Raw genomic sequence first — 60,948 nt, forward strand, 5'->3', positions numbered from 1 at the left:
ATACTGCCACAGATTTTTTACGCTATAAATTTTACAACGTTCATTTTTCGGTATAAATAACTTAATATCTTTATTCTCTGGTCCAGTACTATTACAGCGATACCAAATACTTATAGGTTTTTTTTACGCTTCACTACTTTTGCGCAATAAAACCCATTTTTTGAAAGGAAGAAAATCTTTTTGCAAGGCCACTTCCCAAGATCCATAACTTTTTTATTTTTCTGGATGTTGTGTGAGGGCTTTATTTTTGAGGGATGGCTTGTAATTTTCATTGGTATAATATTGGAGTAAATGATGCTTTTTGATCGCTCGTTATTACATTTTGTGGTGGCAACCAAGAATAAATTAGCAATTCAGTAATTTTTTGTTATTATTTTTTTTTATAGCGTTCACCATAGGGGATAATTTACATGATATTTATGTAGTGTGGGTCATCACGGATGCGGCAATACCAAACATATAGGGGAGATTTTTTTTTTGCATTTTTTCGATTGAAAAGTGTATTTTCAATGAAAAAAAAAACATTTTTTACTGGAACTTTTTTATTTAATAAATGTGTTTTATTTTTTATTTTTTTACCACTTAATAGTCTATAACAGACAATATTTTTGATTGCTTTTAAAATACAATGCACTATCCCTATAGTGCATTGCATTTTAATGTCAGAGCTTTTCTGACATTGACCAGCAGACTGCACCAGTGAGGCACAGCCTGCTGGAGAACACTCAAGGCTGGCTTGGGGCCTATACCAGACCCCAGGTAGCCTTTACACATATTGGCACCCCGCAATCGCATTTGCTGTCAGACGATGGAGTTAAGTTCTGAAGAAGTGACTTGCACAGGCTAGAGGCATGGGTGTAGTGAGTGGACAGATAGAGGAGCCTAGCTGCTGAATTTAGGACTGAAGGGGAGAGGTTAGTCAGAGGAAGACCAATTAATAATGAGTTACAGTAATCAAAACAAGAATTAATCAAAGCAACAGTAAGAGTTTTGGCAGTTTCCATCATGAGAAAAGGGTGGATTCTGGAGATGTTATTGAGGTGCAGATGACAAGAGCATACAAGTAATTGAATATGGGGAACCAAGAAAAGATCTGCCCAGTAGTACCATGAGGTGCTGCCCAGTACTACCACCGGCGTGCTGCCCAATAGTACCACCAATAGAAATTGTGTTATCAGGTTTAGGTAGGTTAGTAGTTGGGGGAAAGACAAGAAGTTCCATGTTAGAGATTCAGCTTCAGTAACAGGACATGCTTTTAGAAGCAGCTGTCAGACAATCACTGGTGTTTTGTAGCACCTCTGGAGTAATGTCACAGAATGAAGTGTATAGTTGGGTGTCATCAGCAGAGAAATGGTACTGAAAACCAAATCTGCTGATGGTCTACCTAACCAGGGCTGTGTAGAGAGAAAAGAGTAGAGGACCAAGAACTGCAACTTGAGGAACCCCAACAACAAGAGGAAGTAGAGAGGAAGTAGAGCCAGTGAATGATACACTGAAAGAGCGGCCATAAATGATATGTAACAGAAATTATGCTAACTTTGACAAGAAATACTTAATCACAAATTGCATTCCACTGTATGTAGTGGGTGCAATGACAGGGAATAGCGATCTCGCTGCCCCCAGTCATTGAACACCTCAGATGCCACGCTCAAAGCTGATTGCGGCATCTGAGAGTCACATTGAGGCCTTGCAGGGAATAATCAGGGGTTAAAAATAAAAAAGGACATACTCACCTCATCTTTTTCATCATGGAGAGGCCGTCGCGGCCATCTTAATGGAAAAGGAGCCAAATCTCGCATGCGCATGACATCATCACGCTGGGTGGACGCGGTGACGTTATCACTGAAGACATTCCCGCACCTGGCCAGCGTGATGACATGGTGACGACACATGTCAGTGTGCATGAGATTTGGCATGCTTTCTTTAATCAAGTTGGCCGCAACGGCCTCTACGTGATGAAACGGATGAGATGAGTATGTATTTTTATTTTACCATCATTTCAGGAAAAATTGATTCGTTACCATGTAGGGCGAAGAAATTTGCCTTCATGACTAATCAAATTTTTCCTGAAATTCGGATGGAAGTCCACTTCATTAACTTTGATTCGCTCAACACTAGTTATCACAATAATTATACCTTACAGTGTAAATCGTAACTAAAACTAAATAGCAGATTTGTTTACTATTCCCTCTCCTTACCTCCACAAAAAAGTATAAAGTTTAATCATAAAGGGATATGTAACCAGAAATGGTGCCATTGAAAGAAATAAGACCTTATAGGTAAATGTGAAAATAAAAAAGTTGCAACTTTTGTGTCCTAAAGGATGAAAAATGAACTGACATTGTATGTAACTTTAGGGTGCACCTCAGGAGTTGTTTCTAACAGTGGGAACCCCAGTCTGACATTGGACAAACCATCTCCTGCACCTCAGTGTAAGGCCTCTTTCACACGGGCATTGCGGGAAAAGGTGCGGGTGCGTTGCGGGAACTTGCGCGATTTTTCCGCGCTAGTGCAAAACATTGTAATGCGTTTTGCATGCGAGTGAGAAAAATCGGCATGTTTGGTACCCAAACCTGAACTTCTTCACAGATGTTCGGGCTTGGGATCGGTGTTCTGTAGATTGTATTATTTTCCCTTATAACATGGTTATAAGGGAAAATAATAGCATTCTGAATACAGAATGCATAGTAAACTAGCGCTGGAGGGGTTAAAAAAATATAAAAAAAATTTAACTCACCTTAATCCACTTGATCGCGTGGCCCGGCATCTCTTCTGTCTTCTTCTTTGCTGTGTGCAGGAAAAGGACCTGTGGTGACGTCACTCCGGTCATCACATGGTCCGTCACATGATCTTTTACCATGGTGATGGGTCATGTGATGAGCGTAGTGACGTCATCAAAGGTCCTATTGCTCACAGATAAAGACAGAAGAGAAGCCGGGCTGCGCGAACAAGTGGATTAAGGTGAGTTAAATTATTATTATTATTTTTTTAACCCTTCCAGCCCTATTGTACTATGCAATCTGTATTCAGAATGCTATTATTTTCCCTTATAACTATGTTATAAGGGGAAATAATAATGATCGGGTCCCCATCCCGATCGTCACCTAGCAACCGTGTGTGAAAATCGCACCTCATCCGCACTTGCTTGCGGATGCTTGCGATTTTCACGCAACCCCATTTATTTCTATGGGGCCTGCGTTCCGTGAAAAACGCACAAAGAGGAGCATGCTGCGATTTTCACGCAACGCACAAGTGATGCGTGAAAATCACCGCTCGTGTGCACAGCCCCATAGAAATGAATGGGTCAGGATTCAGTGCGGGTGCAATGCGTTCAACTCACGCATCGCATCCGCGCGGAATACTCGCCCGTGGGAAAGAGGCCTAAAGATATCATGACCAGAGTCCTACAAATTGCCTACGGCTGGGAAAAACATGCTTAAACCATTCTAGGAAGAGACTGCTATGCTTTTATTGCTGCCAACTGTTGCCACTAAGTAGATATTACTTCTGTTCTTGAACTGTAATCACCAAGACTTGTACCGGGTGTGGTCATTAAGGCTGGGCCTCATCATTTAAGCTTCTATTTTCTTCTTGCCAACCTCCCTGTCTGTGTGCGCTGTGACATCCATCTGCTAGGGAAAACAAACTTCGCCCCACCACCAACCACCCTGCTTATTACATGTGCATATATATATACTTTTACAGAATAGAAAACCAGTCCATCCATGACTACCATAAACCAGACCACCCTAGTGGACTTTCGACTTAAAGGAATCTCAAATGTTCCTGAACGGCAAGTTCTCATCTTCCTTCTGGTTCTTCTCATTTATCTTATTTCTCTTATTGGAAATCTGACCATTCTACTACTGGTTTGCTTCGATCTACATCTGCACACTCCCATGTACTTCTTCCTGTCCAACTTGTCTATCATAGACATATCCAGCTCTACTACAGCGCTACACATGATTTTTGTGATCTTTGCAACAGAAAACCACATGGTTTTCACCTGGGCCTGTTTGACCCAATTGTTTATTTTCTCTTCATTAAGCGTTAATGAGATTTCAATTTTGGCTGTCATGAGCTTTGATCGCTACGTGGCCATCTGTAGGCCTTTACATTATCACACCGTCATGAGTTGGAGACTCTGTGGTCTGCTGGCCTCAGTCAGCTCAGGTTTTGGGTTTATAGAGGCACTTCCAATCACAGTCCTCTATTCAAAGTTCACCTGTTACATTTCCAAGGAAATTGATCATTATTTTTGTGACACTGTGGCTATCCGGGACATTACATGTAATGATATTACAGATTTAGACCTTTACATTCTAATTCTTGGCAATGCAAGCATAATTATTCTACTTTCTCTGACTATAACTCCCTATGTTTTTATTATTGCTTGTATTTTAAGGATAAGCTCGAGTTCTGGGAGACATAAAGCCTTCTACACGTGTTCCTCACACATCACAGTGGTTCTTACCTTCTATTCTTCCATCATCATACAGTACATAGGAACAGTTTCCGGGAACAACATGGGTTCTAACAAAATACTCTCTCTCTTTAACACGGCCATTGTCCCCATGATGAACCCACTGATCTACAGCTTGAAAAATAAAGATGTAAAATCTGCCCTGCAACGAAAACTTAATTTGCATGGAATAAAATATTAAAATGTCTAAAATTGTATTTGGCAAGACTGAGACTGAGGATGTGTCACGTTCCCCTCTGACACACATTTATTATGGAGAGGGTTAGTGGAAGCCAAAAGGAACTGAGCAATTGTAGTAGACAATTTTTGAGGTAGACTATTCCACGACTTGATTAATCTAACTGTGAAAAAAACCTCTTTCTAAGCTATGGATTAAAATATTTCATCTGCAAGAAATTGCCCCCTTACAAAGCTCTATTGTTCTTTGTTGCATTATGAGATGCATTGTAACTAGTAGCAAACCGATGTATCAGCAGTGTTCACATTCCTGTTTTAGTTGTTGACACCAGGAACGACATTCCTGGATGTCACTTTTCAGGTGGGGTGTAGGTGTCAGAGGGGGCAATTTTCCAGTTACCCTATATCTGACTTGGAAAGACTGTGAAAGAGATTTATCAGGACTAGCACTTTCTGCGCCGGACTTGATATCCTCTGTGCTGGAGGAGGATGCGCCTAATTTGTCACAAGGTGCAGGCCTTGTCATAAATTAGGCGCATCATCCTGCAGTCTGTGCGCCTAACTGGAAATCTATGACGGCTCAGAACTGCCATAGATTTCTGGCCTGATTCACGCCAGAAAATTGGCATAAACAAGGATAAATTTATTGGGGCGGCTGGCCTAGCCCTCTTCCCCTTCTTTGCAATGCCCCTTTTCAGAATTTTTTAACAACACTTTTAAAGGGAAAAGCCAATGATAAATCTCCCCCAATGTGTGCAGTACATGTGCAGTACCCAAAACCTGGGGGTATCTGCAATTGTTGTGTTTATATGCATTTTTTACTTTTTTTTTTATCATGTCCCACTTGGATCTGAAGATCCAGTGGGCCTGATGGCTGTACAGTGCATTGCAATAGTCACCTATTGCAATGCACAGTATTGTTAGTTTTACACTGACACTAAGCCTGATCAGACCCTCAGGGTCTGTCAGGATTAGATATACAGTACAGAACAAAAGTTTGGACACACCTTCTCATTCAAAGAGTTTTCTTTATTTTCATGACTATGAAGGCATCAAAACTATGAATTAACACATGTGGAATTATATACATAACAAACAAGTGTGAAACAACTGAAAATATGTCATATTCTAGGTTCTTCAAAGTAGCCACCTTTTGCTTGGATTACTGCTTTGCACACTCTTGGCATTCTCTTGATGAGCTTCAAGAGGTAGTCCCCTGAAATGGTCTTCCAACAGTCTTGAAGGAGTTCCCAGAGATGCTTAGCACTTGTTGGCCCTTTTTCCTTCACTCTGCGGTCCAGCTCACCCCAAACCATCTCGATTGGGTTTAGGTCCGGTGACAGTGGAGGCCAGGTCATCTGGCGCAGCACCCCATCACTCTCCTTCATGGTCAAATAGCCCTTACTTTCAAAGTTTTCCCAATTTTACGGCTGACTGATTGACCTTTATTTCTTAAAGTAATGATGGCCACTCGTTTTTCTTTACTTAGCTGCTTTTTTCTTGCCATAATATAAATTCTAACAGTCTATTCAGTAGGACTATCAGCTGTGTATCCACCTGACTTCTCCTCAACGCAACTGATGGTCCCAACCCCATTTATAAGGCAAGAAATCCCACTTATTAAACCTGACAGGGCACACCTGTGAAGTGAAAACCATTTCAGGGGACTACCTCTTGAAGCTCATCAAGAGAATGCCAAGAGTGTGCAAAGCAGTAATCAAAGCAAAAGGTGGCTACTTTGAAGAACCTAGAATATGACATATTTTCAGTTGTTTCACACTTGTTTGTTATGTATATAATTCCACATGTGTTAATTCATAGTTTTGATGCCTTCAGTGTGAATCTACAATTTTCATAGTCATGAAAATAAAGAAAACTCTTTGAATGAGAAGGTGTGTCCAAATTTTTGGTCTGTACTGTATGTCAAACCCGCACGTCTTTGTAAGACATCCAGTTGCCATGGTAACCATCAGACTGCAACCATCACAGGGCGGTGGCCCATTTTTGTAGGAAGAGTGCAGGGGGAGTGTATCGCATTACGTTCTAGTGCACCCACATTCATACCTTATCCATTCTGTAGGTTCTGTGCCGTCAGTATTACAGGCAGGTGTAATTTATCGCCATCTACATCACTGTGATGGGCACCAAGAAAGCGTGTGTAGTACCCAGGAGTGGGGCACTACCATTTTGTCACCTGACAAAATGGAAAATTGTTTCCGATGTCTAGCGATGTATTCCATGCTTATATTTATTTCCAGGTCTTCTCATTCAGTAAAAACCATTGAACTTTACCGAGTCTGGCCTTTACTTACTCCACTAACTGCAACTCCTTTGTTGCTACGGAGCCTAACCCCGGAAAGTGACAGTATCCAGGTAGGAGCACTGTGGCACAAACTATTAAGGCTGCATCACCACTCAGCATTCCTAAACACTGGGATCCGATTAGCCCTAGGGGGGCGGCACATTGCTTATCCAGCATGTGGCATGGTTCTGGCAGAGAGTTAGATAGAATGGGACAATCAATTCCATTCTTTTTCCCCCTTTGGAGAGAAATGGGATGCCCCGCTTTCCACCAAAGGAGGGTTTTCAGGAAGCTGTAGTTAGTTGAAGTTGGAACTGGAACATGCAACAGCCAGCATGGCGCAGTGAGGGGAGCGTTTCCTCCATCCTGATGCAGGAGCCCAGGGGAGTAGCTCATATAGCAACCCTCTCCTTTAGTTTCCATAAATACTAAAAGACCTTACTTTATTGGAGATATAACAGCCTAAGGAACCCCCTCTCTTTTGGGACACAAAACAGACAGAATCCAGAATTCCAGTCAAGTAAAGCAATGTTCTTGTATTATCAAGTTTATTAAAGTAAAGTAAAATTAACCGTTTCCTGAGTCTGGACTTCTTTGTCTACTTCAAATCAGTATTTGGTAGGAGCAACATGACAAAAAGACACTACACTAGTCCCAGGGCATACGTGGCACATGCATCTGGCCATTTGCGGAAGGGAATTGGAGGACCTCCCTGCCTCCATCTCCACTGCATACTGCCACGGTCTGTAGGGGTCATCTATATAGCCTTCTTCATTGTCCTCCAGTCCCTCCTGCTCCTCTCCTGTCACTTGGGCAGATAAACCACCTAGATGTGTATGAAATTCCTGGGCATTTATGTCCTCCTCCTCAGGGTTCGGGTGGCTGTGAGATGTAGTTACCACGTCTTCTGTCCCCTCTCCAATCAGATGTGTCAGCATCCCCTCCAGGACATGAAGAAGTGGAATGACATCATTCACCCCGACTGACAAATAAAGTGGCCTCCTCAAAGGGCCTGCGCAAACAGCACATTGCACGCATGCTGCCAATGCTTAATTTGGAGGTTAAACTGAAGAGTAGATCTATCCGTCTGCTGCATTAAGAAATCGTTCACCGCCTTCCTCTGCTTGTACAAGCGATCTAACATATGGAGCATGGAATTTAACAGGTGGAAACATCGCATATCAGGCGATGTTGGGGAAGAGCATTTTGCCTTTGCAGATAAAGAAGTGCATGTTTTGCACGAAAAGAGTGGCTGAAGTCCATGCACAGTTTTCATTTTTAACAGCTCTTGCAATTCAGTGGAAGACTTGAGAATCCGGGTGACAATGAGATTGAAGACATGCACCATGCAGGGAGCATGGGTCAGCGCTCCCTGGAGCAGTGCTAAAAAATATACTTCCCGTTATTAGTGACCATGGTTCCTATCTGCAGTTGGTGAGGAGACAGCCAGTGTCCGATTTTGCTATTGATGACGCTTGGCAGCTCCTCCCCAGTGTGGGACCGTTTGCCCAGGCTGAACAGGTGCAGAATCATGTTCCCATGTCTAGCTTTGCACAGGTGATATGTTAGAGGACCACTGTGAACTGTTCTTACATTGGAGGGTGAGGACAAGGTGGAGGATGAGGAGGCAGAAGAGGACATCGGCGCAGAAATCCCAGAATTACATAGCTGTAAAAGCATTGCCATCACCTGGCCAAGTTGCTGGTGTGCCTTGTCCAGAACCACATTTACCCACTGGGCTATAAATGACATATATTGTCCTCGACCATCGTTTTAACTCCAGACACCAAGAGGCCAAAAGACTGTCCCACCTTCTGCTCAGCATAAGTGTGCAGGGCTGGAACAGCTTTTTTGGAAAAGTAAAGTCGGCTTGGGAGTCTCCACCTTGCGTGGGCACAAGCCATAATTTCTCTGAAATGTGCAGAGTCAATTGCATGGAAAGGGAGTGCCAGCAACTTGGCCAGGAGCTTAGTCAGCTAATGCTCCATTGGATGAGTGCACGCATACTGTCGTCTTTTTGCAATCAATTATTGAATCAAGTGACTAAGAGTAGAAGGAGGGGGAGCATCAGGAGCAATAGATGACATTGAACTTTATGGGAATGAACAACAGCTTCCTTCTGTTCATCTTGTCAAGGCCTGACTGCTAGAGAAGGGATTAGGGCCAGGGGGAGATGCAGTGGCTGCTGAATCAGGCTGTGAAACTAACTGTTTTCCCACGCCACTTTATATAACAGTAATATAACAGATAAAGTATGAATGGCGCAGCAGGTGAACAAGATTAACGAGGCAATATATGTCGGTGGGTAATAATTCAATTAAGAATTATTAATTATGGTCATAAAAATAATTAACCATAAAAAAATTAAATTTATAAAATTTGTCATAAATTCTTAAAATCATGACCTGGTGAATTGTAGACAACCTAATTGATACAATTCACATCTGAGTCCGACTATTTCCTCAGATAAATAAGTTCTTTTTGACGTGAGATGACGTTAATGATAAAATGTAGTTCTACATTATACAATAATACACAGGTATTATAAAAATATGCAGATTTATTGATTACAAGGTTATAAACATATATAAGTAAATAAACACAATGATACATGCAAATGAATATATATAGCGTTAATATAAAGCATTACAAGCTTAACAATACATGTGAGTGGAAATAACTCGTCACATTATAACAAAGCTATTATTAGGTTAGGATATCAAAATATGAACATAAGTTATATACATTACTTCTGTTCAGAGAAAACCTCATGATATCAGGATGGGAATGTCTAATCCTATACATCAATATAGAATGATAAATACATTCTGCCCCCTCTAACCAACTACACATCACATGACTTCAAGATGGGCAAATCCATCCAAGGATATAACTTAGAAGAGATAACTTTATCCTTCCGCCCCATCCTGGACTATTTTCACATACACTTTGGTAAGACTATTAAGACGAATAACAGGGATCTAGGATCTTGCTAGACCATATCTTAAATGGGAGGACTTGAAATAAATCCTTCCTGTGGGAATCCATCACTTAGCTTGGCGAAGAATGTTCTATCAATATATATATATGCAATCATTTAATGCTTTGCTAGATTATGAGTCTAGATTCTTCTGCAGGTAGAATGAAACCTCACAATATCCTAAGACTACATCTCAATATGGAGATGATCAATTAATTTAATTATTTATTTATTCGCCAATCTAGATGGTATAATTTCACCCACACTATCAAATTAGTCTTAATAAAATGAAATATCATTTTCTGTGTCTCTTACCAAGTCCTAGTAGGAATCTCACTTCTGCTCCTAGGAAAGCTGGGTGGTCCATCATAGCACATCTCACCATGGCTTTCATCTTGATAGACCTCAACTTCTCCTCTCCTCTCTCTCTTTTTTTTCTCTTTTCTTTCTGCCTCCTGTGTATGGCTTATGATCCCAAACTTATCAGTTAGACACACCTTCCTGGTTTGGATCTTTCCAATCATTGTCGGATGGGCGTGATCATTGATAAAAAATGTGACATCATAACCTTACCCAGAATGCATTTTTGCTACTGTTGTAATGTCACCTACCGATACATAGGTGGCACTGCTGTATAAGCTATCTGCATCATAGTATAAAGGGTTAACTTATGTAGGTCTGAATATACATTTTGACCTTAGAAGCTTTAATTCAAAGCCATAGGGATTAATTCTGACACTTGTAGCAATTAGAGACAGACCTCTAGGCGTCTCTTTTGAATGTTTCTTACACTTAATTTATGGGTCGTAAATGCCCTTGTTTTCTCACAGAGATATCAGTTCCTCGTCTGTCATACCAAAGATGTGATTAATTGTTACAAAACACACATCTTCACAGACACTCTTCTAATGAGACAGATATTCCCCTAATGAGAAATATATACAATATACTGGATACATGTTGTCTTCGTAACATATAACAATATAATATAAACAAATATATATATATGTCCTACTGATTGTTTTATGCAAAGGACTAACTAAGGATCATTAAATGAATACATGAATATTATATACTTTGCTTTGCTTCATTTATAAATGCCTAATTGTATAGGTAATTATCACCAGCTGCAAAGAGCTTATCTTTTTCTACCGTCGTAAATTTAAAAGTAAACAAGGAGGCATCTTCTCAGACTGGTACATTCATGGGAAGGATAACACTGAAGAGTATAAACCTTTGTGTGACCTTAATTTGGCCTACTCAAGACATACAAAATTGCAACTATAGTCGAGCATGGCTCTTAAAGGCAATGAACATCCACTTTGACAATAATGAATTGGATATGAATGCATTTACCTATGAAAAGGCACAACAAATCCCCCCTTTTCAGCATATTCAATTTCGTTATTAGAAGGTTGAATAGGCTGAAATGCAATAAAGGGCTAAATGCTCCAAATCATTATGGATTGGGGAATGCAAGTTTTACCTTGGAATAAATTTATCACAATTTTGTGTGTACTTTTACGACACAAGTCTAACGCACAAACTTTATGATTAGTTAAACTACAAGTAGGTTATGTTCCTTGTATAAGTGATAAACGCATAGAACGCATATTATACAATTGTTTCGTTCTTTTCTTGTATGACCACTGTAGAGAGAAAGACGTTTCGGTCGTTTTCTGGACTTTCTGGAAACGTGTCTCTAGTTAAGATCTTTCTTTGGTCCTCTAACTTAATAACGTTGCTGCTAAAATGAAAAACTGGAAGTAATAGCTTCCTGGCTTGTCAGCAACTTAGCAACTCGATTTAGCGAGCGGTGCTTGGCATCATATCTTCATGTCTGCGATCTCGGATACTTTGTCATGTTGCACTGGTGTGATGTACTTTTGCAGCGGCTGTCGAATCTCCTGGGGCTCTGCCCACTTGTCCCTCCTGGATACATCTTGGATACATCTGGGTTGGCTCCGACTGGACGTCTCTTGCGTCACGGATAGCCTTGACCTCAGGTTCTCTTGGTTCCGGATACAAAGACTTTTAGGATTCCGCCATCTGTCCTTCCATCTACACGTGATCCCATCTTGGGCCATCATCTAAGCTTAAGAAAACAACAGACAGTATGAGTAACAACGCAGCAAAAACTTTATCAAACATATACCCGCCTATTTTAGGCCTTTGATTTATGCCATACTTTAGCCAGCAGCAAGTTGAGGACTTTTATGTTTTGTTTTTTTTTCCAAAGAAAAACAAACTACAGGGTACCATGAATAGATATAACTATTCTTCCTCTGCTAGGCTAATATAGCCTTAGGTGTTATGCCTATTTAGGATAATAATCCAATCAATACTTTGAGACTACCTCGAAACAGAGTAATATATATGCGTCCATATATCTACATGGAATACAGTGACGACAAGTTAGTCACAAATGATAGACAAACAATATGGTTAGTATAACTGTTCAGTATCTTTTCAGTCATACAATACCACCACCAATCATATGAAATTTATGATGTGTCTCCATCTTCAAATTTTTGATTTTTCAATCTTAGTTCAGCTCTTGGCGTTTTTAGCACTGAAATAAAAAACTCTACACAAACATTATGTTAATGATCCTGTGGAAAAATTTGATTAGTAATCAATATCATTAATCATTTATTGACTTGCTATAATTATTAATTTAATGAAGCTGTTTGCTTCGTTTACTGGACATTCCTATGTCAGCGAAGTATTAAATAACTTTTCCTTTACTCTTTATTCACTTTATGAGATAAAGAATTTACATTCAATGAAGTTGGGAGAATCTTACTCTTTCTTTTCATTAGTCTGACTTTAAAAAAAATCAGCTCGAAGCGCAGCTCTGCGACCTCTGACCTCTTCACTGACATCTACCTAGACTTAGGAATATGCTCCTCACCCCTCCCTTAGGAGACTTTTTAAGGCAACTAGGGTTAGTTAACAGAGCAATTTAAGATACAGTTTTGCGCTTTTCACTACAAAACAAATTAGCAGGTTCTAGGTATTCTGCTTAAAAAATAATAATTCACAAACAAATAAAACTAAAACATCTGAAACGATTAATCAGAGTGAGATATAAAAACAATTCCCCCCTTAGGGGATTATCATATCTGCGGCAATTGCAGATTGTACATAAGGATCCTATAAGAAAGCATGGTTATATTAGCATACATAGCAATTATCCTGTTTAAACTGTTCTCTTATAGATTCTATTTATCAATAACATCGGGTCAGACTTTATGTATAAAGTTCCTCTACTATCCTGTAACGTCCTGAGCTACTAAACTCAACCTCCCTGTATTTGGGGGTAAATCTCCAACTATGGGAGTTAACTGGCCAGGAATTAATAGGAAGGTTCCTGAGTCAAACAAAGGACTAGAACCGGACCCTGTACCGCCTAGGCTAATGAGACCTATATCTGTTCCCTATCTTGGGACAATTTACTATTAATTTCTGGCGATACAAAAATATCAATTGTGTTTAGCATAGACAAACAACTCCTGAGTTGATTTACATGTCATGCACTGGTTGCATTCGGGTAATAACACTTTACTGCAACAACTCATCTGCGGTTCTGGTTTGGGCTTAACCCCTTAAGTACCAGGACAGTAATAATGACTATGTATATACCACGCCCTTCTAAAGGTTGTAAACGTGATCTGGCTGTAGCATTCTAATGCCAGCAACAATATACATGACAATTTATCATTAATATGTCATCTCATCAATCAATATCTCGCTGGGGCCTCCATTTATGTCGGTGGGTAATAATTCAATTAAGAATTATTAATTATGGTCATAAAAATAATTAACCATAAAAAAATTAAATTTATAAAATTTGTCATAAATTCTTAAAATCATGACCTGGTGAATTGTAGACAACCTAATTGATACAATTCACATCTGAGTCCGACTATTTCCTCAGATAAATAAGTTCTTTTTGACGTGAGATGACGTTAATGATAAAATGTAGTTCTACATTATACAATAATACACAGGTATTATAAAAATATGCAGATTTATTGATTACAAGGTTATAAACATATATAAGTAAATAAACACAATGATACATGCAAATGAATATATATAGCGTTAATATAAAGCATTACAAGCTTAACAATACATGTGAGTGGAAATAACTCGTCACATTATAACAAAGCTATTATTAGGTTAGGATATCAAAATATGAACATAAGTTATATACATTACTTCTGTTCAGAGAAAACCTCATGATATCAGGATGGGAATGTCTAATCCTATACATCAATATAGAATGATAAATACATTCTGCCCCCTCTAACCAACTACACATCACATGACTTCAAGATGGGCAAATCCATCCAAGGATATAACTTAGAAGAGATAACTTTATCCTTCCGCCCCATCCTGGACTATTTTCACATACACTTTGGTAAGACTATTAAGACGAATAACAGGGATCTAGGATCTTGCTAGACCATATCTTAAATGGGAGGACTTGAAATAAATCCTTCCTGTGGGAATCCATCACTTAGCTTGGCGAAGAATGTTCTATCAATATATATATATGCAATCATTTAATGCTTTGCTAGATTATGAGTCTAGATTCTTCTGCAGGTAGAATGAAACCTCACAATATCCTAAGACTACATCTCAATATGGAGATGATCAATTAATTTAATTATTTATTTATTCGCCAATCTAGATGGTATAATTTCACCCACACTATCAAATTAGTCTTAATAAAATGAAATATCATTTTCTGTGTCTCTTACCAAGTCCTAGTAGGAATCTCACTTCTGCTCCTAGGAAAGCTGGGTGGTCCATCATAGCACATCTCACCATGGCTTTCATCTTGATAGACCTCAACTTCTCCTCTCCTCTCTCTCTTTTTTTTCTCTTTTCTTTCTGCCTCCTGTGTATGGCTTATGATCCCAAACTTATCAGTTAGACACACCTTCCTGGTTTGGATCTTTCCAATCATTGTCGGATGGGCGTGATCATTGATAAAAAATGTGACATCATAACCTTACCCAGAATGCATTTTTGCTACTGTTGTAATGTCACCTACCGATACATAGGTGGCACTGCTGTATAAGCTATCTGCATCATAGTATAAAGGGTTAACTTATGTAGGTCTGAATATACATTTTGACCTTAGAAGCTTTAATTCAAAGCCATAGGGATTAATTCTGACACTTGTAGCAATTAGAGACAGACCTCTAGGCGTCTCTTTTGAATGTTTCTTACACTTAATTTATGGGTCGTAAATGCCCTTGTTTTCTCACAGAGATATCAGTTCCTCGTCTGTCATACCAAAGATGTGATTAATTGTTACAAAACACACATCTTCACAGACACTCTTCTAATGAGACAGATATTCCCCTAATGAGAAATATATACAATATACTGGATACATCTCCACGTTCTTCATAGGCTCTTGCCGGCAGGTCATTAGTCCATTCATTATATTTTTATCTAACTTCAAAACGGGAATAAACAAATTGTAACTTAGAGATTATCTTTCCTGGGTCAGATGGACTATCTGCTAAACATGGCCATTACCTGGGTCGCTGCCTGTTACACTCATGCTTTGATCAATAATCATAACAACAACAATTTGACTTGCCAATAAGGATTAGTAAATTTTCATAATTGCACATATTGGTTATAGAAATATCTCATCTATCTCGGTGGGACCTCAAAATATGTCGGTAATTATTTCATATAATTAAAAATCATAAAAATTATGATTTAATATTTTTATGAAATATGAAAAATTAAAAATTTAAATTTTTTATTGGCGACATATAAACGCCAGGTCTTTTATTGAAGATCTAAAGTAATTTGTGCAGATAATGAAACAGCAATTATAGAAAATATAATTTATTACAAATAAATACATGCAGTAAATATGCATCAAATGAATTCAAATAATTTCAAATTGACCACAAAATGATGCTCGCGTTTACGCCGGGTTACTTAATTTAGTACACAAAGTACAATACACTGTTATTCAAATTATTATCAAATTATTACCGATATTAAAATATTATAATGTAACAAATAACAACAAAACAATAGAATGAATATGTGGAAATCCCTATGCTCAATCAAGAATATGGAGTAAGAGCACCTTATAAATACGCCCGTGGCCGAATCGATAATATTATCCGATCAGAGATTCTACTGATATCATATTACAGGGATTTAATGATGTGCACGTTCATTAAATTTCCCATAAATTATTGTTTTAACACTACTGACCCACTAATAATGGGTCTCAACTATATGCCAATGGAGCGATTTATAATTACTGCAAATGAAATAAATATATTACCCCTGGCTTTGGGATAAAGCTTTTAGAATGGACTCAGCTTTCAAGGTTCAATATGTCCCGTCCATGGTACGTTCCTGACGTGTGATGTGATCTGATGAAGACTTTGTGAAGTCCTGTGAAGTTTTTCTTTTGTGAGTTTGTGAATTGTTTGAAGAAGTGTCCTTTCTCCCAAAAACTGGATCAGATAATCCCCATCCTTATCTATCCCTTCCCCCTTGGAATAGGGTTACCAATTAGATAAGGTGGGTGTGACGTATGTTAAACATGGGGATAGATGTCACTAGTGACATTCTTGGAAAGTCTGCCCAACCACTTGATGGCACTGTTGTATCTATAACAATTTGATTATTTTAAGAATTAACATATTATATGCTTGTTTATTACCTTAACTTGCCCTTTCACACCTGAAATCAATAGGAGGGGCTCTTTCTGACACTTGCTCAGACTGACTGCGGTTATCAGAAGTTTTCCTAATTCCGGATTTATGGGGAGATAGATTCTTCTGGTTTGTGTATCTTAACTGTCAGCGATTGCGTGATGATGTTTGAGATAACATCAGCTCTCTAAAATAAACCCTATTTAAGAAATTCCACTTAAACACATTTTATATCCCCTGGATATACCCTCTCAGTGAATACAGACAATAAAAAACATTAATAATATTTGGTTATAATACATCAATATCTCATAGTATATATGAATCTTTATAAGTTCAACGCTAAATAAATGCACACACCAGATGTGTTTTATGACGTCTTTATCAGATCATGGTTTAGCCATGAAAACCATTGTCCTCTGACGAACAAGTTTAGAGAAACCTGTAGAAACTCCATGTCTCTAAACAATAATAAAAGTAAATCTTTCTCTAATATTCACTTTTAACCATTGAACTTGCTATGAACCCATCGTGGTTTTTTTTCAGTTCATGCTGATCACATGTTGTTAAAGGCAATGATCATCCATATTGAATATGGTATCATCAGATACATTGTACACTTATGAAAATGCACAACATATATTAGACCGCCTGTGGAGACAAGGTCTGACACACAGTAAGTCTATGTATAACAAAACAGATTAAGTATGAATGGCATAGCAGGTAAGCAAGATAAATGCTGCCATATATTAGACCATCTATGAAGAAAGAGTTTGAATCACATTATAAATGTGCAGCAAGTGAACAAGATGCACAGGGCGATTACACTCTCTGCGCTGTCCCTGCAGTCTCCCTAGGCCCCCCTACAGTCTCAAAAAACTCTTCCTATGATCTCCCTGCACTATCCCTCTCCAATATTCTTTGGAGCAACAATGTCTCTAGGGCATTTGCGGTTGTCACTTGTGTTGAGCGAGCATGCTCAGCCAAATACCAGTACGGCTCGAGCATCGCTATGCTCGGCACATGGCGGTACTTGGCCGAGTACTGCATGTACTCGAGCGCAATGCTCGAGTCTCCTCACCCACACGTTTCGCAGCTGCTAATCAACCAATAAATGTGCAGGTAACTACTGCCCTCACTGTAATGCCAGTAGCCATGTTGGCTACTGGCATTACAGTGATTGGCTGGCCAGAAACGCGTCATCGGGTGCTATATAGCACCCGATGACGCATGTTCGGCTCATTCGTAGTCAGAAAGAGCTGAGCATAAGAAGGGACAGAGAGGGTAGGGAGTGTAATTGAATATTATTTATGAAAAAAAACGTTTCAGAGACCCAAAAGTCCTTGTTACGACTATTGTGTGTGACAGCAGCAATATATGTTTGTAGCGCAACCTGCGCTAAATTGCTCAGTGTTAGAGAGAGCTGAACATAGGAAGGGACAGACAGTGTAGGGAGTGTAATAGGAAGATTTTTATACAAAAACTTTTCAGACCCAAAAGTTATTTTAAGGACTATTGTGTGTGACAGAAACAAAATATATTTTTAGCGCATCCTGCACAAAATACCGTGTAATAGGCCACTGCGGACAGTGCACTTTTTCTATAGAAAGTGTCCGCTGTGGAGAGTTAAATTATCCACTCCACATCCCCTGTATAAAGTGTGCGCATCCCTAAAATATCAGTGACATCCAGTGCACTTTTTCCATAGACAGTGTCCGCTGTGGACAGTTAAATTATCCGCGCCACATCTCCTGTTTAAAGTGTGTGCATCCCTAAAATATCAGTGACATCCAGTGCACTTTTCCATAGACAGTGTCCCCTGTGGACAGTTAAATTATCCGCGCCACATCTCCTGTTTAAAGTGTGCGCATCCCTAAAATATTAGTGACATCCAGTGCACTTTTTCCGTAGACACTGCGAACTGTGATATTACCTGTTGTACCTGTCCTGTATAACTTTTCCTCATCACAAATATCTTTGTAAATTTTTTTGCACATACACTTCCAAATCCTACGCTACTGTATGTGTGACATACTTTCAAGCATATATCACATTGAAGATGAAGAAGGCAAGCAGTAAGGGATGGGGAAGTGGCCGTGATGCTGATGGTGCACGCAGAGGCTGTGGCCCTGGGCAGGGAGAAACAGTGCCTGCTGCCAGAGCAAAAGAAAAACAATCATCCAAGATACCTAGCTTCATGTCCCAGTTTGAAGGGCGGTGCAGGACATCACTCTTGAAGTCAGACCAGTGCGACCAGGTGGTCGGTTGGATTGCAGCAGATAATGCTCTCAGGCTGGTAAGCACCACCCTATCTTCAAACAAGTCTAGTCTCAGTAGCCAGAAGTCTGGTCAACACAATCCTCACCCTGATCCTCCTTCCTCCCACCATTTACAGTCTTGGCAAACAAGTGATCCCACACTCGGATATTCAGAGGACTTCTTTTCATCGCCATTACTTGATTTGGCCCTCTCGCCAAGCACGCTTGAAGAGGGACATGAGATCTTGTGCCCTGATTCCCAACCTCTTGAACATCCACAGTCACAAGAACATGACGTTGGGGAAGGGCAATTAGTGTTTAATGAGGTGGATGATGATGAGACACAGTTGCCAATGAGTCAACCGCAATTACTATCTCAAGAGGTTGATGAAGATGATGAGACACAGTTGTCAATGACTGAGGTTGTGGTTAGGTCAACAAATCAGGAGGATGATCAGTGTAGCGGATTGTGTTTGGCTACAATGGATGTTTCAACTGGACTGTTGATTGGATTTGTAATGTTATGTTTAATTCCCTATGGTAATTACTTGTAAGACAATTAGTAATCGGTGACCTGCTGAGCATTTGTCAGGTTGTGCGGTAGAAACACAATGGGAACAATGTATGTCTCAACTGGACTGTTGATTGAATTACTTCTCAGGCTGAGGGGAGGTGATATGTGGGCTGTAACCAGTCTGTGATTGAAGAATGGATAATTTTCTGTAGGTGTCTCCCTTGCATGGGAGAGTGGCATAAAAGTAGGGTACGTGGCATTAAACAGTATCCTGCTCCTGACACTGTGTGTCGTCCAATTATTGGGAAGAGTGATGGGATATCCGTGGATGGTTTTATTTACTACTGATGCTGTGCGTCCTGTGCTAATAACCTAATCCTGAAGTAACCCTTGGAATACCGGCGGAGAAAGCCTATGTCGCACTAGCGCTCCGCTACATTTGGTTGGCAGCAACGGGATCCAGAACTCACAAGGGAACAAGTAACAGGGAAGGCAACAGTACCAATGGATTACGGATGGAGATCGACTATTCTTCACTTAAGCGGTCCACGATAACGGATCTCCTGGAAGTACGGGGTATTCCGGCCAGCAACAACAAAAAGGCTGTTCTTGTTACAGAAGTGAGGGCGGAATACCGAATGGAAGGCGGTTCGGTTCTGGAACGGAGCGGTTTGGCTAATGAAAAGGAACAGTCTAAGTTCCAAAGGGAGCTACAATTCAGGCTGTCATTTTATGGCGAAAACCCACCAACGTATATAATCTCCAGAACCATGACAGAAGTTCAGGAGTTTGTACTGAGACAGAGGAACCAGAAAACCCCAGAAAGAGGCCAAACAGTGACAATGATACAGGAGGGTAAGCCTAACATACCTTACAAGTAATGAACCACATGGAATTAAACATAACATTGCAAATCCAATCAACAGTCCAGTTGAAACATTTATTGTAGCCAAACGCAATCCGCTACAATAAGAGTGAGCAAGTAGAAGAGGGGGTGGTGGACGATTAGGTCTCTGACCCAACCTGGGAAGGTGGAAAGCCAATAGAGGACAGCAGGATAGAGGGAGAGCAATCTGCAGCATCGCAACAGGCTGGAAGAGGCAGTGGGGTGGCAAAAGGGAAATGGCGGGCCACACCACACAGGCCCGAAACTATTCCATGGAGCAACACCTTGCGGAAATCTCCCTTGCCAAGGGTTAGGTGTTCGGCAGTATGGCGCTTTTTTGAGGAAAGTGCGGACAACAAAAGAATAGTAGTTTGCAACCTGTGCCATACGAAATTGAGCCACCAGCATGATCTGCCACATGAAAACCTCACCACCACCAGCATGATCCGCCACATGGCATCTAAGCACCGTAATAAGTGGGACGAATGCCTGGGTCCACAATCTTTGTCTGCAGGTCACACTACTGCCTCCTCTTCCCCTGTGTTACGTGCTGGCCAATCCCCTGTCCAAGAGGCAGGCCTGGATGCCTCCTAACCTGCACCTGGACCTTCGTACCATGAGCTAGCACATCCACCTTTGTGTCCCAGCGCAGCGTACAGATGTCCATACCCCAGGCCTTTGAACGAAAGCGCAAATACCCAGCCACCCACCCACAGGCCATAGCACTAAATGCGCACCTTTCCAAATTGCTGGCCCTGGAAATGTTGCCATTTAGGCTTGTGGACACTGAGGCTTTCCGCAGCCTGATGTCGGTGGCCGTCCCTATTTACGCAGTCTTCAGTCGCCACTATTTTTCAAGGTGTGCCGTGCCAGCCTTACACTAACATGTGTCCCGTAACATCACACGTGCCCTGACCAACGCAGTTACTGGGAAGGTCCACTTAACCACGGACACATGGACAAGTGCATTCGGCCAGGGACTCTACATTTTCCTGATGGCACACTGGGTGAATGTTGTGGAGGCCAGGAGTGAGTCGTAGCCTGGGATGGCACAGGTGCTACCGACGCCAAGGATTTCGTGCCCTACGTCAATCAGGGTTTCCGCCAGCACCTACGTTACTGGCTCCAACCCGCACTTCTCCTCTTCCGCCTCCTCCTCTACTTCCACCACCGAATTATCCGCGTGCAGCACCAGTCAGTCATCAGTTGGTAGCTGAAAGCAGTGTAGCACTGCAGTGGGGAAGCGGCAACAGGCTCTGCTGAAGCTGATATGCTTAGGTGACAAACAGTTCACCGCCGCAGAGCTGTGGCAGGGGATAAGAGACCAGACTGAGCTGTGGCTCTCGCCACTCAACCTAGAACCAGGCATGGTTGTGTCTGATAATGGCCGTAAGTTGGTGGCGGCTTTGGAGCTCGGCAAGCTCAGACACATCCCATGCCTAGCCCACATGTTCAACCTTGTGGTTCAGCGGTTTCTCAAAACCTACCACAATTTGCCTGAGCTACTGGTGAAGGTGCGCCACGTGTGTGCACATTTCCGCAAGTCACTGACAGCTTCAGCCGGTCTGTCAACACTGCACTGCAGCAGTGCTTAAAATTGCCAGCTCACCGGTTGTTGTGCGACATGAGCACGCGCTGGTACTCCACGTTCCACATGTTGGCCAGGCTTTGTGAGCAGCAGAGGGCAGTAGTGGAATACCAGTTGCAAAATGGTTTCTCACCTTTCTAGTCAGCTTCCGCTATTCACAAGCGAGGAGTGGGCATGGGTGTCTGACCTCTGTGAGGTTTTAAGAAACTTTGAGGAATCAACAAAGATGGTGAGAGGCGATAACGCTATTATAAGCGTAACCATCCCACTTCTGTGTCTTCTCAAACGCTCGCTGCTCACAATTAAGGAGGACGACGCTTTGCATGTGGAAGAGGTGGAAATGTGGGAAGTCACACCACCCTCAGTTCGTCTTCTCAGTGTGAATTGGACGATTAAGAGGAGGAGGAGGAGCAGGAGTTTGAGAGTGATACTCCTGATGATGACAGCGAAGTCTTGCCTGTTGGTACTCTGGCACACATGGCTGACTTTATGTTAGGCTGACTTTCCCGCCACCCGCATGTTATACGCATTTTAGAAAACACAGATTACTGGTTGTTCACCCTTCTCGACCCCCGCTACAAAGAGAACTTCTCTTCTCTCATTCTTCTGGTGGAGAGGATGAGCAAAACGGTGCAATACCAGAAGATCCTTGTTGAAAAATTGCTCCAAAAATTTCCATCTGACAACGCTGGCGGCAGAGTTTCACAGCAGTTCCAACAGAGGCAGGGCAACACTCTCCATAGCCTGGGACAGTTTCATGACACCCCGCCAGCACCCTCACCCTGATGAGCGGCCTAGTGTCACAAGTAGGGAACAATTTTGGAAGATGGTGAAGGAGTAAATAGCAGACCGTGTCAGCGTCCTCAATGATCCCTCAGTGCCTTACAACTACTGGGTGTCCAAGTTGAACACGTGGCACAAACTGGCGCTCTATGCCTTGGAGGTGCTGGCCTGCCCTGCTGCCAGCGTTTTTTCTGAGCGGGTATTTAGTGCTGCTGGTGGCATTATAACAGATAATATATCCGCCTGTCAACTGAAAATGCTGACAGGTTGACTCTTATAAAAATGAACAAGGCCTGGATTGACCATGACTTCTCGACTCCACCAGAGGAAAGCGGCTGAACATAAAGACACTTTAAATGTGTTGTTTATAATGTACTGAATACACTGTATTCCCATGCACCCCTTCCACCACAAACAAGGGTAAATGGTTGAATCTTCCTTTTCTCATCCTCCTCCTCGTCTTCCATCATATCAACATGTTTATTCGTCACATATAATGCCCTCGCATATATGCCTTCACCTCTAATCTTTTACTGGGTAAGCTCACCAGTGGGCCCGCACATAAAATCTTTTACAGGGTCAGCTCACCAGCAGGCCCGCACCTCAAAACTTTTACAGGGTCAGCTCAGCAGCAGGCCCGCACCTAAAATCTTTTACAGGGTTAGCTCACCTGAAGGCCCTCGCATTTTTTTTTTTAGAGGGTCAGCTCACTTACAGGCCCGCACCTCAAATCTTTTACAGGGTAAGCTCACCTGAAGGCCCTTGCATATAATTTTTTAGAGGGTCAGCTCACCAACAGGCCCTTGCATATAATGTTTTATAGGGTCAGCTCACCAGCAGGCGCTTGCATATAATTTTTTACAGGGTCGGCTGACCGGCAGGCCCCCACCTAAAATCTTTTACAGGGTCAACTAACCTGCAGGTCTGCGCCTAAAATCTTTTACTGGGTCATCTCACCTGCAGGCCCTCACCTAATTATACCTAATAGGTCATTTGCACGCATGCTGCCTTGCTTGGATGTGGTAGCCGTATCCGCTTCTCTGGCTCCCTCTCCGGAATCAAACACTGATTCCCCGTTACCCTTAGTTACAATTGTTTGCGCTGACAATAACATCGATAGTTGATAGGCCGACATCCGAATGGATCCGAAGGTTAACTAGAGTCATTAAAGTGGCAGCAGGCCCTCACACATAATGTTTTAGATGGTCAGATCAGCAGGCCCTTGATCAAAATGTTTTTGAGGGTCACCAGCAGATCATCAATCATAATTTTTCAAGGGTGTGTATGATGCCCTCCTTTATGTGTAACAAAGGGTGTATTGGAGTGCTGGTTCCTTGTAATTTTTGCCAGCCCTTTCACTTAGTGCATAGGCTTTCTGAGTGTAGGAGTCCCACTACCTGAACAATTGTACCACAATGTGAATGAGGCCCTCCTTTATGTGATATACAGGTTGTATCGGAGTGCCTCATCCTTGTAATTCTTGGCAGCACTTGCACTTTATATGCAAGTAAATATACATGTTTCCTAACCATTTTTCCTCTAAAATCAATTTTATCTTCGGTTTTGTGCGTATTATTGTCAGTCTGTAAAAGTGGCATACTATTCGGACAACATCGTTCCCAGCAGCGACCTGCGAGTCCAAGATGCATCCAGACATCCTCCCCATCCTGTTACAGAACCATTTCGGTGGTGTTTCCATAAATTTCTGGCATTTTCCTATGAACCAGGCACCCTCTCCTCTTCAGAGCAGGGTGTACCTGGTTTAATACTCGGGTTCTCCCATTGACTTCAATTATACACGGGTGCTCGGTCGAGCAACTGAAAATCCAATGTGTTCGGCCCGAGCCCCCGAGCATCCAAGCACTACGGTGCTCGATCAACACTTCCACATAATGTAGCAAAAAAAGGGTAGATTGTCCAGCTTCACCTTTTAGTGCGAATTTTATTAGGAAAAGTGCTTAAAACCAAACATCAGGCTCATTTCATCTACACGTTTCGGATAAATATATATTACAGATCCTTCCTCAATAACCTTCCAAATAATGTAGTATCAAGTAATAATTTCAACCCAATTATACAATTAGGGATTAATGGATTTACTTATGTATTAAAGAAGAACATGAACTTCCCAAAATCTGTAGTATCAGGCTGCAATTTCACCCAAATTACACAACTACGGATTAACAGATTTACTTACGTATGTATAAAAGAATGTGAACACCCCAAATTCTGTAGTATTAGACCGCTTTTTGAACCCCAGTTAGTGCACCAAGGTGTAATAGAATAGTTTCTCTATTAGCCAAGCTTTACACTGTTCAAGTGGCTCCTTCTCTCTTCCCTATAGTGTGGATGCAGCCTCCCTATTATATCCCTACACTATCTCTAAGATGTCCCTGAACTGCTTAGTAATATTTTGTAAATAAAGGCTTTCCTATTCAACGGCCCTAGCGCCTGTAACGTCTCTCCCTGCGAGGAAATTGTGCTTTGCAACTAATCAAATTTTTCCGAATTCAACTTTGTCAACTTAGATTCACTCAACACTAATGAACACAACAATAACTGCAGTGCATGTATCCTCTTTCCCCTCCTTCTTTCTCTGCTGCAAGGACTCGACTATCATAGGGTTCCTACAGCATAGGCTAGTTTGACTACTCCCAATAACGAACTAGTTTGAGATTCAGGTCCTTTTATTTGAAAGTGAAACAATCAGGTCTCAACGTTGGCACCCAGATCAAATGTACAAACTCCCTGAAGTAGATCACAGATGAAAGATAGACCATAAATGGACTCCAGCTCTGCAGACTGGCACACTTCAAGCTCCTAGTCAGGATCCGGACTTCGCTGTAGAAAGTCCCCAGGTCACAATCCCAAAGTACTTCTGAGACAATGCTTTCAGCTGTTGCAGCGTCGTATGTAAATCCCCAAAGTACTCTTAGATTGGTGGTTGTAGCCATGAAGCAGTAGGAAGGTCAGGAACCAAGACAGTGTAAGCCTTGTTGCGGTGTCCTCTTTCAAGTCAGCCTCTACACAGAGCAGGTGTTGTTGAAATCTTCTGGTGCTACGCCAAATCAGTGAAGGGACCCTCTTGAAACAAGCTATCATAAAATAGGCAGAAACTCTATACATTTGATCAAAATGTATATAAAGTACATTGTGTTCATATTTATACATTTTGCATGGCAGCGATCAGCGCATGGCATGTGGCTGTGTGGTTCATGTCTTTTTCTCTACAGTTTGCCAGTTTAGTTTTCTAATAGCACTGAATTAGGTTTTCATTTGAAGATGTAGACCACCATAATATTCATATTCATTTAATTGGACCTTTGCTCTTTTTCAAAGCCCTTTTCACATCTTTATTCTTAAGGCTGTAGATGATTGGGTTGAGCAGTGGGACAGCAGCCGTGTTAAATAGAGCAAAAAGTTTCTTGGATTCTAAGGTGCTACTAAGGTTTGGGGTCAAATATTGGCTGAATAGTGTTGTGTATAGTAATATTACCACGGTGAGGTGTGAGGAACATGTGTAGAAGGCTTTTAGTCTTCCAGAACTGGAACGTATCTTTAGTATGGCGTGTATTATAAATATATACGACACAAATGTAAGGAGAAATGGCGACAGGATCATGGGAAATAGTCCTTCTATGAAGAAGAGCATTTCAGCTAAAGTGGTGTCTTCACAAGAAATTCTTATCACAGGGATTATGTCACAGAAGAAGTGGTTGATCTCAATAGAGGAATAACAAGAGAAACTATATACCATCCCAACGGGAGGAAGAACTTGTAAAAAAGCCAAAATCCAACAGGCTGCAGCCAATGTTCCACATGTTCCAGTATTCATAATCTGGTGGTATTGTAAAGGTTTACAGATGGCCACATAGCGGTCATAACTCATGGCTGTCAAAATTGACAGCTCAAGACCTTCTAATGATCCAAACATGTACATCTGGGCCATACAAGCAAAAAAAGAAACCCTTTTATCCCCAGAGATGTAATTTGTAAGGATTTTATGCAAGGAAACTGTAGAACAACAGATATCTACTATAGACAAGTTGCCAAGGAAGAAGTACATGGGAGTATGGAGATGAGGTTCCTTACAAGCAATGAGAATGGTCAGGTTACCACATATGGTGATGAGATAAATCAGGAGAACCAGAAGGAAGATCAGAAGCTGCAAGTGAGGGTCATCAGATATCCCCTTAATGATGAAAAATTTGATTGATGTCTGGTTTCTTTGCATTGTGGCCAAGTTCAAGTATCTGAAAAAGAAATGGCATCAGTATAAATACTGTAATATACACCTATTTCTCTTTTTTTCTGGTCAATATACCTGGTTTTTATTAATAAACAGCATCTAAAAGCACAAAATTTGGAAAATTAGAAATTTTCAAAATCAATTTTTTTCTGCTTTCCAAATTTTCCAAAGATATTTTTAGGGACTAATTCAATCTAATGGTGGTTTCATTGTCTATATGTTAAAAATCCCCCAAAAACTACAACCCTCAGAATGTTCAAAATAGTATTTTGAATTTTCATAACCCTTTAGGTTAACAGGGATTATAGTTTTCATTTCTTTTCTGTAATACAATTATTGTTAACAGAGAAATAAAACTTAATATTATAACCCTGGTTCTGGAGTTTTTATTGATTTTCTATGGCCCTAGTGTGCTACTGGACTGAAATTCTGGCCTCCAAAATTGAAGGGGTTGTGTCACTTCAGATAATTGCATTTATCATGTAGAGAAAGTTAATACAAGACACTTACTAATGTATTGTGATTGTCTATATTGCCTTCTTTGCCGGCTAGATAAATTTTTTCATCACATTGTACACTGCTTGTTTCCATGGTTACGGCTAGAGATGAGCAAATAGAAGCTGACGAAGTGGAATTTGTTCCGAATTTCAGGAACAATTTGATTCGCAACGAATGTGAATTTCATCAAACTTAAAATTGCGGCTACACGTGTGAGGACTGAGGACATGGGGCAAGGAACTCTGGGAAGGCAGGATCACCCATATTGACATGCATGCAGCCAATCAGCAACCAGCCAGCACTGTGATGTCACAGCCCTATAAATACCGCGGCATCTTGGATTCAGACATTTTCCAGCATTCAGAGTGCAGGGACAGATGTGGGAAGGTGCTAGGGACAGTGATTGGACCTTATTGTGAAAAAAAAAGACAAAAACAACGATTTATAAGTGCAAGGAAAGGATAGGGAGGAATCATTTCACAGCATCTGAGTGCAGGCAGAAACGTCAGAAGGCGCTAGGGACAGTGATAGGAAAGTGATTTGCAAGTGCAAGGAAAGATTATTTGGGGATCCAAATAGCCATTAGACAGCTCTGTAATTCCAGCTGTTTGTTGTTGGGGTGCAAGTGCTATGTTGAAAAGCCTTTAGTGGATTATATCTGTGGAAAATCTTAAATATATACAGTACAGACCAAAAGTTTTGACACACCTTCTCATTCAAAGAGTTTTCTTTATTTTCATGACTATGAAGGCATCAAAACTATGAATTAACACATGTGGAATTATATACATAACAAACAAGTGTGAAACAACTGAAAATATGTCATATTCTAGGTTCTTCAAAGTAGCCACCTTTTGCTTTGATTACTGCTTTGCACACTCTTGGCATTCTCTTGATGAGCTTCAAGAGGTAGTCCCCTGAAATGGTCTTCCAACAGTCTTAAAGGAGTTCCCAGAGATGCTTAGCACTTGTTGGCCCTTTTGCCTTCACTCTGCGGTCCAGCTCACCCTAAACCATCTCGATTGGGTTCAGGTCCGGTGACTGTGGAGGCCAGGTCATCTGGCGCAGCACCCCATCACTCTCCTTCGTGGTCAAATAGCCCTTACTTTCAAAGTTTTCCCAATTTTTGGGCTGACTGACTGACCTTCATTTCTTAAAGTAATGATGGCCACTCGTTTTTCTTTACATAGCTGCTTTTTTCTTGCCATAATACAAATTCTAACCGTCTATTCAGTAGGACTATCAGCTGTGTATCCACCTGACTTCTCCTCAACGCAACTGATGGTCCCAACCCCATTTATAAGGCAAGAAATCCCACTTATTAAACCTGACAGGGCACACCTGTGAAGTGAAAACCATTTCAGGGGACTACCTCTTGAAGCTCATCAAGAGAATGCCAAGAGTGTGCAAAGCAGTAATCAAAGCAAAAGGTGGCTACTTTGAAGAACCTAGAATATGACATATTTTCAGTTGTTTCACACTTGTTTGTTATGTATATAATTCCACATGTGTTAATTCATAGTTTTGATGCCTTCAGTGTGAATCTACAATTTTCATAGTCATGAAAATAAAGAAAACTCTTTGAATGAGAAGGTGTGTCCAAACTTTTGGTCTGTACTGTACGTACTTCACTGCTGCAGGTTTTTCTTGTGAAAGGGTATAGGGGCGTATTTCAGTAAAAAAAAAAGAAAAATATATACGCACTGCACTGTTGCAGTGATTTCTGTTGAAAGCGTATAGGGGCATATTTCAATCCTACAAGAAAAATATATACGCTCTTCACTGTTTACGTTATTTTTGGTGAAAGCATACAGGGGTGTATTTCCGGAAAAAAAAGAAAAATATATATGCACTGCACTGTTTCAGTGATTTCTGTTGAAACCGTATAGGGGCATATTTCAGTAAAAAAATTAAAATATATACGCACTGCACTGTTTACGTTTTTTTCTTGGTGAAAACGTATAATGGCATATTTCAGTAAAAAAAGGAAAATATATACGCACTGCACTATTTCAGTGATTTCTGTTGAAAGCGCATAGGGGCGTATTGTATTCCTGCAAAAAAAATATATATATATACGCACTTCACTGTTTACGTTTTTTCTTGGTGAAAGCGTATAGGGGCATATTTCATTATAAAAATAAAAATATATACGCACTGCACTGTTACAGTGATTTCTGTTGAAAGCGTATAGGGGCGTATTTCCGTCCTACAAAATTTTTTTATACGCACTTCACTGTTTAAGTTTTTTTCCGGTGAAAGCGTATAGGGTCGTATTTCATTAAAAAAAGAATAATACATACGCACTGCACTGTTGCAGTGATTTCTGGTGAAATTGTATAGGGGCGTATTTCATTAACAACAAGAAAAATCTATACACACTTCACTGCTTAATTTTTCCTGGTGAAATCGTATAGGGGCTTTTTTCTTTAACCAAAAGAAAAATATATAGGCACCTCACTGTGGCAGGCGCAGCTCTATGAAGTGCCTTTTGCGCTGTGGCATTAGAAGAATTTTGATATCTCTGACTTTTAGTATTAACCAGACTGTCTATTAATCTGTAATTCCTCTAGCGCCGTTCTATAAAAACAGAAGGTTTAAAGAGCACACCAAATGCTTCAAAATAAAACCTTATTTATTAACTTCAACTTTTCTTCATATACATTGGATATAAAAAGTCTACACACCCCTGTTAAAATGTCAGGTTTCTGTGCTGAAAAAAAAAATTAGACAAAGATAAATTATTTCAGAACTTTTTCCACCTTTAATGTGACCACTGAAAAACAAACTAAGATCTTTTAGGTGGAGGGAAGAAAGCAAAAATAACTAAAATAATGTGGTTGCATAAGTGTGCACACCCTCTTGTTACTGGGGATGTAGCTGTGCTTAGAATTAAGCAATCACATTCAAAATCATGTTAAATAGGAGTCAGCATACACCGGCCATCATTTAAAGTGCCTCTGATTAACCCCAAATAAAGTTCAGCTGCTCTAGTTGGTCTTTCCTGACATTTTCTTAGTCGCATCACACAGCAGAAGCCATGGTCCACAGAGAGCTTCCAAAGCATCAGAGGGATCTCATTATTAAAAGGTATCAGTCAGGAGAAGGGTACAAAAGAATTTCCAAGGCATTAGATATACCATGGAACACAGTGAAGACAGTCATCATCAAGTGGAGAAAATATGACACAACAGTGACATTACCAAGAACTGGACGTCCCTCCAAAATATATGAAAAGACGAGAAGAAAACTGGTCTGGGAGGCGACCAAGAGGCATACAGCAACATTAAAGGAGCTGCAGGAATATCTGGCAAGTACTGGCTGTGTGGTACATGTGACAACAATCTCCCGTATTCTTCATATGTGTGGGCTATGGGGTAGAGTGGCAAGACGAAAGCCTTTTCTTATGAAGAAAAACATCCAAGCCAGGCTACATTTTGCAAAAACATAGAAACATAGAATGTGTCGGCAGATAAGAACCATTTGGCCCATCTAGTCTGCCCAATATACTGAATACTATGAATAGCCCCTGGCCGTATCTTATATGAAGGATGGCCTTATGCCTATTCCATGCATGCTTAAACTCCTCCACTGTATTTGCAGCTACCACTTCTGCAGGAAGGCTATTCCATGCATCCACTACTCTCTCAGTAAAGTAATACTTCCTGATATTACTTTTAAACCCTTGCCCCTCTAATTTAAAACTATGTCCTCTTGTAGCAGTTTTTCTTCTTTTAAATATTCTCTCCTCTTTTACATTGTTGATTCCCTTTATGTATTTAAAAGTTTCTATCATCTCCCCTCTGTCTCGTCTTTCTTCCAAGCTATACATGTTAAGGTCCTTTAATCTTTCCTGGTAAGTTTTATCCTGCAATCCATGTACTAGTTTAGTAGCTCTTCTCTGAACTCTCTCCAAAGTATCGATATCCTTCTGGATAAAGTTTTGGAATGGCCCAGCCAGAGCCCAGACCTGAATCCAATTGAAAATCTGTGGGGTGATCTGAAGAGGGCTGTGCACAGGAGATGCCCTCGCAATCTGACAGTTTTGGAGTGTTTTTACCAAGAAAAGTGGTCAAATCTTGCCAAGTCAAAATGTGCCATGCTGATAGACTCATACCCAAAAAGACTGAGTGCTGTAATAAAATCAAAAGGTGCTTCAACAAAGTATTAGTTTAAAGGGAACCTGGGATTTTGGGTATAGAGCTGAGGACATGGGTTGCTAGATAGCCACTAGCACATCCGAAATACCCAGTCCCCATAGCTCTGTGTGCTTTTATTGTGTAAAAAAAAAAACGATTTGATACATATGCAAATTAACCTTAGATGAGTCCTGTCCCTGACTCATCTCAGGGACAGGACTCATCTCAGGTTAATTTGCATATATATCAAATAGTTTTTTTTTACACAATAAAAGCACACAGAGCTATGGGGACTGGGTATTTCGGATGTGCTAGTGGCTATCTAGCAACCCATGTCCTCAGCTCTATACCCAAAATCCCGGTGACAGGTTCCCTTTAAGGGTGTGCAACCAAATTTTATTTTTATATTTTTTCTTCCCTCTACCTAAAAGATTTCAGTTTGTTTTTCAATTGAGTTGTACAGTTTATAGGTCACATTAAAGGTGGAAAAAGTTCTGAAATGATTTATCTTTGTCTCATTTTTTTTACATCACAGACCTGACATTTTAACAGGGGTGTGTAAACTTTTTATATCCACTGTATAACACTGCCACCTTCGCAGCAGAAAGTCCATGTACAAAACACGTGTTAAAAAGATATCACAAAATGGTGGTATGCATAAGATGGTCGTTCAACTGTTCAATCTTGTCATTCAACATAAAATGGTGGATATATATTTCTCTCTTGAGTATCTGTACTCTCACTTTAAGTTATTTAAGCACTTTATGATCTCTCTGAGAGGTATATCTGATGTCTAACTAATAGTTCTACCTATAGTATGCAGTTAGCAGTGACTATTTGCAGACTGGTTGAGTATGATCTGGGATGGTTGTATGCAATTTGGAATCTGAATGCTTGCAATTGTATGCTTGCAATTTGTAGCTTGCAATTTGTATTTGCAATTGTATGGTTGCAAATGGTGGAACTATTTTGGCCTCTCCTGCTTCCATAAAAACACAGCTCTCAGTGGAGTGAATGTCTTTTCAGCTCCTGTCTCTGGTGAATAATGATTCTAGCAGCTCCTGCTAGGGGGGGTTCCCAGACAGGCTGTGTGTGAGACTGGCTGTGATTGATGAAAACTCTTGCTGTGTAAGAAGCTGGCTTTGATTGATCTAGACCAGTGGTGCCCAACCATTTTTCGTCTGAGGGCCGCACTAGACTTGGTATAAATTTTGCGGCCGGAACCAGGTAGCTTTGCCAGAAAGAAATGCAAATGCTGTGAGGGGGCCCGTGTAAGCATTACTACTGTGAAGAGGGCACATATCTGGCATAACTACTGTGAGGGGGCACATATCTGGGCATAACTACTGTGAGGAGGGCACATATCAGGGTATAACTACTGTGAGGAGAGCACATATCAGGGTATAACTACTGTGAGCTGTGAGGAGGGCACATATCAGGGCATAACTACTGTGAGGGGGCACCAGTGAGCATTACTACTGTGAAGAGGGCACATATCTGGCATAACTACTGTGAGGGGGCACATATTTGGGCATAACTACTGTGAGGGGGCATGTGTGAGCATTACGTCTGTGAAAAGGGCACATATCTTGGCATTATTACTGTGAGGGGGCACATATATGGGCATAACTACTGTGAGGGGGCATGTGTGAGCATTACGTCTGTGAAGAGGGCACATATCTTGGCATTATTACTGTGAGGGGGCATGTGATGTATACATGTGTGTAATGTAGTAGTGCAGTATGTGATGATCACACACTGCACTACATACATTACACACATGTATACATCACATACTGCACTGTCACCTTCTTCTGCAGGTCTACCTTGATGTCTGGTCTTTAGGCTTCAGTCAGATCCTCCACCGCCATGCTTGCGCCGTGTGCCCGACACCACCAGGAGCTGGCCCCTCCTCCGTTCATCTCCCGCTGGCTTCTCCTACAGCAGGGCGCTCTATCGCTCCAGTGCCCACCCAATCTTACCAATCAGGGGCGTAGCTAGAAATGACTGGGCCCCATAGCAAAAAAAATTATGCCCCCCCTCCCGGATCTCCCACCCCCACATACCTTTTGGACCTCCCACCCCTTCCAGAGCTCCCACCCAAACACCCCTCCAGGACCTCCCACCCCAACATCCCCACACCCCTCCCTAGATCCCCCTAAGTGTCGTCCAAAGATCCCCCCTTCAGTGTCGTCCACAGATCCCCCCTTCAGTGTCGTCCACAGATCCCCATTCAGTGTCGTCCACAGATCCCCCTTCAGTGTCGTCCACAGATCCCCCCTTCAGTGTCGTCCACAGATATCCCCCCTTCAGTGTCGTCCACAGATCCCCCCCTTCAGTGTCGTCCACAGATCCCTCCTTCAGTGTCGTCCACAGATATCCCCCTCAGTGTCGTCCACAGATATCCCCCTCAGTGTCGTCCACAGATATCCCCCCTTCAGTGTCGTCCACAGATATCCCCTCTTCAGTGTCATCCACAGATATCCCCCTCAGTGTCGTCCACAGATATCCCCCTTCAGTGTCGTCCACAGATATCCCCTCTTCAGTGTCATCCACAGATATCCCCCTTCAGTGTCGTCCACAGATATCCCCCTTCAGTGTCGTCCACAGATATCCCCCTCAGTGTCGTCCACAGATATCCCCCCCCTCAGTGTCGTCCACAGATATCCCCCTCAGTGTCGTCCACAGATATCCCCCCCCCTCAGTGTCGTCCACAGATATCCCCCCCACCCAGAGCTGCTTCCTAGCTAATTTATTCACTGCACTTTCCTCTGAGAAATTGAAGAGAAGCGCCGTAATCTTGCACAGGCGCACTGGCAGAGGCCAGGAAGACGGTGCATGCACACTTCGATACATCTGCCAGTGCGCCTGTGCAAGATTATGGCGCTTCTCTTCAATTTCACAGAGGCAAGTGCAGTGAATAAATTAGCTAGAAGGCAGCGCTGGGCGGGGAGATTGCAGGCACAGCCAGCATCGCTTTGCTGCCTGTGCCGTTCGCAGCGCGCCCTGCGCTAGTGCGCTGATAAAGTCCTGTCACTGCGCGGGCTGCATGACACGGCTTTGTGGGCCGCATTTGGCCCGCGGGCCGTAAGTTGGGCATCACTGGTCTAGACTTATGCCCAGCAACAACAGATTAACACTATGCTTCCTGTTGTTTCTGCTGTGTCAATGAGCCTACCTTACATTACAAAATGAATCTTAAAGGCATATTATCTTTTTCTGCTTCTGTGAACACAAAATATAACTGTTATATGACATCCAAAACATGATGTCACAGTAAATAACTCTGCTTTTGTCTTTAACACATACACATAGGAACTGTACGAAGGCTATTGGCAGGACTAGCTATATACACATATAAGCTATATTAGCAACCTAGGACAGGTCCTAGCTGGCCAGCTACACTCACTGCTTAATTTTTTACCGGTTGAAGGGGTTTGCTGGCCTATTTCAGTAGCAGAAAGAAAAATCCATAACAACCTCACTGCTTAATTTTTACCTGTTAAAAGCGTATTGGGGCATTTTTCTGTAACAAAAAGAAAAATCTATACACACGTCAATGCTCAATTTTCCCTGGTGAAATCGTATAGAAGCATTCTTCTTTAACCAAAAGAAAAATATATACGGACCTCACTACATAATTTTTACCGGATGAAAACGTTTGTTGGCCTATTTCAGTAACAGAAAGAAAAATCCATAACCACTTGACTGCTTAATTTTTTCCTGGTGAAAGTGCATAGGGGCGTTTTTCAGTTAGAAAAAGAAAAATCTATACGCACTTCACTGCTTAATTTCTTCCCGTTTAAAGCGTATAGGGGCGTATTTCTGTAACAAAAAGAAAAATCTATACACACTTCACAGCCTAATTTTTCCTGGTGAAAGCGATACACACTTCACTGCTTATTTTTTTTCTGGTGAAAGCGTATAGGGGCATTTTTCTGTAACAAAACCAAAAATCTATACACATTTCACTGCTTAATTTTTTCCTGTGAAAGCGTATAGGGGCGTATTTCATTAACAACAATAAAAATATTTACGCACTTCACTGCTTAATTTTTTCCTGGTGAAAGCTTATAGGGGCGTATTTCAGTACTACAAGAAAAATATATTCTCAGTTTACTTCTGCAATTATTTTTGGTGAAAGCGTATAGGGGCGTATTTAAGTATAACAAGAAAAATATATTCGTCGCTTTTATGGGTGTTTTAATTTGCGTTTAATTTATTTAGTTCTGCTAAAAGTATGTCAGGCAGAGAAGTGCCAGGCCATGCACAGAGGAGTGGAAGAGGTCTAGATGTTTCTGGCGCAGGCAGAGGTCGCAGCAGACTGAGGGGTCGTGGAATCAGGAGTCACAGCGAGAGGCCTGAGCACCGCTCCAGGTGTCATGTAGCGGCCGTGTCTTGACCAGCAACCCAGCGGTTCTTATTTTTAACTCAGTCATCCACGTCATCCCAAGTGACCTCAGACACCCCCAGCCAACAGTCGGTGGGTTTGTCAGACACAACCCTTAGTTGGCATGGGCCGGGAGCAGGCCCTGTGCCCTCACCTTTCCTCAACCTGCATCTGGCCTTTCCTGTTTCATCACCCACAGAATTATTGTATGCTGTGGGCTCAGCTTCACTATACAGCGAGGATGAGCTACTAGATGACAGTCAGAAGCTACTGGCCACTGGCCAGCCAAGATCTGGAGGAGACATCCGCAGCTTCCTCCGCTAGGCGAGCAAGTAGTGATGAGGAGAGTAGGTAAGAGGTGGTGTTGCAAGCGGTCAGGCTCCTGACCCAGAGACCGTTGAGGAAGACATCAGTTACATGCAAACACTACTCGATGATGATGAAGCCGATCGCACTTAGGTGCAGAAGGGGCTTTCTCATCATCAGAAGAGGGTGGCAGCTTGCCTGTGAGCCAGCGCGGAGCCAGCAAGCTGATAGGGTGGCCGGGAGTCAGCAGGGTGGCAGCAGTGGGAGGTCAGGAGCCAAACAGACACGGAGTAGACCACCTGCTTTGCAGAAGCGTACCTGCCCGGGAAATAGTGGTGCAGGGGTTCACGGAGGCAGCGATGGTAGCAGTCAGTCAGTGCAGACTGTTGGGGAAAAAATCACCTACTCGGCGGTGTGCCAGTTTTTTGTGAAGCCGCTGGAGGAGGTGAACGTGGCCATATGTAGATTCTGTGGGCAGAAAGTGAAGCGAGGCCAGGGTGCCAATGTTGGCACTACGCCCTGCGTCAACATCTGCAGCGTCACCACCCAGTGGCCTGGGAGAACCGTGGCTCTGAGTGGTGGTCCAGCCTGCCGCAGCAACTGCTGCATAACCCACTGGCACGCACCCGGTTTCTGGAAGTCAAGGCTCCACCACCTCAGCCGAAGGGAGCTGTCTGTCCCCCCCATCGCCTTCTGTTCATGATACTCCTGCTCCTCCTACTCCTCGTCACTCATTCCATCAGCAATCGATCACCGAAGCGATTGCCAAGAGACAGCAGTAGGCGTGCACGCAACCAACAGCGCAGAAGCTGAACGTGCTCCTGTCCAAGTTGCTAGTGCTGCAGTCCCTCCCTTATTAAGTGGTGGACTCTGCACCTTTCAGAGAACTGATGGCTTGTGCCGAGCCGAGGTGGAAAGTCCCAAGCCGCCATTTCTTTGTGAAAAAGGCAGTAACAGCACTGAACAAATATGTACTGTAGAACAGAAGGTGGGCCAGTCCTTGAGTATGTCGGTGTCTGCCAAAGTGCACGGCAGCGCCGACGTGTGGAGCTGTAACTACGGTCAGGGACAGTACATGTCCTTTTTGGCCCACTGGGTGAATGTGGTTCCTGCACAGCCACACCAGCAACTTCGCCAGTTCATGCTGCTTATGCCTCCACGTTCTCACGCCGTTGGTCCTGCAACAATGTCCGCCTCTGCCTCCTCATCCTCTACCGTGTCCTCAGCCTCAACTGCAGGGACAAGTCACAGTGCCCCTCCAGCATACTACATGTGCTGGGCACGGCGGTGTCACGCTGTTCTGCACCTGGTCTGCCTTGGCGAACAGAGTCACATGGGGAGGAACTACTCTGCGTGATTCATCAAAAAATTTAATCCTGGCTGTCTCCGCGACAACTCAAAATCGGAACCATGGTGACCGACAACTGGAAGAACATTGTGTTGGCGCTGCATTAAGGAAGGCTAAGCCATGCGCCTTGCATGGCACATGTGTTCAATCTGGTTGTCAAGCGGTTCCTGAAGTCTTCCACCCATCTGCAAGACATCCTAAAAATGGGTAGGAAACTTTGCATGCACTTCAGCCACTCGTACGCCGCAAAGCACACCCTCCTTGAGCTGCAGCCACAGAACAGCATCCCCCAACATAGGCTGATATGCAACGTTTCCACCCATTGGAATTGGAATTCCCCCGTCCATATGTTGGACCGACTATACGAACAGAGAAAGGCCATCAATGATTTCTTGATGATCCAAGCGGACAGGAGTACTCCCCTGTGTAACTTCGATGTCAGTCAGTGGCAGCTCATGCGTGACACTTGCCCTTTGCTCAGGCCCTTTGAGGAGGCCGCGTTATTTGTCAGTCACCAGGACTACGGGATGAACAATTTCATTCCACTGCTTCATGTCCTGGAACAGATGCTGGTAACAATGGCTGGTCAGGCCACTGGAGACGTGGTGCCTAGATCTCACGACCACATGAGCCCTGTGGGGGCTTAACAGAATGAGGAGGGGGACATTAAGACACAAGCAATGTGTAGCAAAATGGGTGGTTTTTCTACTCAGGTGACAGGAGAGGAGGATCAGGAGCAGCCAGAGGAGCTACAGGGAGATGAGGAAGATGAGACAGAGGACCCAGACACACGGTGGCAGTATGTATTGGAGATGGAGGCAGGGAGTCCCTCCGAGTCACTTGCACAAATGGCCTTCTGCATGCTCACTTGCTTGCTTAGTGACAGCTGAATTGTCACCATTTGGCAGAGGGATGACTTCTGGCTCTCCACCTTGTTGGACCCTCACTACCGGTCCAGAATGGGGGCTTTTTTTTACACCCACTGAACTACTACAGAGACATCCTATGTAGTCAGTTGGCCGCTGCCTATCTGCAGTCACTGATGAGTAGCTTTCTTCACCCACGTAGTGAAGAAACTACTCACCAGCAGCAGCAGTAGGTAGACCTAGAGCAGAGCCTGAACCAGCAGGTGGTGGCATACTGGGACATCACCCGGCCACCCCACATTGAGGATCCGCTGGACTACTGGGCAGCCAAACTGGATTTGTGGCCACAACTTGTCGAGTTTGCCCTGGAAAAGCTGTCCTTCCAGGCCAGTAGTGTGACATCAGAGCGGGTGTTTATTGTGGTGGGGACCATAGTTACCCCAAGGAGAACTCGCCTGTCCACCCAAAATGTGGAGAGACAGACCTTTGTCAAGATGAATTAGGCATGGATCAGCCAGGATTTCCACCCACCAATTACAAATGCATCAGACTAGATCATCCATGGTGCCACACCAACACTTTGACAAAAGAGACTGGTTTCTTCTGGCTATCTGCCTCAGGAACTACTCTGATATGGCCACCCGCCTGATGCCACACATCTGATGCCAAGTTATTCTTCTTTCACCCACCTTCATCAGAGGGTACTGGTAATGCCACCAACCGCCCCACTCTGTCACCGGGTCACTTTGTGGTCTCCTGCTACTGCCATCTCCACACTATGTCACCTTGCCACTCTGTGATGTACTGCTGCTGCTCCTGCTGCCTTATCCACACTATGTCACCTTGCCACTGTATTGTATCGTGATGCTGCTGCTGCCATCTCCACACTATGTCACCTTGCCACTCTGTGGTATCCTGATGCTGCTGCCATCTCCACACTATGTCACCTTTCCACTCTGTGGTATGCTGCTGCTGCCATCTCCACACAATGTCACCTTGCCACTCTGTGGTATCCTGATGCTACTGTTGCCGTATCCACACTATGTCACCTTGCCACTCTGTCGTATCCTGATGCTGCTGCTGCCTTACCCACACTATGTCACCTTGCCACTCTGTGATATACTGATGCTGCTGCTGCCTTATCCACACTATGTCATCTTGCCACTGTATGTTATCTTGATGCTGCTGCTGCTGCCATCTCCACACTATGTCACCTTGCCACTCTGTGGTATCCTGATGCTGCTGCCATCTTCACTTTGTCACCTTTCCACTCTGTGGTATGCTGATGCTGCTGCCGCCATCTCCACACTATGTCACCTTGCCACTCTGTGGTATCCTGATGCTGCTGCTGCCGTATCCACAATATGTCACCTTTCCACTCTGTGGTATCCTGATTCTGCTGCTGCCGTATTCACACTAAATCACCTTGCCACTGTATGGTATCCTGATGCTGCTGCCATCTCCACACTATGTCACCTTGCCACTCTGTGGTATCCTGCTGCTGCTGCTGTATTCACACTATGTCACCTTGCCACTCTGAGGTATCCTGATGCTGCTGCTGCCTTACCCACACTATATCACCTTGCCACTTTGTGGCCTCCTCCTGATGCTGCTGCCACAACCTCCACACTCTGTCATTGTGGCAGTCTGTGGTCTCCTCATACTGCTGCCAACTCCATACTCTGTTGTTGTGCCACTCGGTGGCCTTATTCTGATGCTGCTGCTGCCACCACCTCCACACTCTGACATTGTGCCACTCATGCTGCTGCCACCTCCAGACTCGGTCATTGTGCCACTCTGTGGCTTCCTCCTGATACTGCTTCCACCTCCAGACTCTGTCATTGTGCCACTCTGTGGCTTCCTCCTGATGCTGCTACTGCTGCCACCTCCAGACTCTGTCATTGTGCCACTCTGTGGCCTCCTCCTGATGCTCCTGCCACCTCCACACTCTGCCATTGTGCCTTTCTGTGGCTTCCTCATTCTGATGCCACCTCGAGACTCTGTCATTGTGCCTCTCTGTGGCTCCCTCATGCTGCTGCCACCTCCAGACTTGGTCATTGTGCCACTCTGTGGTTTCCTCCCGATGCTGCTGCTGCCACCTCCAGACTCTGTCATTGTGCCACTCTGTGGCTTCCTACTGATGCTGCTGCTGCTGCCACTTCCAGACTCAGTCATTGTGCCACTCTGTGGCTTCCTCCTGATGCTGCCACCTCCAGACTGTCATTGTGCCACTCTGTGGCTTCCTACTGATGCTGCTGCTGCCACTTCCAGACTCAGTCATTGTGCCACTCTGTGGCTTCCTCATGCTTCTGCCACCTCCAGACTCTGTCATTGTGCCATTCTGTGCCTCCCTCATGCTGCTGCCAACTCCAGACTCTGTCATTGTGCCACTCTGTGGTCTCCTCCTAATGCTGTTGCTGTTGACACCTCCAGACTCTGTCATTGTGCCACCCTGTGGCCTCCTCCTAATGCTGCTACTGCTGCCTCTACCTCCATACTTGGTCATTGTGCCTCTCTGTGGCTTCCTCATGCTGCTGCTACCTCCAGACTCGGTCATTGTGACATTCTGTGGCTTTCTCCTGATGCTGCTGCTGCCACCTCCAGACTCTGCCATTGTGCCACTCTGTGGCTTCCTACTGATGCTGATGCTGCCACCAGGGCCGGTGTCATAACCCGGCATACCCGGGCAAGTGCTGGGGCCCACTGTAAGTAAGGGGCGTGGCCCCTTTAACATTTTTACATACTTCTGTTCATGCTATGCAGCGCCCAGCCCCTCTCTCACATGATCTCTGAGTCCGACTCCAGGCAGAGAGTCTATGCGCCGCGAGTACACTTTCCACAGCGTGACAGCTGTGTAACGTATATAAGCCTGCCTCAGCCAGCAGCAGCGCAGGACTCGTCTTGGAGGACACAGGGGAGGAGCCGCGAGCTGCTGATCAGCAGGGGCAGCTAGAAGATTCACATTCAGGAAGCATAGCCGAGCCCAGAGGAAACCTTGCAGAGCCGAGCCCAAAGGAAACCTGGCTGAAGAAGGCAGAAGCTGCTGCTTGAGTTTTAAATTTAGAATTCAGGTGAACTACAGAATCAAATAACAGACCAAGACCAGTTACATGTGTTACATGGGGGCCTGCAGCCTGGGGCTATCTCTACAGTACACCAAATGACCAAAATAAAGGCTCAAAGGAGCCAATAATTGAATAGAGGGCAATTACCATGTGTTGCTCTTGCTAAGCAGCACACATGCCTGTAAAACACAATATAAACTCCTATAAGAAAATACCAGAACGCATGAAATCAATTATACAGTTTATTGGCAAAAATTTATAGGAGGAAATTTTCCTCTGATGAATTATTGCAAATAAAGTGTATTATTGATTATTATTTTCTTATAGGAGTTTATGTTTTAGGCCTAATGCACACGGCCGTTGTGTGCCCATGGCTGTATTGCGGCCCGCATACGGCAGGTCTGCAACGCAATATACGTGCACCGACCCATGTGCACTCCGCATCACAGATACGGACCTATTCACTTTAATGGGTCCGTAATCACAGAGATGCAGAATGAACGCATGGATCGGAACCCAATGGAAGCACTATGGAGTGCTTCCGTGGTGTTTCTGGCCGTGCCTTCGCACCACAATAAAATAGAACTTATTAAAAAAAATTGCGGGGGGCGGACGGGTAACGGACCCATTCAAGTTGAATGAGTCCGGATCCGTCCCAGCCTCTGCACGGACTTTGCCTGTGCATTGGGGACCGCAACGGATGCACAACGGCCGAGCGGATGCCGTGCGGGTAATCTGCTGTGTGAAAGACAGCCAAGCCCCGCTCCGGACAGCAGAGACACGGAGCAGTAACATGACTAATAATGCTCCGTGCCTCTCTGTGACATTTTTACTACAAAATCACAGTGAGATACAGTTGTCACCATGATTTTGTAGTAAAAAGATCACAGAGAGGCAAAGAGCATTATCAATCATGTTACTGCTCCGTGTCTCTGCTGTCTGGGACGGGGCTTGGCTCTCTTTCACGCAGCGGATTACTGACACGGCATCCACTCGTATGAAAGAGCCCTTAGGCCCCTTGCAGACGAGCGTTCCTCCCGCAGCGAGTCCACATCGCAGCACCCGGCCTGACCTCCCAGCGCTGCTGGAGATCACATAGCATTATATTGATTTATGATCCCTTAAAGTTCTGGAATGTATTTGATAACACTGGCATAATGCTGTTATTGTCATCTAATACATTCCAGGACTGTAAGGGTTACATAGCATCATAAATCAATATAATGCTATGTGAATCCCGTCAGTGCTGGGAGGTCAGGCCGGGTGCTGCGATGCGGACTCGCTGCGGGAGGAGCGCTCGTCTGCAAGGGGCCTTAGCACAGGGGGGCCCACTGAGGCTTTATCGCCCAAGGGCCCACATGAACCTGGAGCCAGCCCTGGCTGGCACCTCCAGACTCAGTAATTGTGCCACTCTGTGGCTTCCTCCTGATGCTGCTGCCGCCACCTCCAGACTCTGCCATTGTGCCACTCTGCAGTTTCCTCATGCTGCTGTCACCTCCAGACTTGGTCATTGTGCCACTCTGTGGTCTACTCATGCTGCTGCCACCTCCACACTCTGTCATTGTGCTACTCTGTGGCTTCCTCATGCTACTGACACCTCCAGACTCTGTCAGTGTGCCACTCTGTGGATTACTCATGCTGCTGCCACCTCCAGACTCGGTCATTGTGCCACTCTGTGGCTTCCTCCTGATGCTGCTGCTGTTGCCACCTCCAGACTCGGTCATTGTGCCACTCTGTGGCCTCCTCCTGATGCTCCTGCCATCTCCAGACTCTGTCATTGTGCCACTCTATGGCCTACTCATGCTGCTGCCACCTCCAGACTCTGTCATTGTGCCACTCTGTGGCTTCCTCATGCTGCTGCCACCTATGGACTTGATCATTGTGCCACTCTGTGGCCTACTCATGCTGCTGCCACCTCCAGACCCTGAGGAAGCCAGCAGAGCCTGGCGATACGCGTTGGACTTGTTTCCTGACCACCACGCATACCCCCACTATGCCATTCTAAATGATAAGTATTATAGCTCCCCATTACTTTATTGTTGATGGATTACATGTACTTTTATCTGTTGTTCATTTGTATATGTGGGGCAATGTTCATGCTTTTGTGGTGAGTCAGGGGGGCATGTGTATATGTTTAGTTCACGTGGCCTGGATCCATTGTATACAATGTTTTTAACCCATTCTTTGTTGTGTCTGTTGCTTTAAATAAATTTGATACTTTTTTAGATGTGCGGCTCCTATCTCGGTATTCTTTTCTTTTTCCTGAACTACATTGTGTATTTTATACCGTGTGCCGGCACTCTTGCCTTAATTCTGATGTGCCTCCGCTCCCTAAATTACACCTCGAGACCCTGTCATTGGGCCACTCATTGGTCTCCTCATGCTGCTTCCACCTCACCACTATGTCATAGGTCCACTCTGTAAACTTCTCGTGCTGTTCCCACCCTCCCCACTTCATGTCTGGTCCACTATTTTTGCTCTCGGCCTGGCTGACATCATCATAATTTATTTGACACTTCTTCTGATCTGTCAGGAGGAAGGAAAAATGAGACGCACAACGGATCCTGTCTGTGTAGCAGCTTTAAGGTCTGTTTGGTCCCATCAGAATTGGCTTATGATTTGGTAGCCAAAAGCAGGAGTGGGTACAAAACACAGAAGACATGCAAATATTACCTTCACGTGTCATCTCTGTTTTAGATCCACTCCTGCTTTTTTTTGGCATTAGCAATGCTGATGGATTATTGAGCAAATGCTGACCGAGTGAAGGCGTATGCTCCACAGACAGGATCCGTTTTTTGTGGGTTATTGCTCTGACGGATCAGAGAATGGGGAAAATTAATCAGTGAGGTCAACACAAACTTACTGCTGACATCCTCTCCACTCTGTCGGGGGTCTCTACTTGTATACACGTTTAATAGAACAGGTTCTGTAGACATCTATGTGGAATCAGCTGACGAGGGTGTAAAAGGAGTGCGCTTCTTCTTGACGCTAACAGTTTCCTGTAAGGCTGAGTTGATACTTCAGTTATTTGGTCAGTTTTGGCCCCGCGACTGCCCAAATAAGTGAAGTATGCAGTGATTGCCAGCAGAATGCTTGGATGTATAGGGAGAGGTATAAGCAGTAGAAAGAGTGAAGTGCTTATGCCGCTGTACAGAACACTGGTGAGACCTCACTTGGAGTATTGTGCGCAGTACTGGAGGCCATATCTCCAGAAGGATATAGATACTCTAGAGAGAGTTCAGAGAAGAGCTACTAAACTAGTACATGGATTGCAGGATAAAACTTACCAGGAAAGGTTAAAGGACCTTAATATGTATAGCTTGGAAGAAAGAAGAGACAGAGGGGATATGATAGAAACTTTTAAATACATAAAGGGAATCAACTCGGTAAAGGAAGAGAGAATATTTAAAAGAAGAAAAACTACCACAAGAGGACACAGTTTTAAATTAGAGGGGCAAAGGTTTAAAAGTAATATAAGGAAGTATTACTTTACTGAGAGAGTAGTGGATGCATGGAATAGCCTTCCTGCAGAAGTGGTAGCTGCAAATACAGTGAAGGGGTTTAAGCATGCATGGGATAGGCATAAGGCCATCCTTCATATAAGATAGGGCCGGGGGCTATCCATAGTATTCAGATATATTGGGCAGACTAGATGGGCCAAATGGTTCTTATCTGCCGACACATTCTATGTTTCTATGTTTCTATGATTCTAAGAGTGACGCCTGTAATCTGCATGTCATACTGACTCACAGTATTGTTTCACTACCACAGCAGACTCCCTATGTGTGTTACTGCAAGGCACAGTGTTCTACACCCCTATAAAGGCTTTCAACCGTTTTTAACGTAATTAGCCGCAAATAAATTCGGATCGAACCAAATTTTTCAGAAAAATTTGGCGAATGGCCGAATCGAATTTTTGAAAAATTCGCTCTTCTCTAGTTACAACCACCATGCAATCCTACAGCAGTGGTCATTCTTTCACACTGTAAGAAAAAGTGTTGGACTATACACACTCCCACAGTTACTAGAGAGTCCTGAGCTTCTTCCTGTAGTGTGCAAGCACGACCACTGCTGCTGGATTGCAGGATGTTTGTAACCATGGAAACAAACAGTATATAATGTGATGTAAAAATGTATTCAGCCAGCAAAAGAGGCAATATGGACGATCACAGTATATTAGTAAGTACCTTGTATTAACTTTCTCTACATAATAAATGTTATTTGCTGAAGTGAGAGAGCCCCCTTAAGGGGCACCTTGTGGATTTTATAACCTCCTTTTTGTTTTGACATTTTTATGGCGCCATTTTGGGTTTGTAGAGGCCTTGAGTTACCAAAACATAAGAAGCATCCCCCAGATGCCATTTTTGAAGCAATATATGTCACAAACTTACCTGTCCGGGCTCCAGCAGCGAGATCTTCAGCTTCGGCCCTACCACACCAGGAGAGACGTGCTGTGCTTAACATGCTCCCTGGTAATGTGACAGCATCCTTAGCAACAGGATCCAATGCACTGTTGTGATCCTGGGACTCGGTCTCTATTTAAACCCCTTCCTGGCCAGATACCACTGCCAGTGATAGTCCTGTATATGCTTACCAGCTAGGTTCCTGTTTCTTGGATTCAATTGGATTATTTGTGTTTCTGACCTCAGCTTGTATGTTGATGACTCTCTCTCTTACATGATTTGTACTGTGTATTCTGTCTGGTTCTGATATTGGCTTGCCTTTTGATTACTATCTCTGTCTCTCGTTGTTGTACTGTGCTGTCCTCCTGGTTCTAAACCAATTTTGTACAACTATCCCTTTGTGTTGTTTTGTCTTTTGGTCTCTGTCTGTCTCTGCACCTTAGTAGCATAGGGACCATTGACCAGTTGCGGTCTTGCCATGTAGGGATAGTACTGCAAGGACATAGGGAAAGCTATTAGGGCTCACTGTCCATGTCTGTCCCTATCTTCAAGCAATACAATACCCCTCAAGGAATTTTGGTAATCTAAGGATGTTGTGAGTTTCTTTTATGGATTGTTTTTTAGCACTAGGTCATGAAAATAAAAATGTAACTTAAACGTAATACAATATGTAGTTAGGAGAAGAAGCACCCACAATTTGTTAGACAATTTCTCCCAAGTACAGTAATATCCCAAACTGCCAGGTAGCCACATGGAAGTTCTCAGAAGGGAAGGCTTGCCATTTGACTTGAAGTGCAGATTTTACTGCTATAGAAACCCAACAAAAGTAGCCCCATTTTGTAAACTACATCCCTCTAGGCAGTTTTGGGGGGGTTTATAATTCAGGATTCCAGAATGTAATTCACAGTGAAAGACTCAGAGGGAAAACTACATATTTCACACAACTTTGCCATTTCAGTGCTTAATATGTTGCGTCCCGCTTGTGTACCCAGAGACATAAACCCCATAGTCAGATTTTCCTAGGTATGGACATAACCCATATGTGGATATAATCTGCTGCTTGTACACATGGCAGGGATCATGGCTAATTGGCTTTTTTGGAACATGGAATCTCTAGAAATGGTTGCCCCTTACAGAATCTTTGTTAAATAACCTTGATAAATTACCCCATTTTAGAAACTACAGCCTAAATGCATTCATCTAGAGGTATAGTGAGTGAATTAATTGATCTATGTGTTTTCCAGAATTCAATGTGCAATGGATAGCGTTGAGTAATTGGAGCAGAATTAGGATTTTATACACATGGTGTTCAAGAGCAGATACTTACTTTAAGGTTAGTATCAATAAACATATCAAAATAATTTTTTTCAGATCGTTTGAGAAAAAGAACATTTTTCATCCCCAAATAATTAAATTACCATCATCCATATTTATTGGACTAATCAATTACCGGTATTTAGCTACACCAATGATGAGTATGATATATAGGACCTTACAGATAGGTGTAAGCCATGTCCTCTACTTACACAGGTCTTCTCTGCTCTCCTTCCTTTATAATATTCTAATATACTGTAGGAATAAGGATATTTGGATTTATCCGGAGCCCCCACTGTCTCTTCTGTAGCTGCAGCCACTGATCACATATAACCCACTGCTCTTAAATATTTTTCTGCAATGTAGCCTTTCCAACATACGTGGTAATTAATCCCAGTAGTTTATGCCTGAATTACTCACATGAAATCCTTAATTGGCAATTAAGGAACAGTTACATATAATGTTAGCTATATTTGTGTCTCATAATGAAGAGGTACAGTAGGTGTCTATCCTCTTGGGTGTGTAACATTAAACCAAAGGAAATCATCCATAAATTATCATTTTGTGTCCATTCCTATGTTGTAAAGTCATGGCATATTACTAGGATCAGTGGGGGTCTGACCAATGGGATCTCTACCGATCTTAGAAATGTAGGAGACACAACTTTGAATAGCGCTGTGTCTCCTGTGTCCTCCAGGTTATTCAGGGAACTACAGTCGCCTATTACTGGCCTGTGAAAGGTGTGTGGCTATCCAAATATGCATGTAAATGGTTGTTTCTGGTAGAAATATGGACGTTTGAAGACACAATTTGAAATGTTCCAACTGGGTAAATAAGTAACAACTAGAGATGAGCGAATCGAAGTTGATGAAGTGTAAATCAATCCGAATTTCAGGAAAAATTCAATTTGCACCGAATTTCCTCACCCTTCGTGGTAACTAGAGCTAAGTGAATTTTTAAAATATTCAATTCACCGTTTTGCCGAATTTTTTTTTTTTTATTTGGTTCGATCCGAATATATTTGCAAAAAACTGCTATTTCCTGGCTGTAGAGAGCCTCTTTAGTGGTGTAGAAAACTGTGCCTTGCAGTACCACGCATAAGGAGTCTGCTTTGGTATTGAAATAATACTGTGAGTCAGTATGACATGCAGAGGAGAGGCATCGCTCTTAGAATTACTGCAGTCACGGGGCCAAAACTGACCAAATAACTCAAGTGTGAACTCAGCCTCACAGGTCGATGTTAGCGCCAAGAAGAAGCGCACTCCTTTTACATAGACCGTCATCAGTGGATTCAACATAGATGTCTCCAGAGTCTGTTCTATTAAACACTTACACAAGTATAGCCCCCCCCGACAGAGTGGAGAGGGTGTCAGCAGTAAATTTGTGTTGACGTCACTGTTGACGTCATCGAACAGGCCGAACACCTGTTCGATGCTAGGCACATGGCAGTATTCGGCCAAGTACAGCATGTGCTCAAGCTCCAAGCTCGAGTCTCCTCCCCGCACGTTTTTTGGCTGCTACACAGCCAATAAACATGCAGGTAAGTACTGCCCTCACTGTAATGCCAGTAGCCATGTTGGCTACTGGCATTACAGTGATTGGTTGGCCAGGAACGCGTCATCGGGTGCTATATAGCACCCGATGACGCATGTTCGGCTCATTCGTAGTCAGAAAGAGCTGAGCATAAGAAGAGACAGAGAGTGTAGGGAGTGTAATTGAATATTTTTTTGTACAAAAACATTTCAGAGACCCAAAAGTCCTTGTAAGGACTATTTTGTGTGACAGCAGCAATATATGTTTGTAGCGCAACCTGCGCTAAATTGCTCAGTGTTAGGGAGAGCTGTGCATAGGAAGGGACAGACAGTGTAGGGAGTGTAATAGGAAGATTTTTATATAAAAAACTTGTCAGAGATCCAAAAGTCCTTGATATGCTTAGGGGACAAACAACACACCGCCGAAGAGCTGTGGCAGGGGATAAGAGACCAGACAGAACTGTGGCTCTTGCCACTCAACCTACAACCAGGCATGGTTGTGTCTGATAATGGCCGTAACTTGGTGGCAGCTTTGGAGCTCGGCAAGCTCAGACACATCCCACGCCTAGCCCACGTGATCAACCTTGTGGTTCAGTGGTTTCTCAAAACCTATCCCAATTTTCCTGAGCTACTGGTGAAGGTCCGCCGCGTGTGTGCACATTTCCGCAAGTCATCGACAGCTTCAACCGGTCTGTTAACGCTGCAGCAGCGCTTGAAATTGCCTTTCCAGTCAGCTTCCACTATTTACAAGCGAGGAGTGGGCATGGATGTCTGAACTCTGTGAGGTTTTAAGAAACTTTGAGGAATCAACACAGATGTGTCTACTCAATGGCTTACTGCTCACAATTAAGGATGAAGCTTTGCATGTGGAAGAGGTGGAAATGGGGTAAGACATTACACAGGGTGATAGCAAGAGCACCCTCAGTTCGTCTTCTCAGCGCGAATTGGACGATGAAAAGGAGGAGGAGGAGCAGGAGACGGTTGCCTCCACTACAGAGGGTAGTACCCATGGAAGTTTAATTCTATCTGTTCAGCGAGGGTGGGCAGAAGATGAGGAAGAGGATGAGAAGATTGAGAGTCATTCTCCTGATGACGACAGCGAAGTCTTGCCTGTTGGTACTCTGGCACACATGGCTGACTTCATGCTAGGCTGCCTTTCCCACGACCCGCGTGTTATACGCATTTTAGACAACATGGATTACTGGTTTTTCACCCCGCTACAAAGAGAACTTCTCACCTCTCATTCTTCTGGTGGAGAGGATGAGAAAAACGGTGCAATACCAGAAGGTCCTTGTGGAAAAATTGCTCCAAAAATTTCCATCTGACAACGCTGGCGGAAAAGTCCGTAGTTCCTTGGCCAACCGAGGAGGGGAGATAAGGGGAACACACAGAAGTTCCAATAGAGGCAGGGAAGCACTCAACAAAGCCTGGGACAGTTTCATGACACCCCACCAGCACCCTCACCATGATGCGCGGCCTAGTGTCACAAGGAGGGAAAAATTTGGGAAGATGGTGAAGCAGTACATAGCAGACTGTGTCAGCTTCCTCAATGATCCCTCAGTGCCCTACAACTACTGGGTGTCCAAGCTGGACACGTGGCACGAACTGGCTCTCTACACCTTGGAGGTGCTGGCCTGCCCTACAGTCAGCATTTTGTCTGAGCGGTTATTTAGTACTGCTGGTGGCATTAAAACAGATAAGCGTATCCGCCTGAAAATGCTGACAGGTTGACTCTTATAAAAATGAACAAGGCCTGGATTGACCATGACTTCTCGACTCCACCAGAGGAAAGCTGATGCACATAAAGGCACTTTAAATGTGCTGTTTATAATGTACTGATTTCACTGTATTCCCATGCACCCCTTCGACCACAATGGTTATATGGTATATGGTTGAATCTTCCTTTTCTCATCCTCCTTCTCCTCTTCCATCATTTGTCGCATATGATGCCCTCGCATATATGCCCTTCGCATATAATGTTTTACAGGGTTAGCTCACCAGCAGGCCCGCACCTGAAATCTTTTACAGGGTCAGCTCACCTGAAGGCCCTTGCATATAATGTTTTAGAGGGTCAGCTCACCTGCAGGCACTCACCTACAACCTTTTAGAGGGTCAGCTCACCAGCAGGCCCTCGCATATAATTTTTTACAGGGTCAGCTCAACAGCAGGCCCTTGGATATAAATTTTTACAGGGTCAGCTCACCAGCAGGCCTTCACCTACAGTCTTTTATAGGGTCAGCTCACCAGAAGGCCTTCACCTACAGTCTTTTACAGGGTCAGCTCACCAGCAGGCCCACACCTAAAATATTTTACAGGGTCAAAGGATGTGGTAGCCGTAGCTGTTTCTCAGGCTCACTCTCCGGAATCTAACCCTGATTCCCTGTTACCCATAGTCACCATTGTTTGCGCTGACAATACCATTGAAAGTTGATAGGCCAGACATCCGAATGGATCGTCGCCGTCACGGCCCCAGGTTATCCAGAGTCACCAAAGAGGCAGCAGGCCCTCACCCATAATGTTTTAGATGGTCAGATCAGCAGGCCCTTGCTCCAAATGTTTTTTAGGGTCACCAGCAGGCCATCAATCATATTTTTTTAAGGCTATGTATGATGCCCCCCTTTATGTGTTTCAAAGAGTGTATTGTTGTGCCGGTTCCTTGTAATTTTTGGCAGCCCTTTCACTTAGTGCATAGGCTTTATGAGTGTAGGAGTCCCACTACATGAACAATTGTACCACAATGTGAATGAGGCGCTCCTTTATGTGATATACAGGTTGTATTGGAGTGCCTCTTCCTTGTCATTTTTGGCAGTACTTGCACTTTATATACAAGTAAATATACAGGAAAGAATGTTTCCTAACAATTTTTCATCTAAAATCGATTTTATCTTTGGCTTTGTGCATATTATTGTCAGTTTGTAAAAGTGGCATACTACTCATACAACATCGTTTCCAGCAGCAACAAGGGAGTCAAAGATGCATCCAGACATCCTCCCCATGCTGTTCAGGGGTCTTTCCATCAATTTCTGACCTTTTCCTATGAACCAGGCACCCTCCCCTATTCAGAGCAGGGGGTGCCTGGTTTAATGCTCGGGTTCTCCCATTGACTTCCATTATACTCGGGTGCTCGGTAGAGCACCCGAGCATCCCGATGTGTTCAGCCCGAGTGTTCAGCCCGAGCCCCCGAGCACTATGGTGCTCGATCAACACTAGTCACTGATTATTTTTCCCTTCCTCTGATCCGTCAGAACAATACCCCACAAAAAACCTATCCTGTCTGTGGAGCATCCACCTTCACTCGGTCAGCATTTGGTCAGTAATCCATCAGTATTGCTAATGCCTAAAGCAGGAGTGGATCCAAAACAGAGTTGACACGTGAATGGAATATTTGCATGTCTTCTGTGTTTTGTATCCACTCCTGCTTTTGGCTACCAAATCACAAGCCAATTCTGATGGGACCAGCTGCTACACAGACAGGATCCGTTGTGCGTCTCATTTTTCCTTCCTTCTGACAGATCAGAAGAAGGGTAAAATAAATTATGATGTCAACCAGGGCGAAAGGCAAAAAACGTGGCAAACACTTTTAGCCTGATGCAAGACAGAATCCCCTAACTAACTAACTACAAGCTTACTGTCGTCTTTAGGCGCTAATCTGTACTTGGTGCGTGCACGCTCTTACCAACCCAGGTCTGCTATTCATCCGATGGTGACTTAAATCAGACAAGTCTTTCCAGAAACCATGAGGGCATGCAGGGTGGATAGCTCCATTCCAGCTTTCCGGGATGATATCTGGATAACCAACAGAAATCCGTCACTTTCAACAGTGATTCCGGCCACTCCAGCTCACACTGACGCCTGGATGCCACTGGATTCTGTGATGCCACTGGATTCTGTCTTCCAGCTCCTGTGTTCCTGAGAAGATGTCTGCTTCTTGCCCAGTTAGATCACCACACCTCTCTATGCATATTCAAATTCCAGCAGTAGCTTAGCTGCGCGGGGAAACAGCAGCCTCTGTTGGTCAAAGAGCACAATGACAGCCCTAATAAGTCAATACTTAAATTAACAGTCGAAAAAGAACTTGTCAAGTCCAGCTCAAGTGTTCAAGGAGTAAACTTTATTCCAGCGGCTTTAAAAACTTTCAGTACATACAGACTTGTACTTGTTACTTGTTTCAGACCATTGTCAATGTACTGTAGGTCCTTTATCATGACATAAAAGTAAAAACGAAAAAACTATAATGGTTTCACTATAAATACCCCTCCCACACGTGGTCCGGGTACCCACAGTGCAATCAGAGCCATATGCAAGGTTTTAATTTTTTTTACATATTGAGCAAACCATGAATAAATACAATATGCTACAATAAAATCACATATTGAATCAAAAACACATTATATTACTCTTCACAAAACAAATAAACTGTCATGGCTGACGAACACATAATAATCCCAGGGAGATCCACATATAGCCTAATACTGCAGTATGAGGTCATGTCTTTTGTTTAACCCTTCCGGGTAGCGTGTGGCTAACTGGAATATCTAGTATGCCTCACAATTTAATAATTTTCTCCTCTGATCTCCTCCTCTCTTCGGTATAGTGATTATCTCAATACCCTGTACCTTCAATCTTGATGTGTCCCCACCATGCCGAACCGCAAAGTGCAAGCTGACCGCAGACACATTGCGGTTCTCATAGTGGGGCACATCCGAAATATGCTTACAGACTCTTGTTTTATTTGATTGGATGTACATTCCACATATTGTATCTGACAGTCCATGCATGTAATCAGATACACTGCATTCTTGGTGTTACAGTTGAGATAAGTAATCTCAAATTCTTTACTATTAACCGTAGATTTAAAAGAGTTAGTTACTAACAACAGCAAATGCACCTGCCGTGACCACATTTGTAACTGCCCTTACAACTGATCCAGGTGGGGCTCGATGTTACAGTATCCCTAAATAAACTGGGACTAAGAATTTGCCCAAGGGTCAGGGCTTTACGAGCCGCAAATTTAATACCCTCCTCCACAATACCTGACCATTGATCATCATATTTCAAAAGAGGTAAATGCTTTTCTATTATTTTACAGATTTCACTATACTGTTCACAATATTGAGTGACAAATGTAATTACCTTACTTTTATTTTTATTTTTATCTGGGCATTGGTGAGATCTTTCCCCGCATCCTCGATTTTCAGGAAAAATCTGTGATTTTCTCTCCAGTTTGGAGACTTCTCCTAACTTTGTCCAAGCTGCCTTCCTAGAATACATCCTACACTGCAGTCTTCTTATGATGCCCGGGGGGATTGGATCCTTTTCGGAAAAGTTATCTGAGTGGGCTGATTCCCTATTGCAGCCTTTGATTCCCATGATTCCAGGGTTCCTGAAGGATACAAGGTCGGTGCTGCAGGCATTCTCCGAATTTAAGTGGGAAGAGGGGTTTAGATGAATCACTGCAGATGTAGTGTCATTATACACAAACATCCCCCATGATCTGGCCCTCAGAGCACTGTCCTGGTTCCTTGATAGGTACAGTGACTACACCAAGGACTTGCAGGAATTTATGGTCACAGTGGTCAGTTTTCTCTTCAGGCATAATTTTTTTATGTTCAATGATGTTTATTATTTGCAGTTATTGGAAGTGTCGATGGGGGCTAAGTTCTTTCCCTCCATAGCCAATATCGTTAAGGCATGGTGGGAGATTTCTCCTCATCGACACTTTCCCTTTTAGTGGCTGTTTGCGGTGGTATGGCCGCTACATCGATGACCTGCTTATGGTATGGTCTGGTGATGTGGCGGCCATACCACTGTTCACTAGCTACATGAATTTATGTGTGGAATCTATTTCATTTGAAGTCCACCATGATTTGGATTCTATACATTTTTGGGATTTGTGCCTGAGGGGATACAAAAATACAGCTGTGGTATGTACAGTTACACACAGAAAGGACACAGCAGGGAATACCATTCTCCATGCTTCCTCGTGCCACCCATTGCATGTTATAGAGAATATTAGGGCCAAACAGAATTGCACAGATGAGGAATCCTTTAGGTGTGAAGCATCATAAGAAGATTCTAGTGTAGGACGTATTCTAGGAAGGCAGCTTGGAACCAGTTAGGAGTAGTCTGTAGAGTTGAGTTGAGTTGAAAACCTGGATGTTCGGGTTCGACGAGTTCGGCCGAACTTGAAAAAAAAGTTCGGGTTCGGGACCCGAACTTGATCTGAACTTGACCCCGAACCCCATTGAAGTCAATGGGGACCCGAACTTTTGGGCACTAAAATGTCTCTAAAATAGTCCTGGAAAGGGCTAGAGGGCTGCAAAAGGAATCAAAATGTGCTTAAGAGCATGACAACTGTTCTGCAAACAAATGTGGATAGGGAAATTACTTAAAATAACATAAAATACAGAAAAATTCAAAATAACAATCTGGATCTAGGAGTAAGAGGTTGAGGAGGCGGTGGATGGGTGGATGTGGCGGTGTAGGTTGACGTGGCGGTGTAGGTGGAAGCGGCGGTGAAGGAGGAATAGGTAGCCAACACTGATTTGTGTTATTTTTTATTTTTAAATTGGGGGATATAACATATTGGGACATATAACAAAATAAAACAAAGAATAAGTGCACTTGAGTACAAGAATGGATGGTGAGGCTGGTATAAATGTCTATTCTGCACAAGGTACGGACAAGTCCTGTGGGATCCATGCCTGGTTCATTTTAATAAACGTAAGCTTGTCCACATTGGCTGCGGCCTGTGATAATGCTCTCTGCCGTGCTAAACACACGTTCACACTATACACTGGCTGCAGGGCAGGTCAGCACCTCCAAGGCTGACAAAGTTTTTCCACATTTTGGCCATGCTAACCCTGCCTTCTCAGGTGCTGGTGGTGCCCCAGCTGCGTTGGCGACCTCTTCCTCCTCCTCTGCCTTCGCCTTGTGCTTCCACTCTGCCCCCGCTGTCAGGTGGGAATGCTATCATCAGCGTGCGCTTGTAGTCGCGCATCTTCCGATAAGTTACAGATGTTTTCACTAAATTTAGTTCCCTGTCAGCAATGCAGAGCAGGGGTTCGTTCACGGCAAAAGGGGGTACATGTCACCCAGCAATAGAACAGAGGATTTTGAGAGATTTAGGCCCCTGTCACCCAGGCACAGCAGGGGTTAATTCACGGCAAAAGGGGGTTCATGTCACCCAGCAATAGAACAGAGGATTTTGAGAGATTTAGGCCCCTGTCACCCAGGCACAGCAGGGGTTTGATAGGAAATCTCAACGTCCCACTTGGTACCCCTGGTACCGAACTTCTAGTATCGGCTTGGTTTGAGTCTTGTTCTGACGTCAGGAGAGCGCTTCACTCAGTAGGGAATGTGAATTATTAGTGCACACAGGTTATATAGAGGGGGTTTTACCCCCTTTATTAGCATATCAACGTAAGTTATTTATTCAACCTATCATATATTAACACGTTCTATTCTACAGGCAAATAGAGCAAAAAGCGGAACTTCCATATTTGGGGTATTGTCCGGGAGTAGTGCCAAAGAGATAAGTTTCATGGTTACAGAGAACAGAAACTTAGCAAAAAACTGAATTAGTTTTAACATATAAAAACATGGATTCCTTTCAAATCCCCTCTTAGAACCTTTAGTGTATCACACTACATGGTTCTTTCCTTTCTTGTCCTTTTTCTCTCTATATGATATTAGGTAATTCTTATTCCGATCTGGGCTTCGATCCTCCTGGGGTAGAGTAGTCTGATATAATGACATATTAGAGATCCCCTTTTCTAGCATTCGTCTCACACAGGGAATAAGACATAATGCTAGTACACCTATTACTATAATTACTATTAGTATGACAATCCCTAGTTGCATGAGACCTTGTTTCCAACTTGTGAACCACCCAAAATATTGATCCCATGGATTATTTATACCTGAGTTCTTTTTCAGTTCTATTGACAGATCTTCAAGCTTTTTTTATAGCATTTGTGACCTTTCCAGTGGGACCAGTATTTTTTGGTATGTATGTGCAATACTCGGCACACTCCGCCCTTCTCTGTGAGAATTATGTTCAACACCATTCGATTCTGGAATGTCGTGATTGAGTCCGCTTGTAGTTCTTCTGCTACCCCTTGTAATGCATCTCTGGTATAGTTTACAAACCTTTGCTGATTGTAGTATATGTCATTTATCCAACCCACATTTTTATTCACAGTAATGATGGGAAATATTTATTCAAATCCGGCGGCTACTTGATCTCTAGCTTTGAACTCATCTGGGACCTCTCTTGGAACACCTATTGCATCTATATACACATGGGGATCAAAACTTGAAAGGGGGCTGCTTCTTTTGTTTATCTTTAGCACCCCTTTGTCTGTGATATCTGATTCAGTAAAAATGTGCATGTTCATTATAACTTTGGCAAGCGCACATTCACCTTTCTAGGCACCTTCCAGTCTGGATCTTATTTTTTCATCTCCACAGATCCAGTACACATCTCCTATGGAGTATACTTGGTTCTGAGTGAGGGATATATTCAGATTGCTGTATTTATAACAATAACCTTTGGTGAAATTCTGTACATTCCTCCCATGTGTACTCCCTTTGTAACATGTGTAGTTACCTGGATATACCTGGATACCTGCTCCTGGGCGAGGAGTTTTTAACAACAGGGGGTATTTTGACTTCCACTCTATACATGCACTGTGGTTATAAGACATATTAACAAAAAGAGTCAAAAAGCATTCTTCAACACTTTCTGGTAACACTAGGGGTACGGTACCTAGGTGTAGTTTGGCAGCACCGCATATGTAACAGTTACTTTTATTCACAGAGGCTGCACTATACTTCATCCACTCCAGCCACACATTAGCATCAGAAAAACCCGTCTCCATGGCTAAAGTATCCTCATATGTGGGATCAGATATGGCCTTTATTTTTTTTAGAGAAACTATATGTGGGGCCAGTGGGTTTTTAGGGACATTTGTAATGGTTTGATATTCTTTGGATTTATACATATCTCTAAATCTGAACATTTGTGTTGCAGTTCCCCACATTTTATGGAAGTACCATACTAGTACATAATCTCCTTCATCCTGTTTACCAGGGTTTTCTATGGTTAGTATAAGTTTCATTTCCTGTGATTTTTTTTTGGGCAATATCCTACACCGGAGAATGAAGAAGTGTCCATATAGCATGTCCCTCCCTCAAGGAGTGTCATTCTAGTTAGAAGGGACTTAGAATTTCTATCTTTTTTCTTGAGCGCGCTTTCTGGTTTATATCCCCATTCTGTCCCTGTATTCCACCCTGTATTCTGACTCCTAGTATCCACAATTTTTTCCCAATATGAGTCTGTTACGCAAACATAGGCATGACCCATCGACAAAAACTTCTGGAGCTCCTTCAATGGGTGTGGATGACAAATCATGTCTTGGAGAAGTTTCATGTTCTAGGACCTGTAAACAGTCATGTGTGTCTGCGAGGCAATCTTCTTGTCCTTTAAGGCCTAAGAGAGCATTCAGTATTGGTGCTGGACCTGAGGTGTGGGAAGCATACTTGATTTCGAGTGAGGGATCACTGTGTAGTATTACCTTATATCCTGAAAGTCTTTGTGCAGACATGTGTTGAGTGTGGATGCCCTTGAGTAGGCCTACAACATCATGAGTGGTGTGCAAAATGGTGTAATGTCCCATTGTGAAAGGAGTTGCCAACTCTACCATGATAGCACAGGCTGCAAGAGAACGCAGACATGCCGGCATCCCTTGGACAGAGGTGTGCATTACCTTCGAGAAAAATGCACATGGGCGCAACTTGCCTCCATGTTCTTGTGTCAGTACGCCCGCTATGGTTTTACAGTTTTGTCGTGCAAACATGTGGAATGGCAGTTTGTAGTCAGGGAGGCCCAATCCTGGACTAGACATTAATGAACATTTCAGATAATCAAATGCATTGTACATTTCTGAAGACCATCTTATTAAATCTGGTTTGTCCTCCAATGTTGCCTGCCTCAAGATATTGTCATAGTAGGAACAGTCGGGGATCCATTGTCTGCAATAGTTAATCATACCAAGGAAGGACAGCATTTCCTTCTTGGAGTGTGATAGTGTGTGATAGTGTGATACGAACAGACGAACCTCCCTCCCAGCCAGCCTTACACTCCCCTTCTCTGACGTGGCATTAGCATCTGGTTGCCAGGAGACGGAGAGTGACGTGTGCAGCCGCTGGGTCATGTGACCGGCCGCTAGTTCATGTGACCGGCCGTCTTCTGATGCGGCCGCACTCTCCCTGCTGCCTCTAGCTGACGGAGGTCACATGCTGCACAACAGGCCATGTGATCGGATAACATGACTCTCCCAGGTCCTGCGACTCCCCCAGGTCCTGCGCCCACACAGGCTTCCCGGAACCATTACCCTCTCAAATAAATTAAGAATTAGAGATCGCACCACTTTGAGGGTCGATCCTTTGACTATAGACCTTATGAGAACCGAATGAAATAAATTATTCAAGTTTGTAAACATTTTTCTCCTTCCCTGTGCCAAGCTTTGAAGAGCCTTCTCAGGACTGCCCATTGACCCGCCCCTTTCCTGCCCCCTTTGGCTTTGGCAGTTTTTTACAATGTATTTAAATGTATGCAATTTGCTTTTATGTATGCAAGTCATTTGTACGTGAAGAGGGGGTATATCCCCGAAACGCGTTGTACCGATTGCTTAATAAAAAAGAACCCTCATTCTAATCCAACCACTGGGTGGTTTTTGCGCCGTGGGATATTCTTTTTCTCTATTTGAGCATATCCTTGTGGCATTCTTGCCCAGGTTAGTTCTCACCCCTCGAAGGAAAAAGCAAAAAGTAGTCTGGTCCGCTTGTCAACTGGGATAGAGAAGAATGCATTTTTCAGATCTATCACACTGAAACAAACAGCATCTGCTGGGATGGCAGATAATAACTGAGTGATGTCAGGTACAACAGGGGCTATAGGCACAATTATGTTGTTGATGGCCCTTAAATCCTGCACAAAGCGAACTGAACCATCTGCTTTTGCCACAGGATTTATGGGAGTGCTGAAGGGTGAAATCACCTCTTCTAAAATGCCCTTGTTTAAAAAATTCCTCGATCATTGGCCTCAAGCCCTCAATTTTCTCTGTGGATAACGGGTATGGTTTCTGGAACACTGAGATGACACCTGGTTCTACAGTAGCTTTGTAAGGTGTGCAATCTATGAGCCCCGTGTCATATTCATTTGAGGACCATAATGCAGGGTTAATGTTGTTAAGTTCTGGGTGGTCCTGTATGTTTGCAACAATCAGTGGCACGGGTGTAGAGGTTGGAATGAGGTCTGAGTGTACTCTTATGCCCTGATTTTTGGCTGTCACTTGTATGTCAAGCTTAATGAACAAATCTCTCCCTAACAGGCTGACTGGGCAATCTGGTATAATGCTGAAGACATGATTTGTGATGTATTCCCTGTCCGTGGTCTCGAGTGGTAGTGAGGCAGTTTTGTAAGTTTTTGTCAATACCCCATTAATTCCCATAGAGGGCTCAGATTTTCTCAATGGTCCTTTGTACAAATCCTTACTTAACACACTTGAGGTTACACCGCTATCTACCATAAAACCTACTCTCCTTCCTCCCACTCTCAGTCATCTAAGTCCACCCCTTTTAGTTGGACGCTGTGGTCCTCCTTCTGTCCGTCAGTAGTGTCCCAGCTGTCCATGAGAACAGAGCTCTGATGTTAAGCACAACACTTAACATGTAACTTCAAACATTGAAACAAACAAATCTGACAATACAGACATGAACACACAAAGGGCCCATAAGAAACTTTTCATTGACTTCAATAAAAAAAAAAAAGTACAGCTCAATCAACACTGTTGGCACCAATAAAAACCAAAAATCTTCCAAGAAAAATAAAATTAAATTCTCAATGCGCATATTATATGAAAACAAATATCGTACTCCATACACATTCACATTTTCATGTACTCCTTTTCACAAACAGCTCATAACCACGCCCTTATACATAAAATATGAATTGCATACACAGCTCTGCTAAAAACATCCATCAGTCTTCACACATTTTTGACTCAACTACAACTCAAAGCCACACCCATTCACATTCCACTGAATCATTTATGTCTTCAAACCCAGCCACATAGTTTTCTTTGTTTCATCC

General features: G+C 43.2%; 1 protein-coding gene and 1 long non-coding RNA gene across 2 annotated transcripts; one reads left to right on the plus strand and one right to left on the minus strand.

The window, feature by feature from the left end:
• Window positions 1–25,988: 25,988 nt before the first annotated feature.
• Window positions 25,989–26,915, minus strand: LOC120978187 (olfactory receptor 8D1-like). The gene has a single exon (XM_040406409.1). It carries the CDS (start codon window positions 26,913–26,915, stop codon window positions 25,989–25,991), a length of 927 nt encoding a protein of 308 aa, XP_040262343.1.
• A 20,691-nt stretch (window positions 26,916–47,606) lies between these two features.
• On the plus strand, window positions 47,607–58,072 carry LOC120977829. Its single transcript, XR_005773971.1, has 3 exons — window positions 47,607–47,621; window positions 56,571–56,575; window positions 57,953–58,072. It is a non-coding gene; the product is annotated as an uncharacterized LOC120977829 (long non-coding RNA).
• Window positions 58,073–60,948: the final 2,876 nt, after the last annotated feature.

This window comes from Bufo bufo, chromosome 8 (genome assembly GCF_905171765.1).
Source record: "Bufo bufo chromosome 8, aBufBuf1.1, whole genome shotgun sequence".
In the NCBI taxonomy this organism is placed as follows: Eukaryota; Metazoa; Chordata; class Amphibia; order Anura; family Bufonidae; genus Bufo; species Bufo bufo.

Excerpts from the sequence above, each read along its gene's own strand:
- LOC120978187 (XM_040406409.1), bottom strand. The coding sequence starts at position 26,915 with ATGCAAAGAAACCAGACATCAATCAAATTTTTCATCATTAAGGGGATA.